The sequence below is a fragment of the Oryctolagus cuniculus genome, chromosome 12 (genome assembly GCF_964237555.1).
Source record: "Oryctolagus cuniculus chromosome 12, mOryCun1.1, whole genome shotgun sequence".
In the NCBI taxonomy this organism is placed as follows: domain Eukaryota; kingdom Metazoa; phylum Chordata; class Mammalia; order Lagomorpha; family Leporidae; genus Oryctolagus; species Oryctolagus cuniculus.
Window position 1 is genome coordinate 63619103 of NC_091443.1, and position 69198 is coordinate 63688300.

The 69198-nt window shown below is 54.8% G+C and overlaps 2 protein-coding genes and 1 pseudogene across 6 annotated transcripts; all 3 read left to right on the forward strand.

Moving 5' to 3' along the window:
* Positions 1-234: 234 nt before the first annotated feature.
* BAHD1 (bromo adjacent homology domain containing 1) lies at positions 235-23568 on the forward strand. Of its 5 annotated transcripts, none has more exons than XM_017348141.3 (7): positions 235-380; positions 15184-16623; positions 18544-18926; positions 19834-19993; positions 20346-20422; positions 20908-21008; positions 21426-23568. In XM_017348141.3, exons 2-7 carry the CDS (start codon positions 15198-15200, stop codon positions 21613-21615), a joined length of 2337 nt encoding a protein of 778 aa, XP_017203630.1. In that variant the 5' UTR covers positions 235-380; positions 15184-15197; the 3' UTR covers positions 21616-23568. The 5 variants fall into 5 exon arrangements, with proteins under 5 accessions (XP_017203630.1, XP_051678469.1, XP_051678468.1 ...); XM_051822509.2 differs by lacking the exon at positions 235-380 and adding an exon at positions 1315-1682 and having other exon boundaries at positions 20917-21008; XM_051822508.2 differs by lacking the exon at positions 235-380 and adding an exon at positions 1316-1682 and having other exon boundaries at positions 18547-18926.
* Positions 23569-26142: 2574 nt separating this feature from the next.
* On the forward strand, positions 26143-28334 carry CHST14 (carbohydrate sulfotransferase 14). The gene has a single exon (XM_008269193.3). It carries the CDS (start codon positions 26378-26380, stop codon positions 27506-27508), a length of 1131 nt encoding a protein of 376 aa, XP_008267415.2. The 5' UTR covers positions 26143-26377; the 3' UTR covers positions 27509-28334.
* Positions 28335-39788: 11454 nt separating this feature from the next.
* LOC100346904 (protein BTG4 pseudogene) lies at positions 39789-40764 on the forward strand (annotated as a pseudogene).
* The last annotated feature ends 28434 nt before the right edge of the window (positions 40765-69198 follow it).

The following is a 69198-nucleotide window of genomic DNA, read 5'->3' on the forward strand; positions in this document are numbered from 1 at the left end:
ACAGCCCGGAGACTTGATGCTGCCCTTTCTGCTGCTGCTCCTTTTACCTCCCGAAGCGCCCCTCCTCCCCGCCCTCCACCCCCCTCCTCTGCGAATTGGGAATGAGGCTTTGTTCAGGGTTGGACTCAGCATATCTCAAGCCCCTACTGTGTGCACATCCAGGGCTTGTTGAAAGTGAAGTTCTAGGCGGGCTCTGGCGTTCCAAGGCGTTCAAGGCGGTTTCTTCCCGCACCTCATAGGGACCTCCCACTCCTCGGTGTGACCTCAGCCTGCTGTGCCCACCCACCCCGCTGACCTCGCGAGCGTGCTCGGGCTTGGAAAGGCACGTCTGTGGGTGTGAGAGACAGAGTCACAGCACTCGGTGACTAGAGGGAAGCCAGGTAAGTGTCTGCACTTGGTCCCATCCTGGCTTGGGGACGCGAGGGAGGGCGTCCAGCCACGCCTGTCATGCTGCCCGCCCCCTTCCCCCAGCCCTCGAGAGCTCGGATGTTCCCCGCGGTGGTGGGAGAGGGTGTGTGGGTGTCAAGGACTCCCAGCCCAGCCTCTGCTGTCAGCTGGAAATGGATGAGGGTTCCACACTCAGCTTCTGGAGAGGGTGAATTAGGCGCTGGGGTTGGGGGTGGTAGGTGAAGGGCAGAGAGAGGAAAGAGATGCGGGTGAGGGGTTACCGAGCCAGGACCGACCTTGCTGGAAAGGAGACGTGGCAGACTGGGAAGTCGGAGAGATGAGGCAAGGGCGGGAGGGGCTTCTCAGCAGTCGGGGCCCTTTCGTGGGAGTCTGGGGCCCTTTCTGCAGGAAAGGGGGTGATTCTCGCCCGGTCTTCCCGCAGCTTTGCCCTGGGGGCAGCAGCCTCTGGCGAGGGTGGGGTGTCCCTCGGCCCGCAGTCCTCTCCAGTGGTGCTCGCGGAGAAGGCTACGGGGGTAAAGGAGATGTGGAGGGGTGACGGCCAGGGCGGGGGCGAGATAAGATTTCTCCGGGGAGGGGGGAGTGTAGCAGCTGCGAGATTGGGGCTCCAGGGTCGGGTCACCATGGGATACGGGCTCAGGCGCTGCAGACATAGAGAAAATCCAAGAAGCCGGCGAAGAAAATCACCCCCCGCCACCACCCTTGGCACCGTACCCCTCCCCCCAGGCCCCACCACTCCCCGCACCGCCTCCCCCGGCCGCCTCGTGCTGCCCCCTGCGTTGGGACGACCGACCCACGGCTCTGATTGGTCGGAGATCGGGAGGGGGAGCCGAGGGCCGGATTGGCTGGCGGGGCCAGCGCAGGGCGGGGCGGCTGATTGGCGGAGCTGGCCGAGGGGCGCGCTGCTGATTGGCTGGGGACGAGGAAGCAGGAAGGAGGGCGGCGGAGGCTCCGCTCTCGGGGAGTTTGTGGGGGAACCGCGAGCGGCGTAGCGGATCCCGGAGCCCGGCCCCCGCCGCCCGCCCGTCCGGCCGCCTGCCCCGCCCGTCCGGCCCCCGCCGCCCGCCCGCCCCGGCCAGGCGCGCCCGCCCCCCCGACGGCCCCGCCCGGCCGCGGCCCCCGCTCCGCCCGCCCGGCCCCGGCCCCCAGGAGGAGGCGCTGACGCAGCAGCGTGGAGCCCGGGAATTGAGCGCCCCCGGGGGGTTCCAGCCGCCGGATTCCAGCCCGGCCGGGGCCTGCGGGCGCCCAGAGCCGAGCCGTCCGCGCCGCTTGTCCCGGTGAGCGAGGGGCTGGGGTCGAGGAGGGGGAAGGGGCAGGCGGGCGGGAGCGAGCGGTGAAGGCGGACGAGGGAAGGAGAGAGGACCGGCCGCCCGTCAGCGCGCCCCGCCGAGCGCGCCGCGCCGCCGCCCCCGCCAGCCCGGGAAGGGACGGACGGACGGACGACGCGAAGCAGGTGCGGCCGCCCGCCCGCCCGCTCGCGCCGCCTCCTTCCCCCGGGTCCGGCGCCGCGGTCCCGCCATCGGGGAGCGCGGCGCGCCTCGAGGTGACAGCCCCCAGGGGCCGCCCGCCCCGCAGGCCGGGGGCGGGGTGGGTGGCGGCCGCAGGGTGGCAGGTCGGCCGGGCGGCGGCGGCGCGGGCGTCCCGGGCTGCGGAGGGCGGGAGGACGCCGGTCGTTTCCTCGCCGCGGCGGAGCCGGCTCGCCTGCGAGTGCGCGGGCGGCGAGGCCCCCGCCGCGCCCCCTCCCCCATCGCGGTCCCCGAGGCAAGGGGCCGCGGCCGGGGGCGGCGCCGCGGGATCGCCCGCTCGGGGTGGGGGGCGCCCTCCCGCGCTGGGAGCTGACCTGTTATTGCTGGGTGGGGGGGCGGGGGCAGGGGATGGGGGTCGTACCGGGCGGGGGGGCGGTAGTGTAGACCAGATCCGATCGGGCCAGGAGGAAGGGAGGCGCCGAAGACGGAAGGGGACCGGTTCGAAAAGCGAGTGTGGGCCGCGGGAGGCCCGGCGGGGACGGTGCGGGGCGGCGGCCGAGTCCGAGGTGGGGCGGGGGGGATCGAAGTTGTCAGACCGCCTCCAAGTGACAGCAGGACCCCGTGCTTGCGGCCGGGCCTGGTGCTGCACTGCCCGCGTCGCCTCGTCTCCTCCTGGGCCGGGGGCCGGGTCAGGTCGGCCCGAGGGGCCCTCTCCGCAGTGAAGCGCCGGACAAAGGCGGCGCCCGAGCGGGCGCAGGTGGTGGCGTCGGGGAGGGGAGCGGGTCCGAGGCACCCACCCCGCGGGGCGGGCGACGAGGCCGGACTCTGCCCCGGGGACTGCGGGGGCCAGGGCGCCCGCCGGGAGGAGCTGCGGCACTGGCTCAGCGCTCCTGCCGACGATGGCCTCGAGGCTCTGGGCAGAGTGGGGTCGGCTCGGCCAGGGCGGAGGGGCAGGGGCGGTGCGCGTGCCAAGCGCTCTGGCCGGTGGCGGACCCAGTGACTGGGCTCTCCTCGAGGTGACAGTCCGGTGACCCGCGTTGCGCCTGCCCCAGTGAGGGTTTTCAGCAAACAGAGGCGCCTGTGGGCAGAGGTTTAACCCCATCCGGGACATCTCCTAGTCACCCATTGTGGATAATTCAAGAGGGCAGAAGACTGCTTGAGCTGGGACTGGCAGCCACCCCCTGCAGCTGCTCCAGCAACCCCTGCACTCCATCCTTTAGCACTTTTCTTTAGGCAAGAAGGCACCCACATGGGAAATGAGGAGCCAAGTTTATAAATCCAGGGGGGAATTTCACGATTAAATTTGAAAGGTTTTGCCCCTTTTTTGGTGCCACCTGAGATGTTCTTCCCCACGCTCCTCACCCTTGGGTCTTCACAGTAGGGATAAATGGGCCCCAGAGGAAGCCCGTGTCTTGGAGTGACACCACCTGCTTCATTCAGCTGGAGGATACTGGGGAGCCCCAGGCTTAAGCTGTGAGCGCCTCTGACCTGTTTCCTCCTTTGTAAACACGCTTGTAGAGCACCTGTGGTCCCACATCTGAAGGAAGACAGGGTCACAGAGACAGGGATGCTTAGCTGTTCGGAATGTGCACTGGGGCGGACTCTGGGCTCAAGCCCCACCTTAGGTAGGGTTGGTTAGGAGCTGCCCTCAACTCTGGGTGGCTTCAGTCCTGCCTGGCAACCTTGCCACAAGGGGTTTGTGAGCATGGAGTCAATTCACGGCCACCCACCCTCCTCCCCAGGAGGTGTCGACCCCAGCCTGGGTGGGGTTGAGGCTTGTAGGAAGGGAAGGTGTTTTCTCGTGCAGACAGTGGTTCTGAGAGAATCTGATTGTGTGTCTACAACCCAAAGAACAACGAAGGATCTCAAGGGCTTCAAGCCTTCTGGAGGGCTACATGGTATGTGGCTTGTTCTGGTGGCACTCAGAAAGGGGTGCCCTGGTCTGGCTGTGGGAATAAGAGAGGAGTTGCCAAAATACCATTGCCCTCCCTGCCGGGGCCCTTACCTGGCCAGCCAGAGCCAGCCTCTCGTGGGTGGGTTTGCTCTGGAGAATGTAGCTAGTGGAGAGGCTTTCCGGCTACTTTGCTGTCCTCCTTTCTGGCCCGGTGTTAGGAGCCAGTCATCACAGCCTCCTCCTCCCTCCTCCCTCCTGGCTTATCAACCGTTCTTCCTGGGTCACTCCCCCACCAGCAGACTTGCAGTGGCTTCCCTGGGCTCTTCCCTGGCAGTGCCATGCCTGTTCTGGCAGCATCTTTGCTCCTGCCACTCCCCGCCGACCCCTCCTCTCCTCCCACTCGAATCCCACTTGTGGTCTTGCCGCCGCTCGGGCTCGCGCAGTCGTCTGCCTCCGAGCCTGTGGCCCCGAATCTTCTAATGTGGCGTCTTGAGTGGTTTTGCATGTTGGAAGTTTCTTAGGGACAGGGACAATGGGAGTGTTGACTGTTCCAGTGTTCTCCTGTAGTCCTGTGCACAGTCGTTTCTACTGAATGAATAAATGCTGCTGGTCACTGAGGGAAACTCTTGTTGGGGGGGCTTCTCCAGAAACACTCAGGAGGAGGTCCTTGGGGGTGTCCCACCTTGTCTGAGAGGCGCATGCATGAGGCATGTCTGGAGTGCTCCCACATGGGACGGTAGCTGCTGCTTCTGAACTTCTGCTGAAGAGTCTGTCCTGTGGATTGCTCACGTGACACCGTGTAAGCACAAATGGGAAAAGGGCTGTAATCCTGATTTCCGGTCACCCCAGTAGACCATCCTCTCTACGGGGCCTTGCTGTTCTTATGCAATTTTCCTTGTTGTCCATGCTAAATGAATCCATATGTTTTATCTCTTCCCAATCCGGGTGTAAATGAGGGAGAAGACATGACTCTGGGAACAGAAAAGTCCTTCTGGGTTTAGCCCTTGAACTGGACTTTCTGGTTTTGGAGGAGGTCCTTACAGGGGCATGGCTGACAGGGAGGCTCCCTCAGCCCCACGCGAGCGCTGTCAGGAAAGCTTGGATCTTCTGGAACTTCCAACCCTGGATCGTGGTGGAAGTGGTACAATCGATTGGTAACTGGTTTGCCTCCAGACAGGGAGAAGGTAGACTCTGCATCCGTTCCCTTTCCCCCCAAACCTCCCTTTTGTGCCCCAGTTTGATGATTAATGGACCAGCATTTCACTTCCAAGCGGGAAGGCCACCCCTCACAGTTGCCATGGCAATGCAGACCGCTCCCCCGTCAATTAAAAAAAAAATCCCTACTACTCTTCTTCAGTAGCTGGAGGAAAGCTACCTCAGAATGCGCCTCCTGGGCTGCTCAGGCTGCTTCCGTTGTGTGTCCTAAAACGCAGGCTCCCTCTCTTCCTGAGGATTGCCTGAGTTTCCTCACCCGGAGAAAACCATGGCCCTCCAGAGCCAGCAGCTCCTGCCCTTGTATTCATCCGCAGTGCACATTAAAAACCTGTCTTTTCCTGTTGGGTTAAAACAGGTGCCCTCACACCCTCCGCTGTGTCGCGGTGTAAGGCTGGGAACATTTGACGTCCGCTAAGGAAGCTTCGGTAAACCTGGAAGGGTCTGAGCCTCCTTGGCTTGCCTGCTTCGCTTTGGGAGTTCCGTGGGGAGTTGCCGGTGATTTCTTTTCATTCTTCCCCACTTCTCTGTCCCAGCGTCAAGGAGGATTTGTGTGTTTTCATTTTATCTGTTCTCACTCCTCTTGGCCTTGCTCTGGCAACATCTGGCCTCAGAGCCCAGTCACAAGGTGAATCATTAAGGAAGGGAACGAACCTTAAGGAAAAACCAACCTCTGGAATCGAGAAGTAGGGTGTGTGGAACTAAGGCCGCAGCCAAGCTGCTGGAGTTTATGGAGCATTATACGAACAGCCCCGACATTAAAGGGCCTCCTTTTTATGAATGGGTTGTGAAGAATGTAAATAAAGCAGCATCTCTCAATGGGGCAGCATTTTACATATGCAGTACTACCCCAGCCCAAGTATTTATGGGAATTTGCTAGCACAGTCTGGCAAGGCTCACTTCCTTTGTGAACTTGCCATTGTGCTGGGGACTTTACAGGGACCAGAAGAGCACGAAGACGAGCCTCAGCACCTCCCGCTCTGCAGGCCTCCCAGCCTTGACTTGATGGCTCCTGATGATGAGACGCATAGGCCCCCTGCGGCTGGCGGCTGGGGTCCCCTCAGGCTGCATAGGACAGGGCCTGGGGAGGTCCTGGATGATGAAATCCTGCCTGGTTTTATGGGAGGCACCTAACTGGAGTAAAATGGACTGGTTTGAATTTCAGCTCCTTTATGTTTCCCCTGCCCACCTCCTGGTACTGCCACTAATGAGCAGTAAAAAGGCTAAAAAGGAGGAGGAAGAAGCCCAGCAGTGAGGCTGCGGACGCCTGCTAGGGCCAGGCACCCCCCTTCCCAGGGAGCAGCTGCCCAGCCCCTGGTGTCCTGCCCCAGGGCACTTGGTCTACAAACTGGGAACCAGAGTGGCTTTGGTGAGCAGGCCTCAGGCTGCTGTCACCTCTGGGACTCTGTGTGTCCTTGGGGAAACCCCTGCAAAGATGACTGTTAACCCAACTCAGGGTCTGCCACACACAAACCCAGCGCTGTCTCTTAGACACTGCGTTTGTCTCCATCTCGCTCTGTGAGCTGGAGCCCGGCCACGTTACCTGGGTGAGAAAGCGACAAGAGATTTTCTTAGTTAAGAGTATTGGGGACTAGCCAAGAACTTGGGTCCCAATCTTTTTTCTGGAGGGCTTGGAGAGGAGAAATGGCATTGACCTCTGGGGCATCTTTCGGCCTTGCTTGTGAGCCCGGGGCCTCACCTACAGCCGTGTTCAGTGCTCCTACTTTGATTTTGTCCCCAGTGCCTTTTTTGGGATTCCAGCCTTCACTGATGCTGCTTTTTCAGTTTTCCTACCCACAAAGGAAGGGGTGGCCCACACCTGGACCTTTCTCTAACTGTAGCTACCTGTCTGTGAAACGTTTGGGGATAATTCAGTGTGTTAATCTCACTCCTGTGGGGCCAGGTGGTTTCAAGGTGAATCTTGGTATTTAGCAGATCTGGGTAGAAATAATGCTAAAGGTCTTGTTAGGGTGCTGCTGGCTGATAGGGGCGCCTGACAAGCACACCAGAAAGAAGGGTGTTGTTCTAGTTTCCCCCTTGGTCAGGAGAGGTGTCTCCTGCTCCCACAATTTGGACAGGAAGTAGAGAGGAATTCTACATGAGATGGTCTTCAGATAAAACACTTGGGTTCATTTGTCCCAAAGAAAGGAGGCCTTTGCATATTAATATGGCTGTTTGTAACCCCGGACCAATTTTCAGTCTCTGGCAGTCAGGCTGGGGGGAGGGGCTTTCACCTGAGTGCTGTGGAGTGTGTGTAGAGGGCTGGGAGGGGGTACGTTTGTAGCTTCCTTTTCCAGGTTTTACTGTAAAACCAGGCCATACGGCTTTGAAGCCTTCACTCCTTTCCGGGATAGAAGATAGGGTTGTTTCAGAAGTGCATGTAAGAATTTTTGGAGGAACTTTGAACAAAGTTTTCTGTAGAAATTTTTTTTTAAAGAATTATTTATTTATTTGAAAAGCAAAGTTTACTGAGAGACCTTCCATGCGCTGGAAAATCCAGGTGGCTGCAATGGCCAGAGCTAGGCTGATCCAAAGCCAGGAGCCTCATCCTGGACTCCCACATGGGTGCAGAGGCCGGAGCACTTGGGCCACCTTCTGCTGCCTTCCCAGGCGCATTAGCAGGGAGCTGGACTGGAAGTGGAGTAGCTGGGACATGAACCAGCACCTGTATAGGATGCCAGCCCTGCAGGTGGTGGCTTCACCCACTGTGCAACAGTGCTGGCCCCAGAAACAGATTTTCAAATGCTGTTTACAAGGGCAGCTAATTGGTGCATTGGTTAAGTTGGCAGTTGAGACAGCTGCATCCCATATCAGAGTGCCTGGTTCAAGTCTCCGCTCCTTTTCTGATGCCAGCTTCATATTAATATGTGCCTGGGAGGCAGCAGATGTTGGCTCACATACTTGGGCCCTGCCTCCCATGAGGAAGACCCAGATGGAGTTATAGACTCCTGGCTTTGGCCTAGCCTAGCTGTGCCTATGGTGGGCATTTGGGGAGTGAACCAACAGATGGGAACACACATGCTCACCTTCTCACTCTCTTTCTCTTCATTTTATTTCTTTTCTTTTAGATTTATTTATTTGAAAGGCAGTGACAGAGAAAGAGAGAGAGCTACCATCTGTGGGTTCACTCCCCAGATGACTCTAATGACTTACCTGGAACTCCACCCAGGTCTGCCAACTTCCGCTGCTTTTTCCAGGTGCATTAGCAGGGAGCTGGATTGTACTTGAATTGATGCCCAAAGGGGATGCCAGCCTCACAGATATGGGCTTAACCCTCTGTGCCATAATGCCAGCCCCTTCTCCATTTCTGTCATTCTCATATTCCCTGTCTCTGTGCCTTTCAAATAAAATAAAAGTGAATAAAGATCTTAGAAAAATGATTATGTTCCCTGGTCAACCACAGATGCCGTTTAATGGGAGTACATTTTTAGTTCCTGTGTGGTGAAAATTCAGGAAAACTGGTAATGTGATGTGATGCCAGTAATGCGGACGATCAGATGTGCACATTGTCGCAACTGCTGCTTCGTGACCCAGCAGCCTGCCCAGATGCCCTAGACAGAGGCAGTGTGGTGCAGCGCCAGCGTGGGCTTTGAGACCTGGACACCCGCCTCTGTCCACCCTCCCACACAGGCCAATGTAGCTTGTTCTTTTGGCTCTTTGTTCCTGTTTGCTCTGTGGGATGAGGTGGTAACAACCCCGGCATAGGGCTGCTCTGAGGATAGCAAGATGGGGAGTGTGATGTGCGCGGGGAGTGCTTGGCAGACTCTGGCCACAGGTAGAGCAGAAGCCCCTGGCGAATGCAGAACTCCCTGCTCCACACACTTAGGGGACTTGGAGACCAGGAGGGCTGCCTCTGATTTCACGTTAATATCTGTGGCTTCTTCGCATGCCTTGTGCCTTGTACTGCACTCGCAGGCTTGCTGGTTTGCAGGTAGCCAGTGGAACGTTTTTCCAAGGTAGCCGGGCAGATTAAGAGAGAGAAGGGAGAGGGTGGCAGCATACGTGCTGTAGAGAGACCCGTCCCCTAACCCCACTGGACTTTGGTTGTCAGCAGAGAGGACCAGTGGGGCCGTTAGCCTCTAGTGTAGAAGTGTTACGTGGGGAGGGGACTTGTGGAAAACCAGATCTTTATTCATTCAACAAGCTGTGGTGAGCCCTGGGGGCCTGGGGGTGGGATGTGGTGGTAAGGACAGCAGAGCCCACCTGTCCCCATAGAGCTTGCATCCTGTTTGGGGTGGCAGAGTAGGTTATGTAGGTGAGAGAGGTGGGGACAGGGACGGGGTGTTTCCTGATGGGTTCCCCTTGTGATCCTCCTGCCGGCAGAGTGCTGGGAATGCCTGGTCTTGGATCTTGTTCTTTGGGGCTGTCTCACTCCCTTTAGTAGGGAGGCTGGGGGCAGAGCTCCCGCCTGGACGTGGCTGGAGGTGGTGCTTCCAGGCTTGGAAAGCCATCTTGGAAATCTGTCACTGGCTCCTGGGTTGTCCTGCTGGTTGAACCAACACGGATCCTTTGGTGCCTCTAAATGGGTGCCCAGAGCTGGCTGGTGAGCTATAGACATTTTTTGAGGGATGATGCATCCATTGCACAAGGTTTCTCCCTGGCTCTGCTCAGGGCCTGTTGCTCTGAGCTTTGGGTGCCCAGGCCCCATTTCTGTTTTATTTTCCCCACATTGATAACTGCCCAGACTAAATTGGTTTCTTGGTGCAGGCTTGCTTCTGGCCCAGCCAGGGCAATGTGGCACCCAGGTGGGAGGGCCTGAGGGAGCTATAGCCTGGAGCTTCCATGCCCTTCAGCTTGGAGGACTCCCTGGTGTAGCCAAAATGGGTGAGTCTGGGGAAAGTTGCGTATTTGTCTCCTGCCTCAAGATTGCAGCTTTTGTCTGTTGCCCCTTCTGCATCCCAGTGTTACAAAATGAATCTGTGCTGCCCTCCCTCTTGGGCCTTTGTTTCCACAGTGCACCTGGCACGAAATAGGCCCTTCAGTAAGCTGTGAATGGAGGCTCAGCTCACGCGTGTGCCCTTTGAGGAGCTGCCTTGGAGCAGGAGCTCCCAGCAAAGCCCAGCACTGCCTCCCGGCTCCTAACACGCTGTCTTGTCTATCTGCTGCCCGACTGCGCTCCAGGTTCTTAGTCTTTCCTGTGTGTCCCTAGCACTTAGCCTGGTACATATAGGGGAAAAGGAAAAAGAATGAGCTTGTATTGTGCACCTGGTGTATACCAGAAGCTCTGTTAGACACTTTGCACACATTCTTAATTAACTTAAACTTCACAGCTACTTTATTGTGTAGACAAGGAAACCAAGGCTCAGAGTTCAAGCCCTCGATAAAGCCCACTTAGGATTAGCAGCCCTGGCACAAAGTGGCTTCCAGCCCCTTGTGGGTCTCATTTTTAACATGTGGGACCCTGGCAGGGGGCCAGCAAACAATGACAGACTTGGTAAGGTCACAAGAAATTCCATGTGCTTGGGGGAATGAGCAGCGAGTGCTCTGGCTTAGCAGGGGTCAGTACCTGCAGATACGGGCATGTCTCTTGTGCGCAGGTGTGCTAGGAAGAAGCTAGGGGAAGGCAGGTGGCCGAAAGCAGGAACACATGCCTTTAAGAAAAAAGCCTTAATTTTATCCTACACGTGAATACCTTCTAATTTGTCAAGGTAAACTAACTTACTTTCTTACTTTCTCTCTCTTTCTTCCTTTCTTCCTTTCTTCCTCTCTTTCTTTTAAAGATTTAGTTATTTGAAAGAGTTACAGAGAGAGGGAGAGAGCATGATCTTCTGTCGGTTGGTATAGTGCCTGCTTCGTGCCCTGGTGCTTCAAGGGTCCCAGCCTGGCTGCAGGTGAAGTGAGTGCCTGCAGCACGGAGGGCTGCCTGGGCATCAGGAGGCAGGGCTGTCTCTCCTGGGGTTGGCGCTGAGACTTGACCTCGTGGTGGAGGCCTGCACTGAAGCCTCAGTGAGGTGGCGGGAGCAGGTGGAACACGTGCGGTGCTCCTGACCCCAGCGCCCAGGGCTAGCCCTTCCCTTGGCATCTGAGGAACTTGGCCTTGCTGTAGAGCTGTGTGGTTTTTTTTGACAGCCCAGAGCTGCTGTTGGGGTCTGTTGGGATACAGTTTCTGCTCCTGTCCTCTTGCTGTGTTTCAGGCTTAGCCCTCCTCAATTCCCCCTGTCCCCCAAGAGCTGCACGGTCATCTGTCTTTGGGCTGGATGCTTAGGGACTGGTCGGTGGAGTAGTAGCAGAGGCGAGTTGGGGTGTGGTTCCCTGGGCGGCGGCAGGAGCAAGCTGGTTTCCCAGCCCTGCTGCCCTGGGCTCCTGTGTGTGGAAAGGCTGCCGGCCCTGTCTGGAGGCAGGAGGGCCTTTGGCCTGCCCGGTTCCTGCTCTGTGCCAGGCTCCTGCACGGGGCTGTCGTCCCGCTGCCGTGCGGAAGGAAGGGTTTTGGCACAGCTGTTTTAGAGGAGGAGTTTAGCAAGCTGCTCCGTGGGGACAGGGCCAGCACAGGCGTCCCGGGGTTCAGTTCGGAAGACAGCCATGTCTACCTGCTTTGTCACCCCTCTGTTTCTCTAAGAGGTAACATCAACACATTTGCCTAAAAGGGAGAAAGGGAGCTTGCCTTGTGCTCTTGCCCCTTCTCTGCCAGAAGTTTCCAAAAACTCAGTGCTCCTGAGAAGTGTTACTGCTTGCAGGGGAGGGGCGGTTATCCCAAGAGGAAGGCCGTGCTTAACCCTGCTTCAGTTGTGTGGCTTTAGCTATAACTGGAGGGAGGTGACTTGGGGTCATACTCCTCCTGGCCCTCACCCAGGTAACTGCCTGCTCTACCCTTTCCTGAGACACCCCCCTACACTGCTCCCACTAAAAATAAACCAGAAAAGCAAAATTTAAAGTGCAGTGGGGAATGGAGGATTCTGAAAAGGCCCAGCAAGGTGGGGGATGTGGGCAGTGGCTACGCTGAGGGCCTCCTCCCCCCCACCCCCGGAGGCGGCCTCCGTTCTCAGGAGTGATCTGTGCTGTGACTTGCCCATCAGGCCCCTGCCCCCACTGGCCTTCAGTGCCTGTTGCCCACGGCCCTCCAGGCTCTGACCTCTCTTGCTTGAGCCTTCAGCTGGGTGCACAGCACCTTGGGTGACCTCTGCCCAGCTGGGGGTTGGGGGTACATGTGTACTGTGCCGTTGTAGCTGGAGGGCAAATGACAGGGCACCCTTCCCTTTTGCCCCTGGGAGACAGCTGGCTTCTCCCAGCCCAGGGCCAGGACTCTTCACCTGGCCCGATGTCCCCCTCAACCTGGAGATTTGCCCCTGGGGTGGAGGCCTGTTTGCCAACTCTGGAGTGTATTTTCGGGGTTTTGGGTTCGACCCATGGCTCTCCGGGTCTTTTGCCCACAGGCCCAGCAGCCAGAGTGTTTCATGCCAGCTAGTCAGGGCTGGGGACAGTCAGACTGGTTTTCCCCAGTGGGAGTTTGTCTGACACTGTCCAGGTGAGAGGTAACCTGCCCTGGGGAGTCCCTCCTAGGAAGCTTCTCCTCAGGGGGCCTGGACTACCTGCCCAGGAGGACACTGCTTCCCAGAGAGGAGGGTGGTGCTGCGAGAAGCCAGCACGCCTTGTCCCTTGGCAGTGGCAGACAGTTCCTGGTTGAGCCAGTGTGCAGGTGGGAGGGTGTCCGTACTGCAGGAGGATCGGCACGGCTGGGGTAGTACCAAGCCGCTGCTTCCCTGGGCTCTTTCTCCTCCAGCCGACCCGCTGCCCCCCTCCCCCACCCGGCCCCACCCCAGGGAACCTCCGCGGCCAGAGTTCCCACACGCGCTTCAAAGCATGACTCACACATGCTCTGCTCAGGTTGGTGTGCAGCAGGGGGAGGCAGCAGGGACCCGGCCTCTCCTCAGGCCGGGAGTAGTGAGCGACCACGTCACTGCCTGACACTACGTGAGAGCTGGGAGTTGTTTGTCCTGTGCTCTGAAGGCCTCGGGCGTTTTTAGCAGGTGACAGGGGATTTGGAAGATTCAAGAGAGGTTCACAGAGGCTCTTGGCTTGATTTGGAAATGTCCACCCCCTGGGGCCGTGGGTGTCTCCTAGGGACTGGAGAGCTGACTGGGAGGTAAAAGAGCGAGACATTTGTGAAAGTGCAAGTGTACAGCCAAGGCTCTGCCTCTGCTTCCCGCCATCGTCCCGGGATCCCGGGCAGCCTTCGCCCCCGCTGAGAGCGCCTCCCCATGCCAGGCCTCACGGCTCCCTGGGCTCGCTCTCTTTCCTGTCGGCCCCCTCCTTGCTCTGCACTTGGTGTTCACATCCTCAAAGGCCAAAAGCCCAGGTGACCTCAGCCTTGGCGTCCAGCCATTCTCAGGCCCAACCAGTCTGGTAACTTGGGGCCTGTTGAGGGGCTTCAGCCCCCGCTCAGCTGCTGGTCTGTTCACTCATCTTCCACCTCCCAGCCCCTGGGGGCTGGCCTGAGGCTCGCTGGCTTTCCCAGGGAGTGCAGCTGTGCAGTGGCCGCTGCTTGCTGCTGGCCCCTCCACCTTTGCACCTTTAGCCCCCGGGTACTCTGGGTTTCAGGAAGGGGCCTGTGGGTTAGAAACCACTGGGATGCTTTTGAGAAAGAAATGAGGCATTGCTGATAAGCAGGCTGGGCAGACGGGACGGGTGGACACCCTGATTAGAAGCAGGCAAGAGTCTGAGGCCGCCTAGCAGATGCCGGGGGTTTTAGGAGCTCTCGGTGCATCAGGAATGAATGGATTTGCCTGTGTGACTGACGTGCCTGGAGTCTGGGCCCTGGGCAGTGGCAAGTCCCCGCACATGGCCTGAGCGGAGCCTGGCAGGCTGCCTCCCCTTTGCAGCTTCCCTGGCCACACTGCCCTCAGCCAGTTTCTCTGAGCACTCTCTGGTGCGGCAGGTCTCCTCAGAGAGGGTTCCTGGCCACCCCAGCCCTGGCCCAAGGCCACAGGAGCCAGCTGGAAGGAACTGTATGGGAACCCTCAGGCTTGGGACTTTGAGGGTTAAATCCTGGCCCAGCAGGGACTGCTCCGAGCTCCTGGAGCTGAGTGAGTGTGAATAACAATAGCAGTGGGAAGTTAAGCTGAAAAGCCTGGGCTTGCTGGGTGGGGAGGGGTCGCAGGGGTGCTGCTGGGGGGCACGTTGTCTGGCACCTTACTTGGCAGGCCTGTGCTTTGGGTTGGGGAGTGGGTAGGAAGAGGACCCCTCAGTGGTCTCTGACCACCAACGGCCCCTCCCCACCGGCCTCTGCTGTTCTTCATTGGCCATGCCAGCTCCCAGCACACAGCCAGCTCTAGCCTCGCTGAACTGGGTCCAGCCTGCTCCGGTGTATGTTGGCCTGTTTTGCCAAGCAGAGTTAGGGGATGATGATGCATGTTGTGGGCATCCTTGGTCAGCGGCTCTGGGCTGCCTAAGACTTTCCTTGCCTGCTCCTGCCTGGCATCCTGCCTGCAAAGAGGGAGAACCAGGGAACAGGGCAGGGCTAACAGGGCAGCCCCGCTTTATCTTCTGCATTAACTCTCCTCTGATGAGTTCTTTTTCCCAACTCTCGGTGCCTGGCAGGGCTTTGGGGCTGTAGCACAGGCCCAGCGTGCAGCCCTGGGTTTCCCACACTCAGGAGCCTGCTGATGCCCTCCCCCCCACTCTGGGTTACACGTCCCTGGAGTCTGAGCCTCCATTCATTTGGCTTGGAGGGGTGGCTGAGGCCTCCCAGACTCCCGTCTTCTCCAACCCAGGCACACGGCAGGCACACCCAGGCACGGCCATCCAGCTCCATGTGCTAGGTAGGGAGTCCTCAGATGCTGCACTTCGCCTGCCCCAGAGCCCAGCAGGCAGGTTCTTCACTTGCTGCCCGTCTCCTCCTCCTGCAGCCTCTCTGGGAAGCCCAGATTCAGGGGAGGGCTGGGTAATGATCTAGCAGTGCTCATGACAGGCACTGATGGAGGGACTCCTGTCGCCCAGGCTCCCAGCCTGCCTCAGCGTCTTCAGAGCTGCCCCCTGGTAGGAGAAGACCACACAGAGCAAACAGAAAGCTGTGCCTCCATCCAGCTCCTCGGGTCCCTGACCCTGGGATCTGCATTGCTCTAGGAGCTCTCCAGGGGCTTATTTGGGCTAAAAGAGGAGGAGCAGTTCCCTGCTCAGCTGCTCCACTGGACCTTAGCACTCTAAAGGGGGGTCCTGGGGAAGCCCAGGCAGGCCAGGGGCACTCCTCATTGCCTGTCTTGTGTCCTGCAGGTGAGAGGGACTCCATGACACACACTCGGAGAAAGTCCCTTCCCATGCTGAATTCAGGCCTCCCCGGCCGCCGGGAGCCCCTGCAGATGGAAGACAGCAGCATGGAGCAGGGGGCAGAGGGTGTGGAGCCAGGTATGCCTGACAGCCCTGGGCACCTCACAGGGCGCCGCAAGAACTACCCACTGCGTAAGCGCCCACTGGTTCCTGAGAAGCCCAAGGCCTGCAAAGTGCTGCTGACCCGCCTGGAGAATGTGGCTGGTCCACGGAGTGCAGACGAGGCTGACGAGCTGCCCCCTGACCTGCCCAAGCCCCCCAGCCCGGCCCCATCCAGCGAGGACACCAGCCTTGCCCAGCCCCGAAAGCGGCGCCTGGCCTCCCTCAATGCAGAGGCCCTCAATAACCTGCTGCTGGAGCGAGAGGACACTGGCAGCTTGGCAGGCACCCGCCGCAGTCGGGGAGACCCCCAGCGCAGCCGGGACCGCGACCGGGCCGCTGGCGCCTGGCCTTCCTCCAAGAAGCGGCCCCGGCTTGGAGACCTTGGGGAAGGCAATCGGGACCTGTCCCCAGAGCCAGCTCCAGATGAAGGTGCCCGTAGAGATGGAGACCCAGCACCCAAGAGACTGGCTAGCTTGAATGCAGCGGCCTTCCTGAAGCTGAGCCAGGAGCGCGAGCTGCCCCTGCGGCCACCTCGGGCCCACACAGAAGCGGATGGGCGCTCGACCGAGCTCCCGGCACCCAAGGCGCCAAGGCCAAAGTGGGCCAAGATCAATGGCAAGAACTATCCCAAGGCCAGACAGGGGGCTGGCTCTGGGGAGGCTGCAGGCCCACCGGGCTGGCAGGGACACCCTGATGAGCCAGGGCCAACTGCCACTCCTCGTGAGCCATCCAGCCAGCCACCTTACCAGCCCCTGAGTAAGGCTCTGGAGAACCCCTTGGGGCTGCGCCCACACCTGCCCCTGCTGATGGGTGGGCAGGCAGCTCTGAAACCGGAGCCTGGGCGCCCAGGTGAGGAGTCACCTGCCCCCAAGCAGGAACTGCATCAGCCCTCTTTTCCTGCCCCTCAGCTGTCCCCGCTGCCAATGCCTGGCAACTCTGCCGACTACAGTGGCCTGTGTGCTGGGCCTGAGCTCACCACACTGGGCAGCTTCTACCTGTACTGTGGCCAAGAAGGGCTGCAGTGTGGTGGCTACTCCGCATGCCCCATGCTCCCCGAGGGCAAGCTGTCCCCAGTGGCTGCCCCTAACGAGGGGCTGCTCTTGGCCCCAGGCTCAGTGCCCTCAGGCACCCCTTTCCAGCACCCTGCCTGGGGTCCTTCTCGCTACTGCTCCAGCGAGGACACAGGGATGAGCGGCTACAGCATCTGCGGAGTGTTGCCCCTGTCTCTCACCCACATTGGCACTACCTGTGGCGGCTGCCCCTACAAAATGCCTTTTGCAGCAGGTAAGCCTTCCTGGGAATGGGGAGCCTCTGAAACATGGCGTCCAGGGTGGGCTGTGGTTCTGGGCAGGGGCTTGGTTTCTAGCCACTACTACAAGCCAGAGAGCTTTGAGAAGGGAGGGCTTGCCTGTGGAAATTTCCTGGGGAGTGGCAGCCTCGAAGTGGCCGAGAGAGCAGGAGGGCCTCGCCGCCTGCCTCGCTGAGATACCTGTCTGGACTCTGAGTCACAGCTTACACACTGATTGGGGCTTTGACCAGGTTGTCCCGTGACCCTACGGCCCTCCTCAAGGAAAGCTAGAATTCCTTAGTTTGCAGAAGCCCAAACCTTCTGCGTGCCTACTGGGCTCAGCCTTCACAGGGAGGTTGGTAGGTAGTGCCGGTGGCAGCTTCGCCTTAATGTACAGGCCTGAGAGGTGCAGTGCCCAGACCCAGCATCTTTTTTTCTTTTCTTTTCTTTTTTTTTTTTTTTTGAAAGACAGTTAAAAAGAAAATGTCCCCTCCATTTGTTCACTCCCTGAGTGGCTGCAACAGCCAGGGCTTGGCCAGGCCAAAGCCAGGAGCCAGGAGCTTCTTACGGGTCTCCACATGGGTGTAGGGGCCCAGGAACTTGGGCCATCCTCCGCTGCTTTCTCAGGCCATAGCAGAGAGCTGGATTGGAAGTGGAGCAGCCGGGACCCCAGCCAGCACCCGTATGGGATACCAGCACTGCAGGTTACAGCTTAACCCTCTCACCACAGAGGTGGCCCCATTTTTTTTCTTTTTTTAAACACTGGCATCCTCTTACTTGGTGTGGACAGGGTGGGCGTGTCCTCAGTAAGAACAAGCAGAGTTTCCTGGCATGGGTAGGGTGGTGTCTGAGGTGAGAGGCTCCCACTCCAGCTGATGAGACACCCTAGACCTGTAGTGGGGACCCTCACCTGGCTCCTAGGTGGGAGTGAGAGGATCTGCTCCATCCTGGCCAGCAGCTCTGCCCTGCTGTGGGGTGTGGGGGGTTGGTGGTGAGTGCTGGGCCTTCCCAGAGCTGCCCCTCCCCCCATTCCCTCTTCTCATAGGGGTCTATAAAACAACTTTATAGACCACTTGGCTCTCGCCAGACTGGTTGTTTCAGGTTCTAGTGTGAGTTGGAGCTTTCAAGAAATGAGAACAGGCTGCTGCTTGGGCTTTTCCTTCTCTCTTGTACCAATCCCAAGTGTAGACCCCTCCCCTTGCCCTAACAATAGGGACACCAGCAAACACCATGCGGGCTGCTCTGAGTGCTTTGTGTACGGAGGCCGCGTGGCATGTAATTGAGCACAGACTCTGGAGCCAGACTGCCCGGAGTGAAATGTTCTCCCCCACTTCCTTTCCCTGTGGCCACAGGGCACGGCAGTGCCTGCTGTGTGTCTCAGTTTCCGTCCCGTCCCCGTGGAGTGGGGTGATGGTACCTGCCTCACCGGGTTGTTGTAAGCATGAAATGAGCTCATGTGTTCACAAGGAAAACAGCCGGGGACGCCGTGTGATGTGCATAACTACTGCTTAGATTGCACTGAGGGGCACAGTCACTTGCCTGAGGTCACGCCGCGATTAAAGGGCAGGTGTAGGATTCATGTTCTGGGCCACCTGACTCCGAAACCCATGCTCTCGCGGTGTGCAAGCATTAGAGCCGTTTAAGTTGGAGCCAGAGGAGCTGTTCCTACTGGATCTCCTCCTTTCACGCTGGAAGGGGAGATGCAGATGTCTGCTAGCCAATTGCCAAGGTCAAGAAATATCCCTGCCTGCTTTGAGCAGTTTCTCTGGCAACCCCCCATAAGGCTGCTTTCCCCACCTGCCCTCCCGGCATCTTTGGGACTCTCTTAGGATTAACACCGCGGCAGGCTGTAGGGGCAAAAGGGCGAGGGGTTACTGCTGACCTTCCTGCCCTGACCTACTCTCTCCTTGTCCCAGAAGGCTGCAGGTCCCTGGGCCAGTTGGAATTTCCTCTCCCAGAAGCTGGCCACCCAGCCTCACCCGCCCACCCCCTCCTGGGATGCCCGGTACCCAGTGTGCCACCTGCAGCGGAGCCTGTCCCCCATCTTCAGACACCCACCTCGGAGCCCCAGACAGTAGCCCGTGCATGCCCGCAGAGCGCCAAGCCTCCCAGTGGTTCCAAGTCAGGTCTGCGCACAGGCTCGGGCTGCAGGCACACCGCAAGGAGCAAGGCTGCCCGCAGGCCCAGCCACCCGAAGCAGCCGCGTGTCCAGCGTCCCCGTCCACGCCGCCGCCGCCGCCGCCGCACTAACGGCTGGGTGCCCGTTGGGGCTGCCTGTGAGAAGGCTGTCTATGTCCTGGTGAGTGCTAGCTCTTGGCTGATTGGGAAAGGGAGGGGGTGGCAGTAGGGAACAGCACTTGGCACAGGTGGGTCCTAGGAGTCCCTAGCCCCAGCTAGTCTGAGATGACAAGGGGATCCAGTTCACCTGTATCCCAGAAGCCAGTCATGGTAGCCTAGCCCCCCCCCCCCCCAAGCCTCTGCTGCCCCTGTGCTGGACTCCCCTGGGGAGGTGGGGGTGCATCTCTCTGACTCACGGCAGCCAGCTGAGTATCTTCAGCTCTCACCCCTGCCTGTTCCTTCCATGCTGGATTTTCAAAGTAGAGGATTTCATGGAGGTTTAATGGATATGTGGGTATAGGGATGTTGGGATGGGCAGAAAAATTGGTGATCCAGGAATGTCTAGGATGATGAAAAGAATGTCATCTGAAGTTTACTGAGCACTTCTTAGAGGCCAGAACTGAGCTAAGCACTTGGCATGCATTATCCCTTTAATCCTAACCACTACCCTATGTGGTATATGACCCAAGAGCCTATAATTATCCCCGCTTTACAGATGAGGAAACTGAGTCTAAGCAATAGATAAAATAATTTGCTCAAGGCCATGCTGCTCACAGTGGAAGTTTAAGGGTTCAAACCCAGTCTTCTCCGTCAGAGAATGTAAGCAGTTACCTCGTGTTGGGGGGTTGCTGGCTGGAGCATGGGGTCAGAGCTCAGCCCCAGAAGCCTTGGGCCACTCTCCCATCCCATTCCCATTTCTCATTCTTCTGCTATGGGAACTCCCCACCTGCTCCTGAGAGCCAGGCTTGGGGAGAGAGGTCCACGCACAGTTGGGTGACCCCTCTGAGGAAGTGCGGCCAGTGCCTCGCTCTCCGTCCTCACTGAGTGTGGCCCTGCAAGCCCACGTGTGTCATTGGTCTCTTGCCCAGGATGAGCCGGAACCAGCCATTCGAAAGAGCTACCAGGCAGTAGAGCGGCATGGAGAGACGATCCGTGTCCGTGACACTGTCCTCCTCAAATCAGGCCCTCGGAAGACATCCACACCCTACGTGGCCAAGATCTCTGCCCTCTGGGAGAATCCCGAGTCAGGTACTGCCTCATCAGGTTGGGGAAAGCACAGAGCTCAAACGGGGGCTTGACCTGGTCTGACCCCACCGTGTTCCTGGCACAGAGGGTACCTTCCTCTCAGCCGGGGAGTGTGGGCTGCCGGCCCCCAGGGCTTGGGCACCTGCCTCCCCATCTCCCCTGGCAGTGCCTGCTTCCCCTTCTTCCTCCATGCCTAACAGCTCCCAGGCTGCTGAATGCTTGGCTTGGGCCAGGGACGCAGGTGGCCTAAGCGTTGAGGCCGGACGAGGTTCTGGGGCGGGAGGCCTGCCTGCCTGCCTGCCTGAGTGACAAGGGTTGCCAGCTGTAGCCGTGACCACATTTGTTGTCCCCCCAGGAGAGCTGATGATGAGCCTCCTGTGGTATTACAGACCCGAGCACTTGCAGGGAGGCCGCAGCCCCAGCATGCATGAGGTGAGCTGCCTGGTGTGTGGGTGGGGAAGGACAGGGCACAGTCACAGTGGCCTCCAGAGAGTCTGAAGAAGGCTCTGGGATTTAGCCTCTCGCCAGCACTGCCCCAGTTTCAAGTGGAGTAACCTTTATCTTAAAAGGAAGCCCTTGCGGTGGGGTTCACGGGAATGGGGGCATGTGTCCTCCTGGCAGCAGGAAAGGGAAGGTAGAGCTGCATGCCTGGCCCCATGGCCTGGTCGGTGGCATGGTCTCCCACCCTGGGCAGGCAGCAAGGGCTGGAGTGGGAACCTGGCTACACCTGGGTAGGATGCAGGAGGTGTGCCTGGGGGTGGTGGGTGAGGCGCCCTGGGTTGCTTGGGAAGCCCCCTCCCCTGGACCACTAGAAGCAGGTCAGGTGCACAGCCCTAGCGAGGGGTAAGTCTGCCTTGGCCCTGAGAGTTTGGTGCCTTCCAGCCCCGGTAAACAACTTCCTCCTGTGTCCCCTTGAGCCTTTGCAGAATGAAGTCTTTGCATCGAGACATCAGGACCAGAACAGCGTGGCCTGCATTGAGGAGAAATGCTACGTGCTGACCTTCGCTGAGTACTGCAGGTGCGTGCGGCCCTGCGCCCTCTGACCCACCTCCCTCCTCACGCTCCCCATGGCTGGTTGGGGGCTACCTGGGATCATTCTCCCCTGGGCCTGATCTGGAACTTTGTTCCTTATGACCTGCCTCTACCATCTGGATTTGTTAAAAGAAAGAAAAACTTGTTGCCCCACTGAAGCGGAGTACTTGGAGCAGATTTGGGGGTGGGGGTGGGGGGCAATAGGACTGCTCTCTGAGGAAATCTAGGAGAACTGGCCCTGGTGGGTGTGGCTCCCCAGTGACAGAGAAGGGCTGGCTGTTGGCCGAGCAGGTGAGGCCCCTGGGGGTTGGGAGGGGACATCCCTGTGCTTTGTGAGGGGGCAGGGAATTGGTCTCCCTGCGTGTGTGGCTGCAGTAAAGAGAGCCAATGGTATGTCCCACAGGTTTTGTGCCATGGCCAAGCGCCGAGGCGAGGGCCTCCCCAGCCGGAAGACAGCACTGGTGCCCCCCTCTGCAGACTACTCCACCCCACCACATCGCACAGTGCCCGAGGACACGGACCCTGAACTGGTGTTCCTTTGCCGCCATGTCTATGACTTCCGCCATGGCCGCATCCTCAAGAACCCCCAGTAGCCTCCTTGTGCCCACAGCGGGGCTGCCCGAGGGCATGTGGGGCTCAGGGCAGGGGCACTGCTTGAAGCACAGCACTTGGTTAAGGGGCCACAGGGTCTGAGGTCCTGGCCTGTGGCTCTCTTGGGAGGGAGGGCAGGGGCCCACTTGGGTTCTGGGCCCCATGGGAGGGAATGGGAGGCCAGGGTATAAAAGAAGCATCAGAGCCCTCAGCGTGGCCCAGGGCAGCTGTCTGTGACCCCCTGGGTGGAGACTCCCCAAGAAGTAGTCTTCCCCCACTGCTTGGCTAGGCCTGAGCAGCACAGACCCAGGCAGGAGGGGCAAGGTCCTTCAGGAACTCGGCCCAACAGGCCTTTCTGTAGCCTCCCTGGGCCTCCAAGGGGCAGTGGGAGCCAGCTTTACCTCACCCACTGTGTCCTGCGGCTTCCCCGCAGCCTGGGACCAGGCTCTCCCAGATTCCAGCACAGCTCTTAGCTTATTCTTTGAGGCATAGAGGGCCAGAGGCTGGCTTCCGGAGCATGCACTCCTGCCTGGCTTTCCTCCTTTGCCCCAGCAGTAGCCACTGGTGCTGGGACACGTTGACCTGGCCTCCCCTCCTAGTCACGGGTGTGGCCCACTTGTCAGCCTCCTGTTGGCCTCCAGGAAGGTCACCCAGCAGAGTCCACTGATCAACCTGGGGTTTGTCAGGTCTGGGAGGGCAGGTGGGTGCTGGGAGAGAGGGTAGGGGGCAGGGGCAAGGAAAATTGCTACCTGATTTGTTGAAGATTTTTCCTCTTGCCTTACAATTGGAGGTTCTGGGAAACCTCTTGCAGAATTTCACACATGATTCTTCAAGCCACACCCACCGGAAATCAAACCAAAGGAGTGCTGTGGCTCCCCTGGCCCTGTCACCCCTTCCCCTAGTCTTTTGTAGATTGCACTAATTTACATCCCAGCGAGAATCAACACTGTATCAGTCCACAGACCTGCTGAGCTGCAGCCGCTCACTCTAGGAGCTAGGGATCTGCGTTTCTGTTTGTTTCTCTTGCCCAGAGGCCGCTCCTCCCCTCCTGCTGCTCCCCAGAGATCAGGAGACCCAGCCCCTTGTCTTAGCCCAGACCTGGTTATTCTCTATTTGTACCAAAGAGGAGCATGGCGGGGCAGGGGCGTGGAGTGCTGTGCGCTGGGGCCTGGCCTGCCTGCAAATCTGGGAACTTGCACGAGTGCACACCCTGGGGGCAGGAGCCTGGGCAGACGGGCACTGGGTCCTCCCCCAGGGAGGGCCGGACACAGACCCAGCAGGCTGAGGTGACCGCACTGGTGGGGCCTGCAGTGAGAGGTCAGAGGTGAATCCTGAAGGCACCCCAGCAATCCCCCAGACTCTGTCCTGTCAACCCCCCCACTGCCCCAGATGGGTTGCTCCTGATTGGTCACTGGGCTTGGGTGAAGTCTGGAGGCCGCCCAGGTGAAATCTGTGCTTGGGGAGCCTGATCCCAGACCTGAAGGGAAGGGACTGGGTCTCTGTATTGAATAAGCTGTTTGGAGGAAGGCGTCAGTCTGGGAGGGCGGAGATTGGCAGAGTGGCAGCAGGGCCTCTGCAAAGCCAGCGCGGAGCCCTTGCTGCCCAGGAGCCCGGCCTCACATGCAGGAGAGATCAAGGCCCCTCCTCCCAGGAGGCAGGGTCTGCTGCCCAGAACTTACATGCTTTTGAAATCTCTTAGATGTGGAAATATTTTTTCGAACCTGAAAATGCAGCTGGTAGAATTTGAATGGAAGCATAATCCATGTAAAATATATTTTAGTTGATATTTTGTAAAATGCACTTTTTGTGTGTGTTGATCCTGGTTTCCCAGATCTGTATTTCAGTGTTTACAAGGGAGGGAGGACCTTTCCTTACCTCCCTTTTGACAGAGATTAGAAGTACTTCTTTAAGAAAAAAATAAATTTGAGAAATTGTATTGATTTAGAAAAGGGTCATTTCCTGTGTGTCCTGTCGTCTTTCGGTGTGTGGGCTCGGAGGGACTCCCTCGCATCACTCACGGTGCAGCTGCACGGTGAAGAGCAAAGAGGGAATGGGAACTTGGAGTTGACTCGACATGGTGTGGCCATAGCCACCTGTCATGCTGTGTGAAATGCTTGGGTTGCCAGGGACCTGGGGACAGGGTCCTAAATAGTTGCTCTGTGAAGATACGGCACCTCTGGGGACTGACCAGCAGAAACTGCCAAGGCCACGGGATCGTGTGGCTGGCACTGCTTGCTTGCCAGGGAAGGTAGGGCCTCATCATGGGGCCAAAGGTCTGGACTGGCTCCCCTGGTTCAGCCCAACCCCAGACCCAAAGCCTCAGAGTTGACCGTAGTTAAGGTTGAGGTGGCTGCAGTGCCATGGGGGTGGGGGTGCTCAGGAGGCAGAATGTGATCACCCAGCCCTCTTGGTTTTGGTGAGGACACCTAGCGTGGGGGCAGGTGCATTTCCGTAGAGGTTATTAGCGACACAGCTCTCGTGAACTTGACACAGCACTGCCCTCAGTGTGCTACTCACAAGAGTCCCTTGAGATGTGTGCTGGCCTAACATTATTCTACAGACAAGAAATGTGTGGAGCTAAGTGCCTTGCCCAAGGACTCCACCAGAGTAAGCATGTCTCCCTCTCACTGCCAGCCCTGAGAGCTGCCCTCAACATATGGCCAAATTATCCAAAACCCTTAGAGATCTGCTAGTATAAAAGAAGACTTAATGGGGGGGGAGGAGGCGAATAGTGGAATGACTTCAGTGGGAAATACTCCCACCACCAGAAATCTGTTATCTGTCATGCTAATGGAAAGGAGCAGTGTGGTGAAGGCTAAACCCTGACCAACACCTGAAGCAGTAAGTGGCTGGGGGGTGCACCTGGCGTTCATCCTGCTCCAGGGAGCTGGAAGAGGCCATTGGCTCCCATTCCTTGCCCTCAGCCCTCCTGGGGCCAGGGGCCATCCCTGACCCCTCTAGCTTTGTCACCAAGCCCTGTCACTTTGTTCTTCTACTGTGGGGGCATCTTACAGTCTTTTTTTTTTTTTTTTAAGTTATTTATTGGGGCTGGCATTATGTAGAAAGTAAAGCTGCCATGCCTGGGATGCCTAGATCCCACGTGGGAGACCCAGATGAAGCTCCTGGCTCTTGGTTTCATACTGGCCCAGCCCTGACTAGCAGCCATCAGGGGAATAAACCAGTGGATGAAAGTCCCCCCATAACTCTGAAAAAAAATTAATTTTTTTAAAAAGATTGATTTGAAAGGCTTCAGAATGACTGGAAAAGATCAATGTCCCCAGATGGCTGCAACCACCAGACCAGGAGCTAGAAACTCCATCCTGGTCTCCCAGGCGGGTGACAGGGAACCAAGTAGTTGGGCCGTCATTCCTTTCCTGGGTGCATTAGGAGAGTGCACTCCCAACATGGGATGCTGCATCGCAAGCCACTGCTTAACCCACTGCACAATGCTGGCTTCCTTTCATTCTGTTTTCATCACTCTTACCGCGTGTCCCCAGGTCACCTGCTTCCTCCCTCCCGTCCATTCCACTCTGCTCCATTAATCTCTAAAGGATCGTAATTAGGAGTTTAAGTTTTACAATCAGACTGACCTGTATAGAGTCTCCGCTTCCCTGGCCGCCTCTTTCAGCTGTGCAGTGGGAATGCCCACTGTCCTACCTGATAGGGTGGCTGTGACAATTAGAGGAGACAATGAACACAGAACACTGAGCAGCTGCCTGCCTCCATACACTTGGGCTTTAATCACGTTGCTCCTGGGTTCGGGTGCTTAGCTGGGTTCCTAGAGCAGGTGGGCAAAGGCTGGCCACCAACAGAGAGTGCTTCTGGACCTCCCTGCAGCCCCCATGAACTGAACACACAACGCTTGCCATTTCCCTGCTGCTCCCTGTCCCCAGCTGGTCATCCTTAAAAATGCACCAGCTGCACCACAGCAGCACCAGCCCAGGGCGACCCAGACACACAGGAGGGAAGACTGTACTTCCAAACACTGGATAAGCACTAGAGTCCCCAGCTATTGCTAAACCCGAAGGTCACCATGGAGACACTGGTCAGTGCCCTACAGTTCCTCTTTCGGAGAATGGCCAGGACCTGCGGGGCTGGGGCCCCTAAGGCTGCGAAGGACTCCGCTTTCAGCCGGAAAGACCAAGACCGACCTCCGCGTGCCTGGACTCGCAGGCAGCGCTGCGGGCCTCCAGGCCTCCCGGACCGGCTGCAGGAGGAAGGGTGCGGCCAGGCCAGAGTTTGCCCCGGGGTGGTGGGTGCGGATTCTCTCCCGGCAGCTCCCAGAGGGCACGCGCTCCGTGCGTCGGGATACCGCGGCCTGGGTCTTTTCCGCCTGCGAGGTCTCAGCAGCTTTTGTCCCCAGCCCTGGGGCCCCTGGCGGCCTCACTCAGGCGCCCTCCCCCCACCGTGGGGGTCCGGTGCACCCACCCCAGCCCACTCCCCGCTGGGGCGCCCGCCCTTCTCCCCGCCCCTGGCGCGGGCCCGCCCTGCGCCTGTGTCACGGCGGGGCCGGGGGCGGAGAGCTGCCGGGCGGGACATCCGGCCCTGGTGCCTCGCCGCGCCCGCCCGCCGCCCGCCGCCCGCGGTCCGCTGCCGCGCCGCGGCCCAGGAGCCGACCACCCCCGCTCCCTGGCCCCCAGCCCCGCAGCCCCCTCCTCCCCGACGCCTCCCGGCCCTGCCGCCCGACCCCTCTTCCCGATCCCGCCTCCTCAGGCAGCCCTCGGATCGGCCGGGCCTGCGCAGGCCCCCACCCCCGGGAACACCATGTTCCCCCGCCCGCTGACCCCGCTGGCGGTCCCAAATGGCGCCGAGCCCCTGGGCCGGGGGCTGAGGCGGGCCCCGCTGGGCAGGGCCCGGGCCGGGGCGGGGGCGCCGCCCCTGCTGCTGCCGTCCATGCTGATGTTCGCGGTGATCGTGGCCTCCAGCGGGCTGCTGCTCATGATCGAACGGGGCATCCTGGCCGAAATGAAGCCCCTTCCCCTGCACCCTCCCCGCCGCGAGGGCGCCGCCTGGCGCGGGAGCGTCCCCAAGCCTGAGGGGCTGTCCCCGGGTGTTGAGGACTCAGACTTGCAAGTGCGACAAGACGTCCGGAACCGGACCTTGCGGGCGGTGTGCGGGCAACCGGGCATGCCCCGGGACCCCTGGGACCTGCCCGTGGGGCAGCGGCGCACCCTGCTGCGCCACATTCTCGTGAGTGACCGCTACCGCTTCCTCTACTGCTACGTCCCCAAGGTGGCCTGCTCCAACTGGAAGCGGGTGCTCAAGGTGCTGGCGGGGGTCCTGGACAGCGTGGACGTCCGCCTCAAGATGGACCACCGCAGCGACCTGGTGTTCCTGGGCGACCTGCGGCCCGAGGAGATTCGCTACCGCCTGCAGCACTACTTCAAGTTTCTGTTCGTGCGTGACCCCTTGGAGCGGCTCCTCTCTGCTTACCGCAACAAATTCGGAGAGATCCGCGAGTACCAGCAGCGCTATGGCTCCGAGATCGTGAGGCGATACAGGGCTGGAGCCGGGCCCAGTCCGGCAGGTGACGACGTCACCTTCTCCGAGTTCCTGAGATACCTGGTGGACGAGGACCCGCAGCGTATGAATGAGCACTGGATGCCCGTGTACCACCTGTGCCAGCCTTGTGCCGTCCGCTACGACTTTGTAGGCTCCTATGAGAGGCTGGAGGCCGACGCCAACCAGGTGCTAGAGTGGGTGCAGGCGCCACCGCAGGTCCGCTTCCCGGCCCGCCAGGCCTGGTACAGGCCTGCCAGCCCTGAAAGCCTGCACTATCACCTGTGCAGTGTCCCCCGGGCCCTGCTGCAGGATGTGCTGCCGAAATATATACTGGACTTCTCTCTCTTTGCCTACCCTCTGCCTAATGTCACCAGGGAGGCCTGTCACCAGTGACCGTGGCTGGGGGGCCAGCAGCTGCCGAGACCTGGCTTCAGCAGTGCCAGCACCTTGCGCTTCTGCCGGCAGTTCAGAGAAACCCTGGCTCTGGGGCTTGGGGCTTCTTGGATGGCGGAGGTGGGAGGATGCCCTGAGAAGTTCCTTGGACAGGGCGGATGCTTGCAGTGGTCCAGAGGACACGGCTGGAGAGGAGGCCTGTGGCTCCACAGTGGGGCACCTCTTGAGGGCCCCCCCAGCAGAGACGGATACCAGTTTGCCAGCGATTCAGCACTTGGGTCTGAAGACTGATTGCAGTCCCCCACCCCCATTCCCCTACTGCCAGCTGCAGGACTTACGCCGTGCACCTGGTCTACCTTCCTTTAACCTGTGGCCAGACCCAGAGGCGGCCCCTCTAGGAGTGGACCCCGTGGCTGTGAGCCCTGGTCCCCACCTCAGGACTGGAGTGAGCAGTCATGCTTGCTAAGTGTCTTTTGTGCCTTCTGCTCCAGACTTAGAACTTCCAGCGCTTGCCAGATCCTTTCCATTTTTGCAAGGAAAGGTAAATTATTAAAGCAGGGCACTTGCCTGGTGGCTCCAGGACCCGACCCCGTAGGCATCCAAAGACCCCCGTGCCCCAGCTCTTCCCCCAGCTCTGGGAGCCTCACTGCCAATTCTTCCTTCCCTCCTGCCAAGGCCTTCAAGGCTGTGGCTGTGGTTGGTTGGTGTATCTTGCTGCCATTTTTCTGATGCATTTATTTAAAATTTGTACTTTTTGATAGAACCCTTGAAAGGGCTTTGTTTTCCTACTGGCTGAATTTTTTAATAAAGCTGTTTTGTATATAAATCGAGCCTCTCCATGATTCTCTCCTCTGAGCTCCTGCAGGTCCCTGGGTCAGGGGAGGAGTCTGCAGGTAGAGGCAGTGGGAGCAGGTGTCACTTGTTTGAGCGAGCCCAGTGGGCCACTGCCAGCCCAGGGAGCCTTTAGGGGGCTTCTCTAGGCCACAGATTGGGCTGTCACCAAAGGACAGGCACGGCTGGTTTGGAGTGGCCCCAGATACTTCCCTGCAGGCGATACAGGCTACTCCTCCCCTGGGGCAGGAGCACTGGAAGAGGAGGCTGATACAGGCTACTCCTCCCCTGGGGCAGGAGCACTGGAAGAGGAGGCTGATACAGGCTACTCCTCCCCTGGGGCAGGAGCACTGGAAGAGGAGGCCGGGCAGAGCACTTCCCAGTGGAGGAAGGGATCACCGTGTGAGCAGAGGGAGGTTTTTGCTGCCATGGGGAATGACGAGGAAGGCAGGCGAGGGGCTACTTAGGTCCCGAGGATGTTGTGGGCAATGCGGGAGGCATGGAGTCAGAGCGGGTGGCCTCCAGGAGGCCTGGGCTCACCAGGATACAGGCAACAGCAGGTCTGACCCTGGGAAGGGTGAAAGGCTGGAGCAGTTGTCCTATATCACTCCCTCAGTGTTGCACCGCTGTGCTTCGGGGTTGGCGGCAGAGAGGCGGGAAGGAGGGGCCCCTTTGTAGGTGCTGCCAATAGCTAGCCTTGCTGTGTGCCTGGCTTTAGGGAGGAAAACTAGCCCCAGGCTGGGGATTTGGGTGAGGGGGGCTTCTCTGGGCACACAGGGTTTTCTGCCTGGCCCACCAGGTCACATGGGCTTCCAGAAGGCTTTACAGGCCCGCTGTCTAGTTCAGATGCCCTGGGGACTTCGCCGGCACTGGGCAAGTCACAGCTCTGCTCCTCCAGGCTCCTGGCCACTTCTAGGAGCTTATATCACATCCGTGTGCCCACCTTACCTAGACTGCGGGCGGAAGTCAGGACAGAGTGCCTGGCCCAGCGGGTGTTCTCAGTGGCCAGCCCTGAGCCGGGGGCCTGAGCGCTCTCTGGGCAGCGCTCCTTGGACATCTGGCTTCATTTCCTCTGCCCACGAGTCAGGTCCCAGCCCTGCCCACCCTGTGCCCCTTCCTCCTAGCCTGGGGCTATGGCAGAGAAGCCAGAGGTAGCTGCTATGTCCTCCTCGGCTCGGGTAACCCTCCCAACGCCCAGGGCCAGAGGTGTCACCCCATCCCACAGACAGGGACACTGGCTCAGTGTCCCGCCCAGGGCTGTGTGCTTGCAAACAGGAAGGAGGGGAGGGGAGAGGAGAGGGCATGGGCAAAGAGGGAGACTGAGGAAGGAGGTGTTGGGGGGGAGAGCAGGGGAACCAGCAAGGCTGAATTAGATGAAGGCTGAAGGGCCCACGGGTCGTTTTGAGGAGCCTTTGCAGGCGGTGCAGATGACTGACCGCTCCCTGCCCTAGAGGAGTGGGAGCAAATGAAGCCCCCGGATGTGCTGAGAGGGGTGCTGGGCCACAGAGAATCCTGAGCCGGACACCTGTGGTGTGCGGACCACGGGAGGGGACAGGCAGAACAACCGCCACCTGCTGGGCCATTTCCCCCCCACAGAGAGCCCCTGAGGAACCGAATGTGTCCCCTGCCCTTCCTGTCAGGAAAAGGGATTTCTTTCAAGGACGGTGCCAAGGAGGCGGCAGAGAGGGGTGGGGTGCAGGCAGCCTCGGTGGGGCCAGCGTGGCAGTGGCCTTCTCAGGCCCGGCTCCACCCAGAGACAAGCCCTGAACTACTGCTTGGTCCCTAAGGGGGCAAAGGGCCCCTTCAGCCGGGCGCAGACCGGGGATGGGGCCAGCACTTGGTTGACTTCTCCCAGGGCTGAGAACAAAGGAAAGGGGAGGAGCCCTGAGGGGTCTGGGCCATGGCTCCCCTTCCAGGTTCCAGTTCTCATCCATTGCTCATCCTGTGAGAAAGCACCTTGAATCCCGAGGTCCTTGCCCCGCCCCTTCCCTCTCCCACCCTTGCCCCCTCCCAGGAAGCAGCAGGGCAGAGCTGACCCAGCCACTGGAGGAACACAGACCTTTCCCTTCGCCCAGCACCGGAGTGGGGCTGCGCTCCCGGCCCCTCCCAGCAGGGCCGCACCGGTTTTCCTTCTGCGAGCCAGGGGAGGCGGTCTTTCTCTTCCTCAGGGGAAATGCTGCTGGTTAACAATAGCTGCCGTGCCAGTGCTGCCCATGTATTACCCTCAGCCCAGCACAGCCAGATTATTCCCATTTTATAGATGAGGAAGTGCCGTTTCATTGATGTGTCCAAGAGGTGGTGGGCTCGGGGTCAACACCCAGCTCCATCTAAGGTGCGCCCCACAAAAGGAAGATGCATTGTTACCCAGTTCGTTGCACCTGCTGTTGAGTGTCGTGTTGGATTTCTCTGCTTTTTTGCACCCATCATCAGCCCTCCTCTCAACACTGCACAAGCGATTTGTCCTCAGACCGCTGCAGCCATTATAAAATTCTCCAGATTTGCCCATCGTGAGGATCAGCAGTCCCAGACTACTGAACTCAGACCAGGAATGTACTAGATTGTTAGTTCAGGCCCTCTAAGCAGCAGGTGCAAAGGCAGCATTGGATGCATGAGAGTTTTATTGGAGAAAGCACCTGTGCAGTATAAAGGTGAAGGGAGCGGGAAGAGCCTACAGGTGTGAAGGGAGAACCGGAAGCTGACCCGTGTGGGCGGGCTCTCAGATCTCAGTGCTGCTGCGAGGCTCAGCCTGGGCAGTGGGGCATCCCAGGCAAACGGCACCGGGAGGAGCCCTCTGTGGGCAGAAGCTGTCCAGGGTAGTACTGCTGGTAGGTGCAGTCGCTGGCTAGAAGCAGCCGTGGGGAAGGAACGTGAACACTGCGGCAGGTGGAAAGGCGCAGCACTGGGAGGCTCAGGCAGTGTCGGCAACCCCCAGTGGGTTCTCAGGAAGCAAGACGGGCACGGTGCCCCCCCCGGGGGGGGCTGTCATACAGACCCGACCTGGCCATCTGACTTAGGGGCACTGGCCACCACAGTTCTGGGGACAAAACAAAATGACCTCTTTTTTTTTTTTTTTTTTTGACAGGCAGAGTGGACAGTGAGAGAGACGGAGAGAAAGGTCTTCCTTTGCCGTTGGTTCACCCTCCAATGGCCGCCGCAGCCGGCACACTGCGGCCGGCGCACCGCGGCCGGTGCACCACGCTGATCCGATGGCAGGAGCCAGGTACTTATCCTGGTCTCCCATGGGGTGCAGGGCCCAAGCACTTGGGCCATCTTCCACTGCACTCCCTGGCCACAGCAGAGAGCTGGCCTGGAAGAGGGGCAACCAGGACAGAATCCTGGCGCCCCGACCAGGACTAGAACTCAGTGTGCCGGCGCCGCAAGGCGGAGGATTAGCCTAGTGAGCCGCGGCGACAAAATGACCTCTTGAACAACCGTAAGGCAGCTGTTGGCCTCACAAGAGCCTCTAGGTGTCTGGGGATTCTCTCTCTCTCTCTCCCTCCCTCTCTCGCTCCCTCTCCCCCCTTTCTTTATCTTTTAAAAGATTTATTCATTTATTTATTTGAAAGGCAGTGTTTGAGAGACAGAGATCTTCCATTTGCTGGTTCACTGCCCAAATGCCCACAACAGCTAGAGCTGGGCCTGTCTGAAGCCAAGAGCAAAAATCCTCCTGGTCCCCCACATGGGTGCAGGGGCCCAAGTACTTGGGCCACCTTTCACTGCTTTCCCAGGCACATTAGCAGGGAGCTGGATCAGAAGTGGAGCATCGGCGCCCACATGGGATACTGATGCCACAGGTGGCCACTTCACAGGCAATGCCACAGTGCTGGCCCCTCTGGGGATCTCTTTTTTCTTTAAAAAAAAAAAAAAAATATTTATTTAAGGCCGGCACCGCGGCTCACTAGGCTAATCCTCCACCTGCGGCGCCAGCACACCGGGTTCTAGTCCCAGTCGAGGTGCCAGATTCTGTCCCGTTTGGGTTGCCCCTCTTCCAGACCAGCTCTCTGCTCACCAGGGAGTGCAGTGGAGGATGGCCCAAGTGCTTGGACCCTGCACCCCATGGGAGACCAGGATAAGTACCTGGCTCCTGCCTTCGGATCAGCGCGCAGCCGCCCCAGCCGCGGCGGCCATTGGAGGGTGAAGCAGCGGCAAAGGAAGACCTTTCTCTCTGTCTCTCTCACTGTCCACTCTGCCTGTCAAAAAAAATATGTATTTATTTGAGTGGTAGAGTTATAGGCAGAGGGATCTTTCATTTGCTGGTTTACTCCCCAAGTGGCTGCAACAGCTGGAGTTGGGCTGATCTGAAGCCAGGAGCCAGGAGCTTCTTCTAGGTCTCCCACACAGGTGCAGGCCTTCCTCCACTGCCTTCCCAGGCCATAGCAGGGAGCTGGATCGGAATTGGAATGGCCAGGACTCAATGGCTGCGGCAGGCAGATACTTAATCTATTAAGCCACAGCACAGGCCCCTGGCAATCTCCTGAACTAAACTCTTCCCCATGGCTGTCCCGGCTGCCCCTGCCCATCATGTTGGCACTGAAGGCCACGTGCCAGCACCATGCCCAAATGCCCGTGCTATAATTTTCAGGATGTTTTCTCTGCAGTTTACCCAGCTCACTGTGGGTTTTGATTCTGTTTGCTTTGTGTCTTTGCCAGAGGATATTCACGATGGTCTTCACCTAGATTTCCTCTGTTCTAGGCGCACATCCTTCCAGCTGTGATGGGGAAGGCAGACTCCCCCAGGTGTTGAGTCAGGGTGCTGGTGCTGTGGACCTGGCGGGGGGTGTAGTCCCAGTGTGACCATCCAGGGGCAGCCTGGGAGGACAGGAATGGTGCCTCCCTCAGAGCTCCCAGGGAGCCACATGCATTCGAGCCCCAGACCTCCTGCCGCACTGCCCTCCTGAGCTCTTCGGCCCCTTATCTCCGGATCCTGGGTGCCTCCGAGGACCCATCTGCATGGGAGTCCCCACAGAGGCAAAGAATTACAGGAGGAGCTCTGATTTTGCCTTTGTGAGGGGATGTGGAATGTCAAGGTCAGGCCAGGTCACCCACTGCCCCTCAATCCGCCAGCAAGAAAACTATGCCGGTCTTGACCTTGGGGTGGGGCTTTGGGGAGCAGAAAGATACGAGGAGCTCCAGGCGCTCAGCCAGGAGGAGCCTGCGGTGCCACTCCTGCCAACGGCACAACTGAGCCGCGGGGCCTGCTGGGCTGCTGCCTCCCTGGCAGCTCACAGCTGGAGGGACCCAGGACTCAGCCTCACAGCTGCTCCAGCTGTGGGAGACCAGCAAGTGCCCACCTGCTGCTTTCTCTCTTCTCAGCCCAGGGAGATTAAGCAGCCCCTGGGACCCCAGCCAGAGCCCAGGGGCGGCAGAGCCCTGGAAGTCCAGGTGTTGTGGCCTCATAGCCCAGGTGCTTACTACCTAGACCAGTTAACCAGCCCCTTTCTGAGCTGTTTCCACACAAGTGAAATGTTGGGAGTTTTTATTATTATTAATTAATTAATTAATTTGAAAGGCAGAGTTAGAGAGAGAGAGAGGTCTTCCATCTGCTGGTTCACTCCCCAAGTTGCCACAATGGCCAGAGATGTGCTGATCTGAAGCCAGGAGCCAGGAGCTTCTTCCAGATTTCCCATGCAGGTGCAGGGGCCCAAGGACTTGGGCCATCTTCTACTGCTTTCTCAGCCATAGCAGAGAGCTGGATCAGAAGTGGAGCATCTGGGACTCGAACCAGCGCCCATACTGGATGCCAGCACTGCAGTCAGTGGCTTTACTTGCTATGCTACAGCACTGGCCCTGGGAGATTTTAAAATAAGTCACAGGGGGAGGGAGTTTATTCTAGCAGTTAAAGGCACTGGAGTCCCTGGTTTAGTGCCCCAGCTTCTAACTCCGGCTTCCTGCCATACAGACCCTGGAAGGTTGCAGTGATCGCTCAAGTTAGTTGGGTCCCTGCTTCCTATGTGGGAGACCTGGATTGCATTCCTGGCCCCCGGCTTCACCGGGCCCAGCCCAGCTGTTGTGGGCATTTGGGGGAGTGCACTGGTGGATGGGAGCTTCCTCTTGGTTGCAAATAAAAGAGAAAGAAACAAGTCACAGAAAGGGCCTGATAGGGGCCTGATAGGGGCCTGGTGCTGTAGCGTAGCCAGTTAAGCTGCCACTTGCAGTGCCGGCATCCCATATGGGCGCTGGTTCAAGTCCCGGCTGCTCCACTTCCTATCCAGCTCCCTAATAATGTGCCTGGGAAAGCAGCAGAGGATGGCCCAAGTGCTTAGGCCCTTGCACCTATGTAGGAGACCTGGAAGAAACCCCTGGCTTCAGATTGGCCAGCTCCAGCTGTTGTGGCCATTTGGGGAGTGAACCAGCAGATAGAAGATCTGACTCTCCCTCCCTCTTCGTTCTTTAACTCTGCTTTTCAAATAAATAAATAAATCTTTAAAAAGAAGAAGAAGAAGAAGAAAGGGCCTGATACCCAACAAACAGAAGCTAGTAGCACACAGAGGGTGTGAGGGCAGTGTGCATGGGGGTCGCCCAGAGAGGAGCACCTCCTTCTCGTCCTCACATCTGCTCTCTAAGGCCCAGCCCTCAGGGACTGCCTGCCCCATCCCCGTGTGACAAATGGCATTGCCAGCTCTGACCCCTTACCTGCCTCAAGGGCAGTCTTTGAACTTGACAGGTGACCTGGGCCAGGGAGGTTCAGACATCTTCCACAGTGTGAGGAACAGGAGGGGAGGAGCGCTCTGTCGTGGGCCTTGAAGGGCCGGGGTCGGGGGGGACCCTCTAGCACCCCACACCCTTTCGCCGCACATGCTCTTCTTGGTCCGAGAAGTCATTCCCACATGGGTGCCACAGCCAGCTGATCATGGCGAGGAGCCATCACTGTGCCTGTGCCAGGCCCTGTGCTAAGACAGTTCTACATCTTTCCCTATTTTTTTTTTTATTTTGAAACTGTTCAAACCTACATGAAAGTTACAAAAATAGTACAATGAACACTCATGACCTAGATTCTCCAGTTAGCGTTTGCCACGTTTGGTCTCCCGTTCTGTTCGTGTATGTGTTACTAACCATTCCAGAATAGCTTACAGACCTCACGATGCGTCACCCCGCACCCTGAGCGTGTGTCTCCTGAGGAACAGACATTCCGCTATGTAATCCCCTCCACAGTCGGCACCAGACATCTTACGTCACTTCAGCAATATGACAGGAATCCACACTCAGATCTTCCCAGGTGTGTGAATTATGTCCTTTAGGACATCTTCCTAGAAGTCAGGATCCAATCAAGGACCATGACAACATTTTGTTGTTAGGACTTCTCGTCTCTCTTAAGCAGAGACAATTTTCCATTTTTTTCCCTTGCAGGCAGTCTTTTTTTTTTTTTTTTTTTTTTGACAGAGTTAGACGGAGAGATAGAAAGGTCTTCCTTCCATTGGTTCACCCCCCAAATGGCCGCTACGGCCAGAGCTACGCCAATCTGAAGCCAGGAGCTTTTCCTGGTCTCCCATGAGGGTGCAGGGCCCAACCACTTGGGCCATCTTCCACTGCCCTCCCGGGCCACAGCAGAGAGCTGGACTGGAAAAGGAGCAACCGGGACTAGAACCTGGCGCCCATATGGGATGCCGGCACCACAGGCAGAGGATTAACCAAGTGAGCCACAGCTCCAGCCCCTTCCCTTGCAGTCTTTCATGTCATTAATATTCTGAAGCCATTGAATCTGTTGTTTTGCAGAACGTCAAAATTTAGATTTTTTGATGGTTTCTAATGGTTTCAGGTTGACTTGCATGTTTATATATTGTTTTAATTTTTATTCATTTGAAAGGCAGACAGAGATTGTTCATCTGCTGGTTCACTCCCCAAACGCCTACAGGTGCCAAGGCTGGGCCAGGCTGAAGTCCAGGACTCAATCCAGGTTTCCCACATGGGAGGCAGGAACCCAAGTGCTTGAGTCATCGTCTGTTACCTGCCAGGGTGTGCATTAGCAGAAGGCTAGAATCGGGAGTGGAACCGGAACTTGAACTTGCACTTGCACACTCTCAAGCAGCATCTCAACTGTCACCTCCGTTGGCGGTCTCTGACCTGCACGCTTATCATCATAGTGACTCTGCTGCATTGTGCTACTTCCTGTCTTGGAGACGGAGGCCTGGGCTTGGAGGGGGCTGACAGGCTGCCCTGGGAGTGGAAGCGGTTCTGAACTCTACGCCCACACCCTGCCCTGCAAGGAGCCCCTTTGAAGTCTTTATTTTTTCCATTCGATTTGAAAGGCAGAGAGATAGAAGCAAACTCAGATCCTCTCCCCATCGGGCTGCTCCCCAAATGCTCAGCAAGGGCTGGGCAAGGCCTGGAACCCAGAGCTCAGCCTGGGTTTCCCAAGTGAGTGGCAGAGGATGGCTCAAGCTCTTGAGTCCTTGCCACCTCCCACGGTGCACATTAGCAGGACTCGGGATCAGAAGGGGAGGAGGGACTGAAACCCAAGCACTCTGATGTGGATGTGGTGTCCCCAGCGGCACTGCCCCTTTGAATCTCATCAGCTGGGTTCCTTAGGAGGGCTTCCATTATCAGCCCCTTTGGACACCTTGGCCATGAACACCGTGGATTTTGACAGGGCCTGGTGTGGGAAGAGGAGGAGGAACTCCGAGGGAAGGACCCCTCTGTCCTGCTCCCTGGGGTGCGCCCTGGACGCCACGCTGAGTCCTGGTGGGAAGCCGTCCCACCCCACCCCAGGAGCTCCTTGAGGCCACTTCAGAAATCTTTTTCCTCTCCTTTCTCCTGAACCTCCAGGGGAGGTGATGCGTCACATCACACACACTGCTCACCACTCACTACTGAGGGTGTACCGATCCTCTGGGTACACTGAATTCTGTCTCGTTGCCTAGCAACAAGAGGACATTCCAGCCCGAGGGGGAGGGGATGGGCAGCCACGTGACTGCCTGGGTCTGGGTCCTTCTTGCTCAGGGGTTCTCCTTCTGACTAGTTACCTAATAACCACAGAGGTCCTTGCCCTCCAGGAGTTCCCCTCCTCTTCTCAGGGACTGCAGACTTGGGGCCCCTTCCAGGGTGGGGCTCGGGAGCTAAGAGGAGGGTGCACACCATGTCCTGCAGAGATGCTGGAGGGAAGGGTGAGAATTCCCAGGGAAGGGTCTGGCCGTGCCAGGAGACTTCGGCTCCTCCTTACTTGGTTCCACAGATGTTCTGAGAGCTGAGGTTTGGATCCTGGCCTGGCTTCTCTGTGGAAGGAGACATGGGATGGTCCACAGGCTGGGGCAGCCCCTTAGTAATCCAAGACTCCAGTTAATCTTGAAGACAGGTGTATGATGGGTCTTTGGAAAGTTTCAGAAAGTGCATATTATTATTAATAAAGATTTATTTATTTTGAAAGAGTTACAGAGAGAGGGAGAGACAGAGAGAGAGATCTTCCATCTGCTGGTTCACTCCCCAAATGCCTGCAACAGAAACCCAGAACTCCATCCAGGTCTCCCCTGTGGATACCAAGCACTTCAGCCACCACCCGCTGCCTCCCAGAATGCACTGGCAGGAAGGTGGGTTGGAAGCAGAGAAGCCACGACTTAAACCAGCACTCTGGTATGGGATGGGGACTTTGCGAGTGGCACTTAACCTGTCCCAACCCCCTGCCCCCAAATTTTTAAAAATATTTTTATTTATTTGAAAGGTGGAATGGCAGAGGAAGAGGGAGAGAGAGAGCTTCCATCCACTGGCTTACTCCCCAGATGGCTGCAATGTCAGGGGCTGGGCCAGGCTGAAAACAGGAGCCAGGAACTCCATCTGGATCTCCCGCTTGGGTAGCACAGGTCCAAGTCCTTGAGCCACCTGCTGCTGCTTTCCCAGGCACGTTAGCAAGGAGCTGGAGCAGAAGCAGAGCAGCCAGGACTCGAAGGGGTGCTCCAATACGGGATGCCAGTGTTGCAGAAGTGGTTTAATCCTCTGCACCACAAGGTTGGCCCTTGCCCCCCAATTTTTAATTGTGTATTTTATTTATGTGAAAGGCAGAGAAACAGATACATATATAGAGAGAGACAGACTGCCCATTTGCTGGCTCATTCCCCAAATGCCTGCAATAGCTAGAGGTGGGCTGGGTCTAGACTGGGAGCTGGGACCTCCATCGGGTTTCCTGTGTAGGTGTGAGGGACCCGACTCCTTGAGTCATGACCTACTTCCTCCTGGGATTTGCATTAACAGGGAGCTAGAATCAGGAGTGGAGCTGGGACTTCAACCCAGGGACCCCAGTATGGGATGTGCACATATTGAGCCAGGGTCTTACCCACTGCACCAAATACCTGTCCCTTGCATGAACTTTTTGAAGTCTCTCCATGTAGCTTTAACCATTTCAACTAGGTAAAATTTAGGCCAAAGGTTTACCTGGGATCTTTAAGGCCCTCAAAGATCTGTGGACAAAATTCAGGCAGTTGGTAAATTTTAGGGGAAAATTTCCATCTTTACTTTTACTATTCTAAGGTGTGTGAACTATTGTATGAAATATTAGTAAAATCTGTTACCTTGTCATTTATAGAAATGAGATCTTTTTATATCACTTTACAGCTACTGAAGTATCTATTATACTCTGAAATTACTAGGCTTGGGGCCAGTGTTGTGGCATAGTGGGTAAAGCCGCCACCTGCGATGCTGGCAGCACATATAGGCACTGGTTCGAGTCCTGGCTGCTCCACTTCCCATCCAGCTCCCTGCTAATGCACCTGGGAAAGCAGCAGAGGATGACCCAAGTGCTTGGGCCCAAGCAGCCACGTGGGAGGCCCAGATGGAGCTCCTGGCTCCCAGCTTCGACCTGCCCAGCTCCAGCCATTGCAGCCATTTGGACAGTGAACCAGCAGACAGACGATCTTTCTCTCTGTAACTTTCAAAATAAATCTTTTCTGGGGGTCCAGCACTGTGGCGTAGTGGGTAAAGCCACTACCTGCAGTGCTGGCATCCCATATGGGTGCCGATTCAAGTCCCAGCTGCTCCACTTCCAATCCAGCTCTCTGCTTTGGCCTGGGAAGCAGTGGGAAATGGCCCAAGTCCTTGGGCCCCTGCACCTGCAGCGGAGACCCAGAGGAAGCTCCTGGCTCCTGGCTTTGGATTGGTGCAGCTCCGGCCATTGCAGCCAATTGGGGAGTGAATCCATGGACAGAAGACCTCCCTCTCTCTGCCTCTCCTCTCTCTGTGTAACTCTGACTTTCAAATAAATAAATAAAATCTTTAAAATTTTTAAAAAAATATTTTTAAAAAAATTATTAGAAGCAGGCAGGGTTGAGAGTTAGAAACACAAAGTGTAGTACAATTGGTCTTCTACCTCTGGCCCGTGTTTTGTTGGAGCTGAAGAGCTTTTGCTGGCAAGTATGCTATGTGTTTGATAAATCTTAAAGTGTGCAGTTTATGAACCACATTTTAGAGCTACTGTCTCCTACAATGTTTTGCTCTTCTTGGTCTCCTCTTAGAATTTCCTCAAATCATGAGAGATGAAATTGCAACAACAGTTTTCTTTCTCACAAAACTGGTAAAAAAAACATGACAAACTGAGTAAGCAACAAATAGAAGACTTTGCAGAAAAGCTGATGACAGTCTTGTTTGAGAGCTACAGAGGTCACTGGCACTCCGATTGCCCTGCTAAAGGGCAAGGCTTCAGGTGTGTTAGGATCAACAGTAACCAGAATAAAGATCCCATTTTAGAAAGGGCTTGTGCCGGGAGTAATGTAGACTTTTCTCACCTGGGACTTCCAAAGGAGATGACCATATGGGTAGATCCCTTTGAAGTGTGCTGCAGGTATGGTGAGAAAAATCATCCATTCACAATAGCTTCTTTTAAAGGCAGACGGGAGGAATGGGAACTCTCCCAACAAATCGGTTATGCTGTTAATAAAGCCACGTTGGCCCACTCCTCCGGCACGTCCTCTGATGAAGAAAATTGTTGCAGAGAACCTCAGATCATCCCTAAAGTCAGCAATCTGAAGAGCATTTATCAGGTTGAAAACTTGAAACAGAACTTTCGATCTTGGTTCCAAATGTCCCGCAGAGAGCACGTGGCAGATGGCCACGTGGGCCTCCTGGGAAGTGCCTGTCGCACTGTATATAAGAACCCCAAGTGTCACAGGCCTGCTGCTATGCACCGGGTGGACCGGTACCACTGGGTCAACACAAACCGCCAAGACAGTGACTAGGCATGCAGCGGGAAAAGGCTACAGGACTGGCTTCGTTTTACCAAAAAGAAAATGAATCTGAGGCTGAGAGGCCCATGAAACAAAATGTTCAGGTTGGGCCTGAGGTGTACGTTTACAAGTCTTATCAGATGATGACTCTGTTCTGAAAAGTACTTTCAATTCTTCATTTTATGTGACGTTTTATGTAATACTAGTAAATGTACCCAGTGAAGTAATAGAATGAAGATGCTGACCTATAAGATTCAATGAATTATGAAAAGTAAGCTTAAATAAACATACCATGAAAAAAATTATTAGACTTGTCATTAGATTCTCAATGTGTTCATAAAGAAATATATATCAATAAGATATTTTTGTTTTTAATATTTTGATAATGAAATTTAAATATAACTGGTTTGCTTTGCAGCTGTATGCATTTGTTTTTACATTTTTACAACCAGAGGTATTTTTAAATTTTTTTTTTTTTTGCACTTACACGAATTGCTCGGGAACGAATTCCAGCGGCTTAGACTTCGCGTGGGTTCTGACAGAGCGGGCATCTCTCGGTGGAGCAGGAAGTGCTGTAGTGGAACCCAGGCCCTTCTCATTGACGTCTTCTGTTTCTGACCATTTTCCTCCACCTGTTTCAGAAAGCTGTTCGCCCCTTAGAGTGCTTAATACATTCAACACGCACATTCATTCTCTCGGCAAGAATCTTGCCCTTAACTTGCTAGTTTACAACAACGCCAACAGCATGCTGGGTATGATTGCAGACCCTTCCAGTCCTGCCCTGGTAACATTTATGGGCATTCCTTTGTGAACAGTACCTGCGCCCTTGACACCCCGTTGCCGTTCTTGTAGATGTGCATACATGTGGCCAAAGGAACAACACTGTTTTCTTTTTTAAATATAGATAGATAGATAGATAGATTTATTTATTTGAAAGGCAGAGTTAGAGGCAGAGAGAGAAAAATCTTCCTTCTGCTGGTATGACCTCAATAGCCGGAGAAAAGCTGATATGAAGCCTGGAGCCAGGAGCTTCCTCCGGGTCTCCCCTGCAGGTGCAGGGGCTCAAGCACTTGAGCCATCTTCCACTGCTTTCCCAGGCCATAGTAGAGAGCTGGACCGGAAGTGGAGCACCTGGGACTCGAACCAGCACCCATATGGGATGCCAGCACTGCAGGTGGCTTTTAGATTCCGTATGATTTTGGGGATTTTTTTTTTCTATTTCTGTGAAACAGCCCTTTGGTAGCCCAGGATTTCTGTGGGTTTTTTGTTTGTTTTTAAAAAATTATTTTATGTATTTGAAAATCAAAGTGACAGGCAGAGGAAGACCAGAGAAAGATCTTCCACTTGCTGGTTCACTCCCTAGTGGCTACAATGGCCAGGGCTGGGCCAATCAGGAGGCTGGAACTCTCTCCAGGTCTCCCATGTGAGTGGCAGGGGTCCCGGCACTCAGAGCATCCTCTGCTTCCCCAGGTCCCTCACTGGCATGCACAGTGCAGGGGCCCTCTGGAACTGTTCTGGAGCTGTCGTGTCTGCCTCTAAGCAGTGCTAGCTGATTGCTGCTCAGACTGAAGAGTGTTCCCCAGGAACCTGCAGATGAGGCTCCCGACCATACGTTCCACCAAAGTCAAGAGTGATGGTCATGGGTGCTGGCGCTGTGGCGTAGCGGGTAAAGCTGCCGCCACCTGCAGTGCCAGCATCCCATACGGGCAATAGTTCGAGTCTCAGCTGCTCCATTTCCGATCCAGCTCTCTGCTGTGGCCTGGGAAAGCAGTAAAAGATAGCCAAGTCCTTGGGCCCCTGCACCGGTATGGGAAGACCTGGAGGAAGATCCTGACTCCTGGCTTTGGATTGGCACAGCTCTGGTCAGTGCGGCCAGCTGGGGAACGAACCACAGGGTGGAAGACCTCTCTCTCTGCCTTTCCTTCTCTGTGTAACTCTGACTTTCAAATAAATAAATAAATCTTAAAAAAAAAAAAAAAAAAACAAGAATGATGGTCATGGGCAGTTGATTTGTCATCATGCAACAGGGAATCACAGATAGCCATGAAACCCAAAGGAGCTCATGGAATACAAATCTGGCTTTATCCTTACTTAAGATAGTTGCTGTTGGATTTTTCAGCTAGCATTATTGACACTTTGGGGACAATGTTGCTGTTTCAATATGGCCCCTTTGTTACTTGGAGCACATTATCGGATTATTGCTACAGTCTGTGTTGCCCTGAAGTGGATATTGGCTTTTCTCAAAACCTGTCCTTTTCCGTTTGGGTCTCTTGTGACTGTATCCTCTCACACTGGAGCAGGCGGCTTTGCACGCCCCTGCCCGCATGGTGCTAGGTGAGGGAGTTGGGGATGGTGTCGTTACGGCGCACACGCCCTAGTGCTGTCCCAGCAGGTCATGAGGCAGCTGCACGGTGTGGGGACACATTTTTCTTCAGCAGCTTGCGTTCTTACGCTGCTCATGGCAATCACTAACTTTTAAAAATAATCGTCAATGTAATTGTTGTTAATGAGACTCTTACTGATTAAAACACAAGTCAAATAACAAGATTTTATATTTTAGTTTTCATAATTCAAGCTCCTGCTTCCTCCTGGAAACTTCCACTTGAATTGCAAATGTGGATAGTGATGCCTCTACTGGGCATTGCCCTGCCGTGGGGCGAAGCCGCTGCTTGGGACACCAGCTTCCCATGTTGGAGTGCCTGTGAGCAAGTTCTGCCTTTACTTCCTGTCCAGCATTCCTGCTATTGTGCCCCCAGGGGACAGCAGATGATGGCTCAAGTGCTTAGTCCCTGCTACCCGCATGGAAGGCCAGGATGGTGTTCCTGGCTTCTGCCTTTGGCCTGGCCCAGCCCCAGCTGGTGTGGACATTTGAGGAGTGAAGCAGTGAATGGAAGATTCATTCTCTCTCTCTCTCTCTCTCTCTCTCTCTCTCTCTCCTTTCTAATCAATAAAAACAAACAAATAAATCTTAAAAACAACAAGAAGAAAGATCCAGGTGTAGTTCCTGGCCCCTGACTTCCACCTGACCCAGCTACCAACTGCAACGCAGGCATCTCCTATGAGTGCTGGTTCTAATCCCAGACCTGGCTGCTCCCCTTCCAATCCAGCTCCTTGCTGCTGCTCCTGAGACATCAGTGGGCAAGGGCCCAAGCTCTGATCCCTTCCAGCCTCCTTGCTTGGCCTGGCCCAGCCTCAGCTATTGCAGCCAGTTGCGGAGTGAACCAGAGGATAGAAGATCTCTCTGTCTCTCTCTCTCTCTGCAACCCTTGCCTTTCAAATAAATACATCTTTTAGAAAACTAAATAAACTTTTTTTGAAATATAATGACTCCTGGGACCAGCAAAGCAAACTTGTCCATGTTGCGTCGGCTCACTCCCCCGTCCCTCTCTGACTAGGGTGGCTGTTACGGCTTTGCTCCCTGCCTTACTCGGGGCTCCAGAGACATTTTCTCACCCAGAGTGTCCTGTCACTGGCAGCAGTGGTCAGGAAAGCAGCGAGGTATGCCCTGGCCATTAGTTAGGGCCTGCCTTGGGCCAGCACCTGCTACTGTGTCCCCAGAGGAACACCAGTTGTATTCCGGTGACAGGCCCTGTGAGAAGTTTTGCTCACATATGTTGGAGACGTACGGAGTTACACAGAATTTGAAAGATTGCTACAGGGTGCTCTTTTCCTGATATGGTCATGTGTCTTACAGATTTGCACGGAGAGCGGAGACAGCAGAACACACCAGAACACATAAGTTCTCCCAAATTTATTTGACTACATAATCCCTTTTCTGTAGTTCCTCTGATCCACTTCAGGGAAGACAAATCCCTGGGAGTTCACCCCAGCTCCTAAACCCATTTCTCTACTTTGACGGTCCTTGTAGATAAACACGTGCCTGCTATTTTCTGCTTGTGATTTCTTGACTAGGAGTTGTGATTCAGGAAGAAGGATGGGGTGTGTATGTGTGTGTGAGACAAGAGTGTTTACTACTCTTTGTCCAGCACATATATTTTTGTCTATGCTTTTGTATATATATATATCATTTTTCAAAAATTATGTTTTTCTCTTTAATACTAAGTTGCATAGCTTTTTTTAAAATGATTTTATTTATTTGAAAGTCAGAGTTACACAGAGAGAGGAGAGGCAGAGAGAGAGGTCTTCCATCCGATGGTTCACTCCCCAATTGACAGCAATGGTTGGAGCTGTCCCAATCTGAAGCCAGGAGCCAGGAGCTTCCTCCAGGTCTCCCACATGGCTGCAGGGGCCCAAGGACTTGGGCCATCTTCTACTGCTTTCCCAGGCCGCAGCAGAGAGCTGGATTGGAAGTAGAGCAGCCGGGTCTTGAACTGGCACCCATATGGGATGCTGGCGCTTCAGGCCAGGGCATTAACCCACTGCACCACAGCACCAGCCCCAAAGTTGCATAGCTTTTAAAACCTACATGGTATAGAAATGCAGAAATGAGATTCCTGGAGTTTTTTTTTTTTTTTTAAGATTTATTTATTTATTTATTTGAAAGTCAGAGTTACACACAGAGAGGATAGGCACAGAGAGAGATAGAGAGAGGTCTTCCATCCGATGGTTCACTCCCCAGCTGGCCGCAATGGCCAGGAGCCAGGAGCTTCTTCTGGGTCTCCCACACAGATGCAGGGGCCCAAGGACTTGGGCCATCTTCTACGACTCTCCCAGGTCACTGCAGAGAGCTGGATAGGAAGTGGAGCAGTCAGGTCTCGAACCGGCACCCATATGGGATGCCGGTGCTTCAGGCCAGGGTGTTAACTCATTGTGCTATAGTGCCGGCCCCTGGAGTTTTAGTTATAGTAAGCAAGTCTGAAAATTGGTAGAGTGGGCTTCTTCTTGTCTCACTCACCTGCTGCTTTAAGTCCGTTCTCTCTAAGTATACATAGATCGATCTAAGACTTGGAATGCCATAAATAGCGCGCAGGTGAGCTGTGGGCCACCAAGGTGGGAATTTCACTCTCTGTCCCTGCAAGTCCCCGTTCCTTCCAGGAAACCCAGGAAGCATGGAAGTTAGGAGCACAGCGTGGGAAGCCAGGCAGGCTTGGGCTTATCTATATGACACTGGGTGTGTTGTTTGACTTCTTGTAGCCTCAGTTTCTGGATCTGTAATATGGAGTTTGTTTTGAGTTTTAGATGAGAGAATGCATGTAACCCTCAATAAATTACAGCTGTTCACATAAAGCACTTACCAGCACCGTGGCTGGGTGTAATCTGTAGGAGGCAGAGCAGATAACTACTAGGTGATTTTAGGGGCTGTAAAAATCTTCCTGCCCTCAACTTTTGTGATAGTTAATTTTGTGTGTCAGCTTGACTGGTCTATGGTTTGCCCAGATAGTTGGTTAAACATTGTTCTTTCCTTTTAAAAGATTTATTTATTTATTTATTTGAAAGGCAGAGTTGGAGAGAGAAAGAGAGAGAGAGAGAGACAGAGAGAGAGAGAGAGAGAGAGAGAGGTCTTCCATTCACTGGTTCACTCCCCAAATGGCCACAACAGCAAGAGCTTGGCTGGTCCAAATCCAGGAGCCAGGAGCTTCTTCTGGGTCTCCCACATGGGTGCAGGGGCCCAAGGACTGGCGCCATTCTCCGCTGCTTTCCCAGGTGCATTAGCAGGGAGCTGGATCAGAATGGGTGCAGCTGGGACTCGAACCAGTGCCCATATGGGATGCTGGCACTGCATATGGCAGCTTAACCTGTTGCACCATGGTGCCGGCCCCTCAAATAGGATTCTGAGTGTGTCTGGGAGGGTGATTTTGGAGGAGATGAGCATTTGAATGGGCGGACTAAGTAAAGCAGATGCCCTCTGCTCCACAGTGGGTGGGCTACATCCAATTCTTTGAGGGTATGAGTAGAACAAAAATCCTGCACCTCCCTTAAGAGTAAGGGGTGAGTCCTGTGTGGCTGCCTTGAGTGGGATGTTGGTCCCTTCCTACTTCCCTTTGAACCTTGAGCCTGCTTGCTGTTGGCCTGGAACTGGCCCTCCTGATTTTCATACCTTTGTACTTGACCTGGAACCACACTTTCAGCTCTCCCTGGTGTCAGCTTCTCAGCTGTGGACCTCAGGACTTCACAGCTTCTATAATCACACGAGCTGAATCTTTTTTTTATATATATTTTTTATTTTTGACAGGCAGAGTGGACAGTGAGAAAGAGAGACAGAAAGGTCTTCCTTTGCCGTTGGTTCACCCTCCAATGGCCGCCACGGATCAGCACCGCGCTGCGGCTGGTGCACCACGCTGATCCGATGGCAGGAGCCAGGTGCTTATCCTGGTCTCCCATGCGGGTGCAGGGCCCAAGCACTTGGGCCATCCTCCACTGCACTCCCGGGCCACAGCAGAGAGCTGGCCTGGAAGAGGGGCAACCGGGACAGAATCTGGCGCCCCGACCGGGACTAGAACCGGGTGTGCCGGCACTGCAAGGCGGAGGATTAGCCTAGTGAGCCGCGGCGCCGGCCCATAAGCTGAATCTTTACAACAGATCTTTCTGTGTATATACAAGTCCCAGTGCTCCCATTTCCCTAAAGAACCCCAACAAGTGCAACTTTGATAGATATTCTTAACAGTCACAATTAAGATGATCACAATGACGGAAGAAGCATCCACCTAAGGACTGATGGGAGCATGAAGGAAACAGTTACTCACAGAATGAAATACAATGCACAAAGGCCACGTGCTCGTAGAATCTAGCTGTAGCTGTGGCAGGAGAATGAACGCAAGAAATCACTGTAATTACTCTTTGTAATTGTGTCGACGGCGGAAGGTTCGTTCTGAGAGTACCGTGTGTGTGAGATGCGGGACAAAGGAGCTCGCCCCGCGTCCTTGGGAAGCAGGCTCCTGGGAGAGGCAGGAGACACAGATGTGACACCGAGAAGGTGAAGCAAGGATCCTGTGGGTCAGTGCTCTCCGCACGAGCCGCATCGCCCTCCTTGGCCCTTCAGCTCTTTGGTTCCTGCACCCAGCAGGGCACAGACTCCAAGTGAGCAAGACTTGGGCCATCTTCCACTGCTTGCCCAGGCCATAGCAGAGAACTAGATCAGAAGTGGAGCAGCCAGGACTCAAACTGGCACCCATATGGGATGCCTGCACTGCAGGCAGCAGCTTTACCCACTAGGCCACAGCGCAGGCCCTGAGAGATAACTTTCATACACTCGTTTACTCTCCAAATGCTTGCACCAGCCAGGGCTGGGTCAGGTGGAAGTCAGGGGCCAGGAACTCCACCTGGATCTTTCTTCTTCTTGTTTTTAAGATTTATTTATTTATTTGAGAGGTAGAGTTACCGATGGAGGGAGAGACAGAGACAGAGGTCTTGCATCCACTAATTCACTCCCTAAGTGGCCACAACGGCCAGAGCTGGGCCAATCCAAAGCCAGGAGCCAGCAGCTTCTTCCAGGTCTCCACATGGGTACAGGGGCCCAAACACTTGGGCCATCTTCTACTGCTTTCCCAGGCCATTAGCAGGGAGCTGGATCAGAAGTGGAACAGCCGGAACTTGAACTGGTGCCAGTTTGGAATGCCAGCTCCACAGGTGGAGGCTTAGCCTATTCGCCACAGTGCTGGCCCTCTCCACGTGGGTCTTCTACAAACCTCCCAGAGGGTGTTAGTAGGACACTGAAGCAGAAACAGAGTGGCTGGGTCTCCAAGCAGCACTCTAATGGAGGCAAGCACCCCAAGCAGTAACTTAACTTATGTGCAGCACACCTGCCCCAAGGGCGAGGCGGGGCTTGGGGGTGGTGTGTGTGCCACTTGCCGTGCCTACTGTGCAAGAACCCAAGCCAGCCAGCCCCCTTCCCTAGCACCTTGCTCAGGCTCCCAAGAGCAGGAAGAACTCCCACTGGCTCTCTTTTCCCCTCCCTCCTCAAAGTCACCTGAGGTAGCACCCAAGTGTGAGTTCTGCTGCCTCGGACTGGCCCCACCCACTCTGTCCCTTACAGCACCCTTTGCCTGCATGGGGCTTTCTCCCACGCTCCCCCAGACACCACCAGTTTTCTGGAAGCACCGCTTATGCCTGAGTGTGAATTTATGTTTCAGGATGAGCCGGGATGCGCTGGAAGCACTTACACTCTCCCTCTGACCCCTGTGAGGTGGGGGGGGGGGGGGTTCCTGGCCAGAACCCAGAGCGGGTTTTGCAGTTGCAATTTCACACTGCTCCTGTCCCACTGCCGGAGTCCTTCCGAGTGGTTTCTGTCCATCCCAGGCTGGAGGCTGCTCTCTACCCCCAGTGATGAGCAGGTTTTCCAGGAGACCCCCAGGGTGGGGGACGGGGTGGGGGTCGCCAGGCTCAGCCCATGCTGGCACCTGCTTGCCTCACTCTCCTCCTCTGGAGACATGGAGAAATCAGTATTTTCCTCCTCAGCTTTCTTGAGATGTAATTGACAAATAAAACTTGCGGGTCTTTAGGCTGTGTAATGTAAAAGCGAAGAAAAAAATTAACAAAAAGAGACACAAAGATGAGAAGGTGTACAGTGTGATGTTTTGACATCCATGTACTTTATGAAGTATTTACCACAAGAACACTAATTGACATATCCATCACCTCATATACAATACGTCAGTATGTGTTTGTATATGTGTGTGTGTGTGTGTGTGTGTGTGTATGAATGAGAATTGCTCTCTGGGGCCTGGTAGTGTGGCCCAGAAGTTTGAGCCACCACCTGCAATGCCAGCCTCCCAAATCCCATATGGGCGCCAGTTTGAGTCCCGGTGGCTCAGCTTCTGATCCAGCTCCCTGCTCATGTGCCTGGGAAAGCAGCAGAGGATGGCCCAGGTACTGGCTCTGCTGCCACCCACTGGGAAGACCCGAATGGAATTCTAGGCTCCTTGCTTCAACTTGGCCCATCCCATTCCAGCAGATGGAAAATCTCCCTCTCCATCACTCTGCCTTTCTTTATTTTCTCTTTTCCTTCTTCTCCCTCCCTCCCTCCCTTCCTTCTTTCCTTCCTTCCTTCCTTTCATTTATTTGACAGGCAGAGTGACAGAGAGGCAGAGAGATCGCCCATCTGCTGGTTCACTCCCCAAATGACTGCAAAGGGCCAGAGCTGGGCTGATTCAAAGCCAGAAGCCTCCTCTGGGTCTCCCACGTGGGTGCAGGGGCTCAAGGCCTTGGGCCTTCTTCTACTGCTTTCCCAGGCCGTGGCAGAGAGCTGGATGGGAAGTGGAGCAGCTGGGACTCAAACTTCATATTCTTTTTTTTTTGACAGGCAGAGTGGACAGTGAGAGAGAGAGACAGAGAGAAAGGTCTTCCTTTGCCGTTGGTTCATCCTCCAATGGTTGCCGCGGCCGGAGTGCTGCGGCCGGTGCACCGCGCTGATCTGAAGCCAGGAGCCAGGTGCTTCTCCTGGTCTCCCATGGGGTGCAGGGCACAAGCACTTGGGCCATCCTCCACTGCACTCCCTGGCCACAGCAGAGAGCTGGCCTGGAAGAGGGGCAACCGGGACAGAATCCGGCGCCCCGACTGGGACTAGAACCCGGTATGCCGGTGCCGCAAGGCGGAGGATTAGCCAATTGAGCCACGGCACCGGCATATGGGACTCAAACTTTACCAGCTACACACAGAGCCGGCCCCAACTCTGCCTTTCTAATACATACATAAATAAGCCTTAGAAAACAGATCTATTCTCTGGTCAGATTTTGAGTACACCATGTTACTATTCACTCTGGTTACCACACTGTACGTGGGAGACTTTGGTATGTATTGAAGGGAATCCGGGGCAGGGATGAAATACCTGGGCAGCCCTGGTGTCGTCCTAAAGCCCAACAAGGAGCTCACAGGTGGGGAGAAGCAAGCACAGATATCTGAGCACAGGTCACTGTCACTGTCACTGTCACAAGTCGTTTTTGAAAACCCTTCCCTTTATTATGCATGCACCCTGTGAGCAAACACGGTTCAAGTGTGCACAGGGCGGTTTCTAAGTACCGGCGCGGCTCCGCTGCCGATGGCGTGCTGGCGAGATGTTTGCCTTCGTGAGCAGCGGTTTCAGAGTTTCCAACGCTCTCATCTCCTGATGTGTATTTCAGCTTTGCAAGGTCTGCTTCCTTCCAGGGAAAAAGGCTAGGCTGGCAGGAGAGGAGTCCCTGCTAACAAGGAGACAACAGGTATCAGAAATTCAGGTTAGGAAAATTGTGGCATAACAGAGATCAGAAAAACGTGCTGATGCCTACTCAGAGCCAGGCGTCTTCCAGTGGGTCAGCGTGTCTGAGGTGCCAGGACCCAGGCTGAGTGACGAGAACCCGCTCTGACATCAGGGATCAGAGCTGCGGGCTTGCGTGTGTGGTGCAGCGCCCCACTCCTCTGTTCCCTTGCAGTTCTCATTTGTCAGCAGAATGAGTGCCACACGCCTGAGTTTCCACGGCACGCTCTGCCTCTTGGTTTTAAGGGGTTGGGGCTGTTTGAAGTGTCACGGGCAATGACGGTGACACCTGGGTGCTGTTACCTGCTGCGAGGCAGGAATTCTGACGCTTCCATCCATCACGGTGCTTAGTCTCTTTTCCTGCCACTTCCTGTTTCTGGCAGATCAACGGGCTGTAAAGGGCCCCTGTATCAGTATCTGCCTACCAAACCATGTGCACGTACAAATCCCACTGTTAGCTGTACAGGTGCAGACCCCAGATGAAGGCCGTTTGTCTTGTTGCTGTGGTGACGTAGGTAGCGATCCCCCCAGAATCAACACTCCGCAGATCGATTAGGGGAGGCTCGGTTCTGCATCAGTCGTGGGTTTTCTCCAGGCTGTAGCTCTCTTCCCGTTGAAATATGGTACTTGTGTCTACGACCATACCACCCTGAACGCGCCCGATCTCGTCTGAAATACGGTACTTGCTTCACTGAGTCCTGACGCAAAGGTTTCAACAGCACGAGTGCGTGCTCCAGGCGAATAACCAAGCTTCTAGAAAGGTGTTTATGCTTCTTCCGTTTATTCCTCTTACTCATTCCTCGGCACCAAAACAGCCCTCACCTTGGACAGCAATGCCCTGTGACTCACCAGGTCCAACAGGCATCATCAGGCTTTGTCCTTGACTTCCCAACAGCACGTGGCCATGTGGGTCAACCCTCTTTGACCAAACAGCCTCCGTTTTGCTTTCTGGACAACGCCCTCTGCTGCTGTTCCTGCTCATTCTCCAACCCCCACTCCTTGGGCTGTTCTGTGCACTCAACCCCCACCCTTAGTTGCTGAGTGCTGAGGTTCATCGGGGTCTTTCCTGGCCCCTCCTCTTCTCACTGTGTCCCCTCTCCTCAGCTGTCTTGCTCACGCCCTGTGTTTCAGGGACCATAAATGCCAGCGACCTCAGACCCAGTTCTCTAGCCCAGTCCTTCCTCTGAGTTACAGACTTGTGTATCCAGCAACTGATTAATACAACCACTTGGATGTCCCAAAGGCGCTGCCACCTCACCGTGTCCCAAACTCCTGGTTTTTCCTCAAGGAAAAGGAGGAGGACCGGGGAAAGAGGAGACAAGAAAAGGGAATGGAGGGGGAAATGGAAAGAGAAGGAGCAAATGAAACAAGCAAGCCGAGAGAGAGAGAGAGAGAGAGAGAGGGAGAGGGAGAGAGAGAGAGAGAGAGAGATTGTTCTTCCATTTGCTGATTCACTTCCCAAATACTTGCAACAGCTGGACCTGGACCAGGCAGAGGCCAGGAGCCTGGAACTCAGTGTAGGCCTCCCACATACGTTGGCAGGAACCCAACTGCTGGAGCCTCCCAGGACTTGGTAACAGGAAGCTGGAATCAGAAGCAGAACTGGGACCCAACCCAGGCACTCTGCTACGGGATGTGGATGTCCCAAGTGATGTCTTAACCGCTGTCCCAGACGCTTGCCCCGATGTTTGCCTCTTGCTTTCTGTCACAATGAACCTGACCTCCCTTCACCGAGTCCCACAGGCCACACGCCTGGGAATCTCGCTTAACACCCTTTTTTCTACTCAGTCCTCGGTCCTGACTGCTTTATCTCCAAAATGCCCCACTTCCCTATCTCTGCTTCATTTCACTAGTGTCACAACTGAGGTCACAACATCACCGTGGGCCTGAACTATTGCAACAGCCTTCGTCCTAGCCCCCAAATCACCATTGTCCTTGCTCCCACCCAGCTCAGCTGCCATCCTCCAATAGCTTCTCTCTGCTCATAGCATAAAGACCCACATGCCCGGCACAGCCACGGAACCGGCGTGTGCAGCCCATCTTCCTCCCTGCCTTCCACTGCTAGAATACTCTTCTTCCAGCCGTGTAGGGCTTTCAGCCCACCACAGGGCCTCTGCACACGCCGCTCCCTGTGTGAGCTGCTCCCCGCCTCTGGGAACTCCTTCTCATCCTTCAGATCCTCTCATTTGCCACTGCCTTGGGGGAATCTCCCTAACCCCCTGTAGTAGACCAGTTGTCCTATCCTCCCTGCCCCCTTGTAGTAGACCAGTTGTCCTGTCACAGTTCTCACTGCAAGCCATGCCTCATTTTCTAAGGCGTTCCTGTCTGTGAGTGATCACATGTCTATTAGTGCAATTATCTAATTTACAGCTGCCTTCCCATTAGCTGAAGAGTTTCACGAAGCCGGTGCCTGTGTCTAATTCTGCATACCTTTATACTCTCAGTCTAGCTGTGGCGTCTAAGCTATTACAAATACAAAAATGGTAAGCTGTTTAATAACCAAAGTGCCTTTTCATTTGCTTTAAAGAAGTATTTTAATGGGTCTGTGTTTACATTTCCTTAAGTGACCATAAACATAAAGATTTTCTACTCTCACCTCTTTCCTTTGGACACGTGTTTCAATCAAAATCTATAAAAGGGGGTGGAGAGCTGTGGCGTAGCAGGTTAAGCCTCTACCTGCGGTGCTGGCATCCCATATGGGCGCTAGTTTGTGTCCCAGCTGCTCCTCTTCCGATCCAGCTCTCTCTGTGGCCTGAGAAAGCAGTAGGAGATGGTCCAAGTCCTTGGGCCCCTGCACCCACGTGGGAGACCTGGAAGAAGCTCCTGGCTCCTGGCTTTGGATGGGCCCAGCTCTAGCCGTTGTAGCCACTTAGGGAGTGAACCAGTGGATGCAAGACCTCCCTCCCTCCCTTCCTCCCCCCCCCCCCCATAACTCTGCCTCTCAAGTAAATAAATAAATCTTTAAAGAAATTTTAAAGAAGATTACTAACCATAATCGTTCACTCCCACTTGAAACTGTCCCCACTGTTCTCGCCTCTCCCACGTCTCCCGCTTTCTGTAGCTGCTACTTCCTAGCCACTCGCTGCCAAAAAGAGACCAGGGCTACCACCCGGCCCTCGTGACATTCGGCTGCAGCTGCCGTCCCCGTCAGTGTGACAGGAGGGGTGGTTCCTGGACTGTCACCAAGCCCAGATCTCTTGGATCTGGGCCAAAGCCTGAGCAGTCTAGCGTTCACGCCGGACATCAACTTGTCCCTCCAGACAGTGTCCGTGAGACCCGAGCCTCTCCCACCTTACAGGGAGTTCCTGCCCATGCAGCTCAGTTCTCACAGAGGCTAGAGGAAGCCTTTTCCAGCTTCCTCATGTAGGAGAGCTGATTCTGGGGTTCCCAGTGCCCAACCTGGAACCCTAGCACCTTCTCTGCCACTGACCCAGGACACGCACTGGGCCTGCATATAAAGGTAGTTCTCATCTTCTCTTTCCCCTTCTCTTTCTCCTCCTCTCCCTCCTTCTTTTTAAGATTTATTTATTTTATTTTAAAGGCAGGGTTACAGAAAGAAGAAGAGATAGGAAAGAGAGATCTTCTATCCACTGGTTCACTCCCCAAATGGCCATAATGGCCAGGGCTGGGCCAGATAAGGCAAGGAATCTGGACCTCCATTTAGATCTCTCACGTGGGTGCAGGGGCCCCAGCACTTGGATCAGCTTCCGCTGCTTTCCCAGACTCATTATCAGTGAACTGGATCAGAAGTGAAGCAGCCAGGACTCGAGCTGGTACCCATATGGGGTGCCACTGACCCAGAGGGTGGCTTAACTCACCAAATGGCGACAATGGCAGGGACTGGGTCAGGCTGAAGTCAGGAGCCTGGAGCTCTACCCAGTCTCCCACATAGATGGCAAGTGTCGAAGCTCTTGGGCCATCTTCTATTGCTTTCCTTGGTACATTGGGAGTTGGATCAGAAGTGGTACAGAGGGCTGGTGTGCCACTGACTGCAATGCTGGCATCCCACATGAGTGCCTGTTCAAGTCCCAGCTGCTCCCCTTCCAATCCAGCTCCCTGCTAATGCCCTGGGAAAAGCAATGGAAAATGACCCAAGTGTTTGTGCCCCTGCCACTCACTTGGGGAGACTCAAATGAAGTTCCTGGCTTCAGCCTGGCCCAGTCCTGGCTATTGTGGCCATCTAGGGAGTGAACCAGCAGATGGAAGATCTTTCTCTCTCTCTCTCTCTCTCTCTCTCTCTCTCTCTCTCTCTCTCTCCCCTCCTCCTCCTTTGTAACTTTGACTTCCAAAATAAATCTTTAAAATAAACAAATAAAAATAAGCATAATACCAGCCCCTAAAAGATGCTCTTTTTTTAAAAAAAAATATTTTATTTATTTATTTGAAAGAGTTACACAGAGAGAGGAGAGACAGAGAGAGAGAGAGAGAGAGAGGTCTTCCATCCGTTGGTTCACTCCCCAATTGCCACAATGGCCGGAGCTGCGCCAGTCTGAAGCCAGGAGTCAGGAGCTTCTTTCAGATCTCCCATGCAGGTGCAGGGGCCCAAGGACTTGGGCCATCTTCCACTGCTTTCCCAGGCCACAGCAGAGAGCTGGATTGGAAGTGGAGCAGCTGGGTCTCAAACTGGCACCTATATGGGATGCTGGCGCTTCCGGCCAGGGTGTTAACCCACTGCACCACAGCACCAGCCCCTAAAAGATGTTCTTGATAGCCATCTCTGTTACCCTTGATCCCAAGGTCACTCTCACACAATCCCCGCCTGCTTCCCCCTGTGCTGAGACTTCTCCCCTGTCTGTCCCCCGTCCCACCACGCCGCCCACGCCTCCTCAGCTCAGGCATTGCTTGCTCGGGGCAGCCTCTGGTGATCTGCAGACCAGATCAGCTCTCTGTGGTTTGCTCCCTGATCACCATGTCCCTCTCTCTGTAGCTCTTACTACGGTTTGTAATTCTATACTTGATTTGTATCTACACCCCCTCTAGAAGACACAGGCATTAGAAGCAGTGCTTCTTGCTTTTCCTCCACCACTGTGTCCCCAGAACCCTGCACAACACCAGGTCCATGGTGGGGTGGGGGTGGGGTCCATCAGTGTTTCTTGAATGAGTGAATGAACTATGATTCCCTTCATTATGCATCAGCTACTGGAGAACCCGTCTTCTATAAGCCCATTTCTCTATGGAGGTAAGTAAAGCACTTAGGGGGACATTAATTAGCCAGCGTGCGCCACATGCGTGAGCCACAATATTCCTACTTGTGGGTTTGATGCTCCAAGCACATATTTTATTAAAGTATTTATTTTGGGGTGTCAAGAAACACTGTTGCCAGCTTGCAGGCAGTCAGACCTGGCCCTGGGGGAAGGGGTCATGTTACGACACAGCAGATAAGGGAGAAGGCTGTACGATGCCCGGCTCCTGCCTGGGGACACTCTGCCCCTCCTGCGCAGACGGCAGAGGGCCTGAAGGAGGACATGGGCAGCATCAGAATCAAGTGGCCGATATAGCCCGGCCGTCCCTGCTGTCATCAGGTGCTCTTTGGCAGGGTCTCGGAGTGGGACTTTGTGGACAGGCTTCAGATACTCCCAGGTTTGCTCTGTGGTTTGTCTGTCACATGCTGTGCTGTTGGAAGATGACACCAGTGCATCCAGCAAAAAGTGACAGCAAAGCAGCTGGGTGTAGGGGGAGGAAGCTGGACCTACACAGACCTCATCCAATTCACTGGTTCTTCGTAAAGGTCACATGTCAAGAATGAACCTGGGGGCCACGCCGTGGCTCACTAGGTTAATCCTCCACCTTGCGGCGCCAGCACACCAGGTTCTAGTCCTGGTCGGGGCGCCGGATTCTGTCCCGGTTGCCCTTCTTCCAGGCCAGCTCTCTGCTATGGCCTGGGAGTGCAGTGGAGGATGGCCCAAGTGCTTGGACCCTGCATCCGCATGGGAGACCAGGAAAAAGCACCTGGCTCCTGGCTTCAGATCAGCGCAATGCACTGGCCGCAGTGCGCCAGCCGCAGCGGCCATTGGAGGATGAACCAATGGCAAAAGGAAGACCTTTCTCTCTGTCTCTCTCACTGTCCACTCTGCCTGTCAAAAAAAAAAAAAAGAACCTGGGAGGCAGACATTGGCCTGGTGGTTGGGACACCTGCGTCCCGTATTGGAGGGCTTGGGTTCAAGTCCCAGCTCTGCTTCCATTTCCAGCTTCTTGCCAGGATAGACCCTGAGAGGCAGTAGGAGATAGCTCAAGTGGCTGGGTTCCTGTCAGCCACAGGGAAACCTGGGCTGAGTTTGTGATTCCAACAGCCCTCCTTGTTGTAGGCATTTGAGGAGTGACCCAGCAGAAGGAGATCTCTGTCTCTCTCTCCCTCTCTCTGTTTTAATTAATTTATTAATGAATTAATATTGATTTATTAATAATTTATTAATAATTTTTGGACAGGCAGAGTTAGAGACAGAGAGAAAGGTCTTCCTTTTCCATTGGTTCGCCCCCCAGATGGCTGCTATGGCTGGCGCTGTGCCGATCCGAAGGCAGGAGCCAGGCACTTCCTCCTGGTCTCCCATGGGGTGCAGGGCCCAAGGACTTGGGCCATCCTTCACTGCACTCCTGGGCCACAGCAGAGAGCTGGCCTGGAAGAGGGGCAACCCAGCCGGTACAGAATCTGGTGCCCTGACCAGGACTAGAACCCGGTGTGCCAGTGCCACAGGCGGAGGATTAGCCTAGTGAGCCGTGGCGCCGGCCCTTCATTAATAATTTTATTAATAATAAATACATATTATAATAAATATTAAAATTAAAAACAAAAAAGAGTGAACCTCATGGAATGGAAGGAGAGTCTCCTGGGAAGCAGTGTGGGAGGCAGAAAGCGCGCCGGGCCTGGGGCAGGACAATGACCTTGGCATTTGCCATGGAGCACTTGCCAAGTCAGGTGGGCGCTGTGCTGAGCACTCTGCGTGCCTTATCTCGCTTAATCCCACACTACACTGTGAGGGTTCTTATTGTCACCAGTTTTCAGATAATGAAACCAAGAGTCAGAGTGACAAAATGTGCCCGAGGTAACACAGCTACTCAGCGGCAGAACCAGGATTTGAAGTCAGTTCTGTTTGACTACATGGAACCACTCAACCCTGGGATATTCCAGCCATCTCAGCTACGTGTTTTGGGATAATTACTTCACTTCTGTAAAATTTTTATTATCTGTAAAATGTGAATAAAACTGACCATGGCAGAGAGTTTATATGAAACTTCAATGAGACAATGTAGATGAACTTTTTAAAAATATTTTGCTTTTTAAGATTTATTTTATTTATTTGAAAGGCAGAGTTATATGGACAAAGAGAGATCTTCCATCCACTGGTTCATTTCCCCAAATGATTGCAATGGCTGGGGCTGGGCCAGACTGAAGCCTGGAGCCTGGAACTCCATCCTGGTCTCCTACTGGGGAACAGGGACCCAAGTACTTGGGTCATCATCTGCTGCTCTCCATGCACGTTAGCAGGAAGCTGGATCAGAAGCGTAGCAGCCCAGACTCCAACCGGTGCTCACATGGGATGCTGGTGTCCCAGGCAGAGGCCTAACCCACTGTCTCACACTATGGCGGTCCCAGGTAAACTTTTCAATACTGCACTGTCTAATACAGCAGCCACCAGCCCCATGAACTTGAAATGTGCCTACTCTGAATTGAGATGTGCTCCAAGTATAAAATATATACCAGATTTGGAAGACTTGGAATAAAAAAATAGAATGTAAATTGTTCCAATAATTGTTCACATTGAACATATGCTGAAATGAATATTTTGTATATATTGGGTTAAATAGAATATCCCACTAAAATAAATTCTTCCTGTTTGTTTTTGCTTTTTAAAATTGTGGTAACTAGAGATCCCCACTCTGAAAGGGGATGCAGGCATTGCAAGAGGCTGCTTAGCCCCCTGGGCCACAGCGCAGGCCCCAGCCTGCGCATTTCCTAAGCCTGGACTGAAAGTGCTACACAGTTGCTTGTGTTCACATTCTAGTCATGTGTTCACATTTCTCACATGGCCCTTCCTGGCCAGGAGGGCACTGGAAATAGTTCTGAATGGGAAGCCCCTTCCTCCCAATACACTGTCCCATGAAAGAGAAGCATGAGAATTGGCACGGTGGCGTAGCGGGTAAAGCCACCACCTGCAGTGCCAGCATCCCTTATGAACACCGGTTCAAGTCCCAGCTGCTCACTTCTGATCCAGCTCTCTGCTATGGCCTGAGAAAGCCATAGACGATGGCCCAAGTGCTTGGGTCCCTGCACCCATGTGGGAGATTTGGAAGAAGATCCAGGCTCCTGGCTTTGGATCAGTCGAGCTCCAGCCGTTGCAGTCATTTGGGGAGTGAGCCAGCAGATGGATGACCTTTCTCTCTCTGCCTTTCTATAACTTTGCCTTTCAAATAAATAAATAAAGCTTAAGGGGGGAAAAAAAAAGCATGAAGCCTGACAAACAGCTCTCAACATCTACTACAATCTACTTCCCTAAGGATGAACACAAAATGTTGAGATCATTTCTAGATGTCATTGCCCAATGCTGCTCATTGTCACTGTCCCCAGACATACTGCATAGGATGATAATCATAATAATAAAGATGGTGACTGCACCAAAGACAGTGGTCATTGAACTGTACCCCCAGGATGGAATGAGTTAGGTGTAGGCGACAAAGGAGGAAGTTGCGAGATGACTGATACCCATCTCCACTCACTGCTTTGGGGGCAGATGAAGGAAAGGACAAGATGATTCGGTGTGAGGGAGGCTACACACTGCTCTCCTCCCAATCACTCTTCAAGCCGGTGACAGAGTCAAGTGTCAAGTGTTTTCTTTTTGGAATTCTCGTAACAAAAATCACATGGCTATTCATATTTACTCTTTCCTGGTAGAAGCTTTCAGAAGTCTCGCCAGCTAACTACCTTGGAAACATGGCCTAATACCCAAACTGCCATGTAAATATGTGCAAAATTACATAAAACATTAAAGGGCATATATGAACAGTGACCCGCAGTGTCTTCATGTCCCCCCACAAGGCCTGGAATTGCATTACCAACTGTAGGTACCTGCTAAATATGTATTTTTTTTTAAGATTTATTTTTAGCTATTTTAAATAATCACAGAGGGAGGTAGAAACAGAGAGAGAGAGAGGTCTTCCAGCTACTGATTCACTCCCCAGATGGCTGCAATGGCCGGAGTAAGCCATCTGAAGCCAGGAGCCAAGAACTTCTTCTGGGTCTCCCACATGTGTGCAGGGGCTTAAGGACCGTGGCCATCCTCTGCGGATTTCCCAGGCACATTAGCAGGAAGCTGGGATGGAAGTGGATCAGCTGGGGTTTGAACCAATGCCCATATGGGATGCTGGCACTGCAGGCTGGCACTTTAACCCGCTGCACCACAGAGCTGGCCCCATGTGTTGATTTTTGATGGATGAAGGGGGATCCATCATGTTATGATGGTGCCTTGCCTGGAAATTTTGACCTAAAATATTCATATATTTATTTTCATTTTATCTGAAAGGTGGAGAGACAGCGAGAAGGAGATTTTCCAGGAACCAACAGCAGAGCCAGGATTTGAACCTGGGCACCCTGGAATGGGACGTGAGCATGCTGAGTGGGCACACCCCAGTCCAAATGCCTGCCCCTATTTCAGATACCTTTATTTATTATGTTTTAATGAACAGAAAGAACACAAATTCAGTTCTTTGGTGAATTGCCCAATTCAGAGGTGGATAGTAGGTTAAGAACTAAAGACAGGGAGCGGGACAGCATTTGGCTTAACAGGTGGGATGCCTGTGTCCTGCGTTCGAGTCCCTGGGTTCCATTTACAGCTTCTGCTCCTGACTGCAGCTTGCTGCTCACGTAGACCCTGAGAGGCTGTGGTGATGACTCAGGTGAGGGGGTTCCTGCCACCCAGGAGGATCTGCATTACGTAACCGGTTCCTGGCTTTGGCTTCAGCCCAGCAGTTGCAGGCATTTGGGAAATGAATCAGCAGATGGGAGTGCGTGCTCCTTCTCTCTTTCTGTTTCTCAAAGTAATAAACTAAAACATTGAAAGTGTCAGGCACTGTGGCACAGTGGGTGGAGCAGTCACTTGGGGCACCTACATTCTGTATCGGAGGGCCAGCTGGAGTCCTGGCCACTCTGCGTCCAATCCAACTCCCTGCTAATGCTAATCCCTGGAAGAACAGATGATGCCTCAAATACTTGGGCTCCTGCCTCCCATCTCCAGTGGGCAACCGGATGGAGTCCTGGCAGCTGGTGTTGGCCTGGCCCAGCTTTGGCTGTTGTGGGCATTTGGGGAGTGAACCAGTAGATGGAAGGGCTCTCTCCCTCTCTTGCTGTCTGTCACTCCACCTTCAAAGTAGATGAAAAGAAATAAGTATTTTTTAAAATCTAAGAAGAATTTTTAAAGAGATGGGGAGGCCTCAATCTAGGGTACAAAACATTCCTTTCACACCAAATAAAGAAATATCTATGAGGAGCATTGGTGCTTCTGTGTGTGTGTGTGCGTGCGCGCACACGTGCGCGTGCGCCTGTGTATTGCCACCGCCTCTCGGTTCTGTCTCTCATCTTGAACACTTCTCATTATGGCCACTTCAAGTAAATGAAAACACTGACGCCCGAGTCGGTAAGGTAGAAAAGCACCCAGTTGCCAGGTAAATTGGGCCTCCTGAGAGGGTATTTTCAGGTCTAAAAGGAAAAAAGGCAGTTTCGATTTTACTGATGAAAACGCGCTGGCTTTCTGTTCAGTCCACTGCCCGTCGTGGTTAGATGGTCTCTTCTGGCTCGAGCGAGTGACTGCGTGGAACGCCAGCACAGCATCTGTCTCCCGCTCCCTTGTTACAACGTCGCATCGCAAGCCGGCCGTAACTCAGCTGAAATGCTTGATCCCGCTTCTCCACGCTAACAGCTTCCTGAAAAGTCAGCGGAGAAAAGCGCAGGGGACGCGCTGAGCGGACCACCGTGCCCCTGCGGGATCCGCAGAGAGCTGCCCTGGCAATCGTGTCCCGGCCTCGCGTTTGCTGGGAGCCCCGGTGCCCAGGGCGCTCGCCTCGGCTCGGCTCGATGCTTCCGGTGGGGGGAGCCGGGACAGCTGCGCAGTGGCAGACCTGGGAACCCAAGGCCGTGGCGACCAGCGCTGTCGCCTGCCAACCGCAGACAGGAACCGCAGGGTCCCGCCTCGGGCAGCCCAGGCCCCGGGACTGTGCAGTTCCAGGCCGACGCCCCCGGGGTCCCGCGGCTGCCCGCCCACCTGCCCGCCAGCCCGCAGGCCTGGCTTTCCCTTTCCTAATTTATGTCGGGCTGGAGAGACTCCAGAACGCACGTGCTCCAGCAGGCTACTCAGTGTCCTCTTCTGTGTAGTAATACTATACTCACAACCCCTTTATCAAACGATTTGATGGCTTTAAATATGTATATATATAATATAAATATTATATACACATATATAATATATATATTACACACACACACACACACATATATATATTTGAAAGGCAGAGTTACAGAGAGGCAGAGAGAGAGAGAGAGAGAGAGAGAGAGAGGTCTTCCATCTGCTGGTTTAGTCCCCAAATGGCCACAATGGCTGGAGCTGTGCTGATCCAAAGCCAGGAGCTTCCTCGGGGTCTCCCACACAGGTGCAGGGGCCCAAGGACTTGGGCCATCCTCTACTGCTTTCCCAGGCCATAGCAGAGAGCTGGATCAGAGTGGAGCAGCCAGGACTCAAACTGGCACACATATGGGATGCCAGCACTGCAGGCGGGGCTCCACCCACTACGCCACAGCGCCAGCCCCTTGATAGTTGGTAAAGTACAGTTAAATATACGCTCACTCTGTGTCTGGCAAATCAATTTCTAAGTGTTTACCTAAGAGGAATTAAAATCTGTGTCCGCCAAAACACTTTAGGCATCATAGGCAGACTAGACAAAACCCAAATGCGTGTCAGCAAATAACGTAACAGCAGATTGTCCCCCGCAATGAAGTCCCGCTCAGCAACAGGAACAAGTGTCCGGCACCTACCACAGCATGAACGGGTTTCGCAAGCATCTCCTGAAGGGACTAGGCCCCATGCATCCATTGAAGTCCTAGGAAAAGCGAAAGCAGCCGAGGTGTCTCTGGATGGCATGGCCCTGGGAAGGGCGGGGAACTTCCTGGAGTGAGGGAAGCAAGCGCTCCTGTATCTTGATCCAGGCGGTGATTGCGAGAGTACATACACTTGTCAAAGTTCATGGAGCTGTACTTCCACATCCGTACGTTCTGTTTTATGTCCACTAAACTCCTTTTAAGATATTTTTAGTTAATTAAGAGGCACACAGAGAGAACCCCCATCTGCTGGCTCACTCCCCAAAGGCCCACAACGGCCAGGTCTGGACCCAGCTGAAGCTGGGAGCCTGGGACACAGTCCAGGTCTCTCACATTAGTGGCAGGAGCCCAACAACTCGAGCCATCACTGATGCCTCCTGGGACCTGCATTAGCTGGAAACTGGAGCTGGGACTTGAACCCAGGCACTATAATATGGGATGGATGTCTTAACTGCTAGGCTAAAAAGCCCACCCTAATATATATATATATATTTTTTTTGAGGGGCCGGCACTGTGGCATAGTGGGTAAAGCTGCCACCTGTAGTGCCAGCATCCCACATGGGCGCCAGTTCAAGTCCCGGCTGCTCTACTTCCAATCCAGCTCTCTGCTATGGTCTAGGAAAGCAGTGGAAGATGGCCCAAATGCTTGGGCCCCTGCACCTATGTGGGAGACTGGGAAGAAGCTCTTGGCTCCTGGCTTCGGATCAGCCCAGCTCCAGACATTGCAGACACCTGGGGAATGAACTAGGGGATGGAAGACCTCTCTTTCTCTCTCTGTAACTCTGCCTTTCAAATAAATAAATCTTAAAAATAAATAATTAAAAATATTTTTTGGAAAAATAGTATATACTTCGTAGGGCGGTTGTAGTTATTAAAGGAGTTACTATGTAAAGTGTTTAATGCAGTACCTGGGACCCACAGGCATTACCATCTAAGTATGTGTAGATGTTACAGTATACACATGTAGTATTTATATGTAGTGCATATAATTAGCCTGAAATCTGAGACATTGTGGGAAAGGGTTATGTTTTAAAACAATACATGTCAAAAATAAATAAAGTACATCAGGATTTTCCATTAAGGGGGTTCACATCGGGGAAGGAGGAATCGCTTCACCACGGTCTCAGCCTCATGGAGGTTGTGAGGCTGAGGCTCAGATGGGGCCACACAGCTCAGCAATATTTGTGTTTGATTGGCACAGAATGCTACAAATGCGGTAGGATGACATGATTTCAGTATCTGAAAAACACTGCTTCAAATGCAAATACCAAAGCAGGACAGGGATAGCACACATCCCCGTGACCTGGAAACAGCAAACGCAGCACATCTAAGACATTGGGCAAGGCAAGCTGCACTCTTTCCACTGCCCTTCTGCGGGGCTCTACAAGGAGGGGCAAAACCTGGCTGCCTGGTTCTGTCGTGTAGGACCTGTGCTGTGCAGGAAGTTAACTTAACTTCCTCAAGCCTCAGTTTCCTCATCTGTAAAATGGGTATTCCTATCTCATGTGGTCCTGGGTAAGTGGGATGAGAGCATGTGTTTCCGAAATAAAGACCACCGCTGACCACTGCACAGCGGGGAATGCTGGCCATGAGAGGGGCTTTGTTCAAAGAACAGGCTGTCTGGCACGAGTGAGAATGGCTGCTTTTTGCACAAAGAGCAAGGGATGGGGAAGCCTAGGGGGAAATCTTAGGGGGCTTGGAGGGCTGGGCAAGATTCAGGCGAGAGCTAGAAAGGCAGATTAGGGATTGCATGTCCAGGGGATGAAACGCTGCACCCGTGCCGCCGGCGTGACCCTCTCCTCTTCCCTTGGTCTCCTCCGCAAGCCTCCGGTACAATCTATGAGATTTACTAAAGCTCTTGGGTCGCAGTTTACTTAGTAGGCGTGGGAGACGGCGAGTCCTGCTTCCAAAGGACCTTGTGGGCAGCCCCCACCAGGGTTTCCTGCGCCCTGGGTTCGAGGGCTGACCTCCGTCAGGGGCAGACATTTTACGCTGCGCTGTGCTTCTCATTCTGGCAACACAGACTCCTTCCACAGCCCGGGCTCCCGCCACTGCTCCAGCTTTTGTGTCCGCAACAACAAAGGCGTCTTTGCGCCTTCGGGTGGGCGCCGGTGCGGTGGGGATGTGGTTATAGTGGGCGCCGGCTCCCCCTTGCCTGTGGCCCGCAAAATCTCCCTCCTTCGGCACAAAGTGTGCCCTCCCACTCTCCGCTCAGCTTCCTGCGGTCGGAGACGCGGGGCGCTGAGCAGCGTCTCAGCCATCCCGCCCCGCAGCGGCCTGGTGCGAGATGGCTGGCGTGCGTTCCCGCGCACGCCGCCCCTCCCCAGGGCCGATGACAGCCGCTGTGCTCTCGCCTGGACGCCTCGCACAGACCCGAGCTCCGAGGCGGGTCCCGAGGCTTTCCTCGCTCGCCGCGAGCCCTCGGTCCCGAACTCTGGCCTCTCGCCAGGAGGGCGCCCCGTGCGATCCCAACAGTGCGCTAGGGCACGTTGCCGGCCCTGCGCGCGCTCCCCAGGGGCCAGGCCGGGGTCAAGGTCTCGGCTCTGCCCGCCCGCAGCGCCGCCCCCTGGCGCTGAGCCGGTGGAACGTGCCGGCCGCTCGAGCGCGGACCTAGCACAGCCGGTTCCGCCGCCGCCGATGGGGCGGAGACTGGGCGTCCGCGCGAACCCCGCGGCCCCAAGGGGCTGAGGTCGCCGGGCCTGACGGCTAAGCGGGTCGTGCGCTCCGCCCGCCGCGGCCCACGTGGCCTGCGCTCGGCCTGACCGGAGCCTAATGTTTGAGATAGGAGTTTTAAAATGACCCTCCCTGGGCTGCTTGGGCGGGGGCCGGCGTGTTTAGAAACAGGTTCCCGGGCTTTGTGAGGCGGGTCCTGCAGCGGTGAGAGCAAGGAGGCCCAGGTGGGCAGCCCTGCAAACCCAGCCGAGTGAGCTCCTGAGCCCTCCAGACAGCTGCACCCCGCTCCCCTTCCTTCCTGCCTTCCCCAAGCTCTAGGGAATAAGCATAACCCTTGCTGGCTGGTTGCCCCACCTGCTGAGTGCCCATCTGCACCTCCTACGCCCTCCTGCTCCTCACCATTGCCATCTTCCCCTAGATCCTTCATCAGCCCTGCTCCTGGCTTCAGGCAAGTCGGAGTCCAGCTCACTTGGCTTCTTCAACTCTAACCCTAGAATTCCACTCTCAGACCTGGGCGCGTGTTTCTAGTCTTAATCAATTGTTTCTGGCTCTGTACTCCCCACCACCACCACCATCTCCATCCTTAATGACTCCCAAGTGCCACCGTCCCCTGCTGGAGGCACCCCCTCCTTCTTCCCTGGAATCATGCCACTCAGCCTTCCCCTGATGGGGTCAGGTGGAGTCTGTGTGGCCTGCTGGTGTCCTCCTGGCAATCAGTGGAGTTCCCTGGCCAGGCAGGCTCCTCTTCCTGTCAGTAGCTCTGCTCAGGCCACAGAGCAGATGCACACCCCTACGTCTTCCGTCCAGGGGATCCTGGCCTTGGCTCACCTGCCTCCTGCTGAGACAGAGGCCCTGCCAGCCTTTGTGGCAAGCCTTTATCTGTTCTACTTAATATGACTGGTTTAGATCTGTAATTGATGCACAGTTATTCTTAAGTGTTGAAAATTAACTGAAATGTGATCCCTGTTGAACATGGTGGTGGGAATGGGAGAGGGAAGAGATGTATAATTTGGGACATGCTCAGGCTGACTTGCCCCAAGTGGTGGAGTTGGAAGCATACCAGGGGATTCCAATTCAATCCCATCGAGGTGGCATGTACCAATGCCATCTCACTGTTCCAGGTGATCAGTTTCAGTTCACAGTTGGTCATGGTGAAGGGACTGGGAGTCAAAGGGAACACATAGACAAGTCTAGTACCTGCTAACGCTAACCGATGGAGTAAATAAAGGGGAGAGTGATCCAACATGGGAAGTGAGATACTCAGCAGACTCATAGAATGGCAGATGTCCTAAATAGCACTCTGGCCTCAGAATCAGCCCTAAAGGCATTCGGAGCTGGCTGAAAAGCTCATGAGAGTATTTCAGGCATGGAAAGCCAAGACACTCTGGCAAAAGATCTCTGCGAGTGAGATCCCAGTGGAAAGAACAGGTCATCAAAGAAGGAGGTACCTTTCTCTGAAGGGAGGAGAGAACCTCCACTTTGACTATGACCTTGTCTAAACAAGATAAGAGTCGGAGAACTCAGAGGGCTTCCATAGCCTTGGAAACTCATGACTGGAGCATAGGGAGATTACTGATGCCATAGACAGGAGTGTCAATTGGTAAAGTCAACAACAGGAGTCACTGTGCACTTACTCCTCATGTAGGATCTCTATCCTTAATGTGCTGTACATTGAGATTTAATGCTATAACGAGTACTCAAACAATATATTTCACTTTGTGTTTCTATGGGGGTGCAAACTGTTGAAATCCTTACTTAATGCATACTAAACTGATCCTCTGTAAAAAAAAAAAAGAAAAAAGAAAAAAAAAAAAAGAAATTATCAATTCCCAACTTGACTCTCACTGGGATTAAACATGACAATAGGTCTGCTCTGATTTCATCATCATTTAAAAAAATCATCTATTATTTTTCACTTTATGTTTTGTGTGGGAGCAAACTGTTGAAATCCATACTTAATGTATACTAAGCTGATCTTCTGTATATTAAGATAATCGAAAATGAATCATGATGTGAATGGAAGGGGAGAGGGAGTGGGAAAGGGGAGGGTTGTGGGTGGGAGGGACGGTATGGGGGGGAAGCCATTGTAATCCATAAGTCGTACTTTGGAAAATTATATGCATTAAATAAAAGTTTAAAAAAAAAAAAAAGCCTGCCTCATCCTTCCTCTCTGTGCACCCAGGGGTGATGCTGGGTCAGTGAAGCGCTGCCCCCAGGAGCGGGTCAAGCAAACAAGCCGGGCTTGATCCTGGGAGTCCCAGCTGCCGCTGGTGGCAGCGGCATCCCTGCTTTCTGAGTGCACTAAGGGGCCCCCAGCCGAGGAGAGTGTCCCCCTTCCTTGGCTCAGCTGAATCCCAGCCTGCCACCAAGACTGAGTTAGACCCTGCGCTCATCGCTTGCAGTGGTTTCCTATCTGTGTCATCGCCACTTCCTGAAGGGACAGTGCTGTCACCTTCGCCCCTCTGCTCAGCTCTGGAGCACCCACCACACCTCAGGCCGGACAGCCAGTCGCCGGGGCGCTCAGGATGTGAGCTGTGGGAGCGTGCCCAGGTGCGGGCTGGAGGCCCCTCCAGCCACACAGGGCCTGCACAGGGCTGCCCTTGGCTGCTGCTGGGGACACACTGGGCCCTGCCTCTGATGAAGGCGGGAGCTCATCCTTTCAGTGATGCACCCCACGGAAGTGCTCCCCACATCTTGGGATTTCTTAGTAAAACCTTGAGGGAGGTGCCACCAGGTGGGGAGGGAGCTAACTCTGCTCATTGAAAATAACCGGCATTTGCAGTTAGCATAATTTCATTTATAAGTGCCTTTTTGAAAAATGTTTATTTATTTATTTGAAAGTCAGAGTTAACACACGAGAGAGAGAAGGAGAGGCAGAGAGGGACAGAGAGAGAGGTCCTCCATCTGCTGGTTCACTCCCCAGTTGGCCACAAAGGCAGGAGCTGTGCTGATCTGAAGCCAGGAGCCAGAAGCTTCCTCCGGGTCTCCCACGTGGGTGCAGGTGCTCAAGCCCTTGGGCCATCATCTAATGTTTTTCCAGGCCATAGCAGAGAGCAGGATTGGAAGTGGAGCAGCCGGGACTGGAACTGGTGCCAGCACTGCAGGTGGAGGCCTTACCCGCTACACCACAGCGCTGGCCCCTATAAACGCTTTTTAATTCCAAAAATATGGGAATGACATCATTTCAGGATTAATCACAAAACTTTTACCTTTTTTTACCCTTTGTTTTGAAATAATTTAAACTTATACAAAATTTGCAATAATAGTATTGTATATTTCTATACGCTCGTCTCCCAGATTCACATTTTGCCACATTTGGTTTATGATTCTATCATTTTCTAGACACACACAAATATGTATGTAAGCATAGTATATACGTAAATATATTTTGTGAACCATTTAAGAATTGTAGACATTGCATCTCTTTATCATGAAACACTACAGCAGTATCATCAGAATCAGGGAATTTAAAATTGTAAAATGATTTATTGGGGCCAACACTGTGGCATAGCAGGTAAAGCCGCTGCCTGCAATGTTGGCATCCCATATGGGCACCGGTTCAATTCCCGGCTGCTCCAATTCCGATCCAGCTCTCTGCTATGGCCTAGGAAAGCAGTAGAAAATGGCCCAAGTGCTTGGGTCCCTGCACCTGTGTGGGAGACCTGGAAGAAGCTCCTGGCTCCTGGCTTTGGACTGGCGCAGCTCCGGCTGTTGCATCCATCTGGGGAGTGAACCATCAGATGGAAGACCTCTCTCTCTCTCTCTCTCTCTCTCTCTGCCTCTCTTTCTCTCTGTGTGTAACTCTTTCAAAATCTTTTTAAAAAAGATTTATTTA

What these genes read in the sequence shown, in the direction of transcription:
- BAHD1 (XM_017348141.3), top strand. Translation starts at nt 15,198, where the DNA reads ATGACACACACTCGGAGAAAGTCCCTTCCCATGCTGAATTCAGGCCTC. An exon ending in CAAAATGCCTTTTGCAGCAG is followed by an intron (nt 16,624 to 18,543) that starts GTAAGCCTTCCT and finishes TCCTTGTCCCAG; the next exon opens with AAGGCTGCAGGTCCCTGGGC. An exon ending in CTGGGAGAATCCCGAGTCAG is followed by an intron (nt 19,994 to 20,345) that starts GTACTGCCTCAT and finishes TTGTCCCCCCAG; the next exon opens with GAGAGCTGATGATGAGCCTC.
- CHST14 (XM_008269193.3), top strand. Translation starts at nt 26,378, where the DNA reads ATGTTCCCCCGCCCGCTGACCCCGCTGGCGGTCCCAAATGGCGCCGAG.